Source organism: Mytilus galloprovincialis, chromosome 4, assembly GCF_965363235.1.
Source record: "Mytilus galloprovincialis chromosome 4, xbMytGall1.hap1.1, whole genome shotgun sequence".
Classification (NCBI taxonomy): Eukaryota; Metazoa; Mollusca; class Bivalvia; order Mytilida; family Mytilidae; genus Mytilus; species Mytilus galloprovincialis.
In genome coordinates, this window is record NC_134841.1 from 91,777,457 (window position 1) to 91,849,545 (window position 72,089).

Consider the following 72,089-nt stretch of genomic DNA (forward strand, 5'->3'; position numbering starts at 1 on the left):
TTGTTCTCCTTTTATATTTAATGCGTTTCCCTCAGTTTTAGTTTGTTACCCCGATTTTGTTTTTTGTCCATGGATTTATGAGTTTTGAACAGCGGTATACTACTGTTGCCTTTATTTATGATTTCTCTGAGTTTTCGGTTATCAGGGAAAATCATATACGGCCATTTTGTGTTAAAAAAAGTATAACATGAATAGGAACAAATGTACGATGGGTGTGAAAACGCTACACGCCGAGGAGCATGCTAACATCCATCTTATTTCTTAATTTATTGACGGCCTGATTCGCAGATCCTTAGAAAATGCGTTATGTACAAACAACATTCGGTCTGAGGGACGGACAGACAGACGAACTGAGGTAGATACGAATGCCATATAATCTTTACTTGAAAATCGTGGTAGGGTTTAACTGATAACTTCTGGTACGGATAAACTGATATATTTGTAAATGCCATTAATTTTACGCGTTAATATTAAGGTTCAATTGGAAATTACTTATCAATTCATGGTGTTATAAATCAGGTTCTTCGCGTTTGTGTCGCTCCTATGAATAACGGATGGTTCACATTAAACACTATTTAGCTTACTTTTGAGTATGGGTTTTGCTCATTGATGAAGGCCATGCAGTGCTCTCTAGTAGTTACATTTTAGTTCTGTGGTTACTAGTGGATCGTTGTCTCATTGGCAGTCATATATATATATATATTCTTTTTATATTAACTTTGCAGATTTATTCAAACTAATACGCCTTATGCGGCGTAAAGCAACGATCAATCAATCATTTTAAACTTTTAACTTAGCGTGAAGTAGCTTGATCCCTTAAGCTTGTTCTTGTCAGAATTGCAAAATATTAACTTAGAATTGGGTCAGTTTTGGCTTTTAGAAATAAGTTTGCGTTTAAAACAATTGTTATCAAATATATAATGATAACGGTCTAAAAAGTGATCAACGTATCAATAATGTTATAGTCACTTTATAAAACATTGTTAGTATTACTGGTACCCTGTGTTTGAGTCTCTTCAGTGATCCGAAAGTATTGCATTGTCATCATATTAATTTATTTAGATTATGGATGTCATTTGAATTCATCATTTTTATTTGATTTTCATACATTAATAGAAAAACAGTAACAATACAATCGGGACTTTTCATCTAATCATATATAAACTGAGCTTGGATATAATAATACTTTAAAATACAAATGTATAATGAAAATGAGAAGGAATGCAAAGAGGAATAACTCTTGCTAAATTTTAAGACTAAAAATGTTTTCTCAGATTCACCACTATAATGACTTACAAAAACATCATGGTGAAAACATAGTATATTGATTGTTGAGAGGAAAATAGCAAGAAATCATAAATTAAAATTACGAGCTTGCGTTTTTACAATAAAATCAAATTATACTTTATCGTACAGGGCTTTAAAATATCGACGTATTTTCACTTGTAAACTTTTGAAACTTTACTGTTACACAACTATTTATCAAGCAATGTTATCAATAAAAAAAAAAACTATTATCAGATTAAATATATTTAAAAGAGTTTAAAACACGAAAACAAAAATTATAATCATGAACTTCAGATTTAAAATAAAATCAATTTATACTTTGACAATATGTATGGGGCTACTATATATTCATATACTTTTCACTTGTAAAAGTTCATAACTACACTATTCCAAAAGGCTATTTATGAAACCATTTTATCAATAGAAATTTTCTTTCAAGTCAAATGTATTTAAAACATCTTTTAATGTCGCCAAAATCAAGAATAGGCAACATCACAGAACGTATTCTAATAATGTAGCAAATCGCAGTTGGTCATCGCCGTAGCTAGCTACCAAAACAACCTTGTTTGACGGTTCAGTACAATTTATTTGAATTGAACCTTCCCAAATACCGGACTCGTTTAAAACTAGTGGAGTCCAATCTTTATTGACTACTACTGCAACAGTTTTTGCATTTGGGACACGAACTGCAAAAGGCACAAATTCGCCACTAAGACCAGACTTAATGGACATTGGTTTCCACATGTAGCAGCCTTCCTTCCAATATCCAAATTGTTTGGGAAAGGGAACAACTTCTTTAGTAACAGCCTTACAATATAAGAGGTAATTATAGAGACCTGGAATTTGATGACTACTATCAGTGAATGGATTTCCATGTACGCACAGGACAAAAAATCCCTTTCTTGGTGGCTCTACCAGAAGTTTCACTTCGCTATCCCCTGATTGGATGAATACATGATCGGAACAGTCATTAGTAGTCTCAGCTTCTGACATACTAGCAGTAAAACGCATGGCTTCGGATGTTTTAAAGACAATTTCGATTCTGTTGCCGTCCGTGTGAATTACTGGATCAGGATGGCTAGCTGCAACTATCTCATACTTCACAAGCATTGGTTGTGGTCCTAAGAACCCGGACGGTAGTTTGGGTAGTTGAAGGGTTTTGACGTCTTCATTACAACAGATTAAATATTGAGCAACATGACGCATCTTTTTTGTATCTGTATCTGGATCTTTTGCATAGATTTCTAATCCAAATTCGCCTTTGAAAGGCGCCGTAACATTAAAGACATTCTCACCGTCCACGGTTTTGTATGTTACATAACCTTCAAATTCGCCGGTCTGTTCATGGTGAAGCAATCTACTTCTAAACTGCATAGCTTTGGGAGAAGTTATTTCAATTTTTACTTCCCCGTTTAACGTTTCTACAATACCAGAATTTTGATTGGTAGTAAGACCAAATTTATGGAAAGCAGCACCGACTCCCCATGACTGATAAGCGCAAGGCGGGTATGGTTTGTGAACAGTGGACGACACAGTTTCTTGTATAACTTTGTATTCACATATTTCAGCAAACATGTTTTCTTTTTTATCGGATACGTCTTCTTTAGCATATACTATCAAATTGTAAGTCCCTGATTTTGGTAGTCTTACTCTAAAGGTCACCATTCCGTCTGCTGCTTCCAACATGGCGTAACGATTGAATTTCACTCCTTCATATTCTTCACTTCCGTCCACGTTTTGTATACTAAAGGTAAAGCTATACGTTCTTTTGTTAGGATATTTCAAAGCAATATATACCTGATCTGCTGAATAAATATTTGCTAACTTATGACTTAATAAATCTATTCCCAAAAGAAAGAAATGTGGCGTCATGATTGGCATATTACAGAACTCTTCCTCTGAGACCTGTTGTTCTAAGAGCTGCCATCGGACATCGTCAGGATAATGGGTGTAAATAAACAGCACCGGGTGCGTCAGAAAAAAATGGGTGTCCACTTCGTAACTCAATTCTCCACTCGATGTTTGCGTTGGTCTTCTTGCAAACCTAACATCTACAAGACGCCATATTCCGTCTATTAGTACCACATTCCACGTGTGATGATTGGATCCTGGTCCCAATGGTTGACCTGGTTTGTAATCGGAACCTTTGGCTACTCCAGTTATGACTTTGCAGTGTAGTCCACTATGTCTGAAGAAATTAATACATGTATAAGCACTTTACTACCTAAAAGACTTTTAATCAAAACAGTATAATAGTAAATGCATTATTTTATTTCTTACCACATAACTTTGTGGTTGAAAGACGATAGAGTTTTCATTTTATAGAAAGAAAATGAAACAAAAATATAATGAAGAAAGTATCAAGATGAGACTTTTTTGTCACTTGAATTTAAACATAATCAAATACCATCAATTTAATAATTAAAAAAAACGTACTTCTTCAGCTGACCTAACGTGGCTTTCGAATACTCTATAATTGTTCACTCTCCTCCTATTCCTTATAAAGAATTTCTCGAGTAAAAAACACAGCGAAAATTATATCTGGTGTTTCCGATTTTTATTATCTCCAAGCATCAAAGATATGTTAAATTTGGTACAATACTTATTTATCATTTTGAATGTACTTTAAAAATCGAAGTTTCTTTTGAACAAACGACACAAAATGGATAAACTCATTTTATAGAAAAATTAACTTACAAACACAGTGTATGAAAAGCCATAGCATAAGTAGTTCTTCCATTACTCATTCCACTAAGAACTTCTTCTGGACTTCCAGGTTCCACGTCTTCAAAACTAAGTTCCTGACGATTAACTGACGCCAACCAAGAAAATAAGATTCTGAAATGGAATGATCGTTTAACAAAACTGTTTTCGAATTGCTACACAGTTACAAAAATGAAATTAGACATGTGTTCAAATATGAGAATGCATACCGTCGATATATTAGCTATAGTTTTTCTCTAATTTCTCTACAAACATTGCATTAATAGTACTGGTTTGACTAACGTGAACAAAACGTTAATACAACAGCGCGCCCAAAATGTTTGGTTTTTGGTGTACCTAATGATGATTATTTGATGAAACAAATGTCAAAAAACACTTAAATCGGTATCATATCTTTTCATATACAACACATTTTGAAGTTTAATGTAAGTCATATAATCATCTACCTTAAGTGTGGTTTCTGTGAAGGAACACCAATTACAGCTTCCACAAAGAATGTCGAGTATACCCAAAGAGTCTTCTGAGAGGGGTGAGTATGAGAAACTCAACCACATAGATCCAACAGCAACGACTTGGAAACGAAAACGGAAAATGACACAGATGGTCACAAGAGAAAGCAGAAACTAAATGACACTGTGGAAAGATCTGCAAGAACAAAAGAGGCTTAAATATTTGCCAGTCAAGGTCCCGTTGCAGTCGAGGAATTGTTACAGAGCAGCGAACAGTTATATCTGGTGAGATGCAACACACAATCATAGTGCAAGTATTAATGTGTCAGCATCAGTAGTATTCGACGACAGCAGCCAAAGCTTGAATAGTGAGGAGCACATTACACATCAAAGGCAAGAGACATCACATAAGAAAGAAATTATAGCACAGTCAAAGATGAACAGTAAAGTCAAATGAGAAATATATGACCATAACTTTAAGAACTACATGACACCGTCAGAGACAATACGAATGCGAATACAGTAAAACACAGGTTGAAGAAGTTAGATAAGAGTGTATTTCTCGGGAAGTTTAAGGCATGAATGTTTGAACATGGATATTACCAAGAATGAAATGACAGCAACAACAGTCTAAGCCATAGAAAGAAAGACAAACAGTCACCTTAGAAGATGATTACAAGTACCACCAAGTTTTACAGCCATATTTCTTTACAGTTGATCATTACAAATCCAGCATCCTTAAACATCAACTTTGGAGAAATACAAGGTATCACAGAGTATACAAGGCATCTCAGAGACTCTGATGATAGCAAGATCAGTAAAGTTGGAATCCAGACACGCAGCGGGAACTGCAGTAGATCAGAGAGAAAGTATTCTTCATCACAAAGACCTAATGGCTATACCTCTACTGAAAGACAGGACTTTGGAATGACAAATTTTAACAGTGATCGAAGAAAACACAAAAAGAGAATAGCAGCATGGTGCAGTTAGAAAGAATACAAGTAGAAGAAGAAAAAAGAAGTGTAAAAGCAGTAGAAACTAGCCGTGAAGAAGCACGGATGAAGTGGAACTTGCCAGAAAGAAAGATCACATAGACTAAGTTAAGGAGAATGGAACCATTTGGAATTTCATTAAGGCTTTTGTCAGTCTACGATACACTGCATTCCCCTTCAAAGTTACATCAGTGAGGACTGATAGAAGAACCATACTGCAAGTCATATGGTGAAAGAAGTACGATGGCACACATACTTTCAGGTTGTAAGGCTGCATTGACGCTGGTGGGATAACGATGACGATATGGAAAAATATCTGGCAGACATCATTGATGTAGAGATAAGGAAGAAGAAACCAACTACAAACGATGGAACCCAGATCAGATTCGTTACAGAGGGAGATATTGGCCATGCAGCAAAGTCACAACAACACTCACTTTATCTTCGACAGGGGCAGTGAATGGAACATGAGGGTTGACTTGACAAGAAGCTTGTGTTTAGAGCGTGTGAAGAAAATCCTACGCCCATACACTCAAGAGAAATTAGAAGAGGCATACCAGCGGAAGAAGGAAAAGTATACAGAGCTGATGAAAACATGTAGAGAGAGAGAGAAGTTGAAAAGCGTGGCTGTTCCCAGTAGGAGTAGGCTGCCGAAGATTTCCTACATAGTCAGGATGGAGGATGCTATAGGCAATGTGAAAAGTTGGAAAGGCAAAGGGGAAGCAGAAGAACGTTTATCTTGATGGTTATGGTATTGCCGTGATGATATGAACTGGAAGCCGAGTGCTGATAAGTATAGGTTTGGCAATCTCTACTGACCCGCCAACCAGAGGATGTAATGGTACAGGGTAGAAACATCTGGTAAAGGTTGGAACCATCTTAAGTAATCAAAGTACCGACATAGAGCGACAGAGATTTAGAGATGAAGGAAGATAAGCATGCATATGACAACAGAAAAGAAGAATAGAAATATATACATGTAAGTAAAAATCAATTACCTTTTTGATATGATGTTTATTAAATTAAATGCGTACGATCAAAGTATCACACACGAGCATGAGATAAAAAAATAATACAATAAAATCACTGTTCCTTTGAACGGTTTATATTGCCCAATATATTTGATGCCGGAAAGTAATCAGCAGTATTTGATGGGTTTTTGTTTAGTATAAATGGAGAGTAAGTATTGCATGATAGTGTTGTATGATATATCCATACTTTACAACTTGAACCAGTAGAGTTTAGTTTCTAACATTATGACAGAAACAAACGCATCTATTTCTTTATTACATTTCTACATACCCTTTTTTAAAACACTAAAATATTGAAACATGAAACCATACCAAACATAAATATTATTTTATGGATGATGTAATGGCTGCCACTTTTAATTTAAAAAAATACATTGTAACACATTCTTGAGATGTGGAATAATATACCTAGCTTTTGTTGTTTCGTCTTCTAATTTTTTGGAATAGATAAGGTCCCACATTAGTTCACGGAATGTTGAGTATTTTCCTTCACATATCTAAAATATAAAAATGTATTTTTTTAGTTTGTTTCTTGTATGTAAAATTAATAATAAATGATGGATACTTTGAAATGTATTTTAATGTATAGAAACATTTTTTGTTGACATTTCTAAGCTATTGCATTCCAGTAAATTGTTTAAACTTGAAATTTCACATTTAGAGCGGGTTACAATAAATTTTATGAATATTATAATTTTCTGAAGAAAAAAAAATCCTGATCTTTTTATTTACCTTCTTCACGTGCTTATCCCAGGTATTGTTGTTTTCGAATTTATGATTGGTCGGGTGGTTCATTGGAACCGGATCTGGAAGATCTGCATCGTTCATGTTGACAACTGACAACTGGAATGATGATGGTGGTGATCCAATCCCATTTGGTATACTATTTATTGGTTGCACCTGATTAGAAAAAAAAACATGTATTTTTCTATTAAGAGGAAGCAGTCCTCAACTTTGAGGTAAGATATTACCAATGTTATTTCAACTGATCGGGTGGAGTTAACGTTCTAATTCACATGAGGACAGTCTATTTGAAGATGTGTGCGATAAAAATGATGGCCGTTATAATTATAATTGATTTCTAATCACCTATCAGTATCACCAAACGGATATACAAATGAACTGAGTGTATGGTATGGGACGAAAAACTGTACTCTTCATTCATGAGTTTATCCCGAAACACCTGTCTATAGATGGACTGGTTTTAAATAAGCGAACCAGTTAAACACCGCCCAGTCTGACATGTGAAATAAATCAAGTAGTACTCAGCAATTATTTAGCTAGTACATTGTATTTGATACATTCAACTATATAGAAAAACAGATGGAAGATTCAAAAACAGACAATCAAAAATTAACGGTCAAGGGAAAAAAACTTTAAAGAACCTTTAAAAATTTAAATCTAATAAACGTTCTGTATTTGCTGAGTTGGACGCGAAATCTTTTATTACGCTTTTTATCTGGAACGTCCACATTTTAAAGTTGAAACAAATGATATCAGACATTGGTGGCTTTTTAAAAATTTGTCATCAGTAAATATATGAAAGAATACACAATACATAGGGGTCGATTTCATCTTGGGCAAATTTGCAGGTACTTTTTACCTTCTTTCCCTAGTTTTGCGTAGTTCTTTAAATGAATTTCATAACAAATGTTTCTAAACTGTTGAAAATTAACATATAGACACAATAAATTGATACCGTTTTTACGAAAATTTAGATACTCTATTATTGGAATAAGATTCGAAATAATTAAACATCAAACTAATTCAATACGACATACAAAGAGATATAATTTGTCTATTAAAAACGGATTTACATCATCAATGGCGTACTGGAACCTTTTTTATTTTCACTGTTTGTCTATTTTGATTTACAATGTGATTACAGCATCTAGCAACATCTTAAAAGAGGGGTAATAGGAGGGGATGTCAGCCGAGTTCCCGAAAAACTTAATCATTTTCCCCAAGATCCGAAAAATAAATCAATATTTCCCGAGTCACGATAGGGGTTAATCCCGATTTACCGGGATATTTTGATATATTTTTTAAAGAAATAATTTCTAATATGTACACCATGCATAAATCATATGGAGAAAGGGTCTGCATATAAATATTGAAAACTCTATAAATACATCGATAATATTTAACATATTCCTCGTTTTCACAATGTACAAAACATAATTATAAGTCAATCTTAGAAACTATCTTGTAAATGACCTATTAAACTGTTAAGTAATAATGAAGTTGCTGTAAATGAAAACCTTCAAGTCAAAAAGAAAACAAAATTGAAAATAAATTCATCTGCCTTTAGTTGTGTATGAACAGTGCGTGAAAGTCATCTGCCAACTTTTACCTTTGGCTTGAACTGAATAATAATGTTATAAGTAAGAAAATCTTTTAAAGTTCAAAAAGTGGTATTAGTGGATTATTTTAAAGAATAAAATAAAACGTTACATGAAAAATTCTGTCAATGGACTTAAATAGAATTGATCCAGCTGCTACTGCATACAGTGCAGAGGGTGAAGAATATATCGCTTTCATCGAAAAACACGGTTTTTGATAATTTATCAGCCATGTTTTGGAAATATACTTTTTTTACTAAGCTGGGACTTTTATACTAGCTACATATCATGTCCCAAAACGAAGTTACTAACAAAAGTATTTCACATTAAAAAATTTTTTTTAATTTCTTCATTCACCCAACTTACATTTTTAGCTGTCATCTTTTCAAAAGATTCCACATTTTTACTTCCAGGCGAGAGTAGGTATTGCTGCAGTAATTCCTCGTTTTGATCATCGTCTCTACGTGTACAGACAACAAGATATTGACATACATGCGTATACACAGTTTCTTGTTGATTAGGAAAACTACCGTAAAATTCCAGTCCATATTCACCTGACATTGGCATCGTTAAGGCAACATAAGCCTTCGTGTCATTGTCTTTTATTTTGATGCACTTCTGGAGTTCTCTCTCGTTCCAGCTATTTCGGATACATCTACAGAAAATATTAACGGGTCTAGTTTTGTTAATTTCGATACAAATAGATTTTTCTGTTGTTGTTATTGTTCCCTTTTTTTGGACCGGATAAAGACACATTCTTTCACTCCTGGTACCTGGTCCCCATGTCCGATCCCAGCAACAAGGCAATGGGTCATCTTCTATACACGTGCGGTCTATTTGGACCCTATACGAAACCACCTCCTGGAATTTGGTTATCTCCTCTTTACGGTCTGTCTTAAGCTGTTTTGCATAGAGTTTTAATAAATACATTCCTTGAGGGGGTGATCTCAGGATGAAATTTGCTCGTCCATTATGAACTTCATGATAAACAAAATTTTTCAAAGACTGTCCATCTACCAATTCGCTACCACTATCAAATGTGGTCATTCTGAAATAGAATTTTGTCGGCTGTGTGATTCCTAGGTCCCATTTTACTTGGCCTCGTTTCGTTTGTATGGTAGATTTAACGTTTGCCATAAAATTCAACTCGCAAACGTAGAAATGTGGCTTGACGAATGGTAAATTTTCGAATTCTTGCAACGAGATTGCACGATCCACGAGCTGCCATACTGGATCAGAAGACCAGTGACTCAACAATAATTTCTCTGGATCTGTAAGAAAGTAGAATTCCTCGGAACCTGGATGTGTCTGTAACGATAGAAAAACATTCAATACCTAAAAGCAAATTTAATGATAACCATAAAAAGAAATGGGGTATGGTCGTCCAGACAAAAGTAACAATGGTCAAAGCAATGACAGAACCTTGAACATATTCTGCCTTCACTGCTGATCAAACATCAGACCGGTATTTGGAACAATGAAGATCATAGGCGGATACCAGGGGGACTGTTGGGGCGGCTCCCTTTTGTGGGAAAGATTTTGTTGATCATATAGCAAATCAATGAAGCATGGATTATAAAAGTTCTGGATCCACCACTGAAGATAAATATTTGAATCAATTTTCTTTGTACGCAGTGATAAAGTTTTCCATGAATCACGATGATGGCGGGAAAGACATCGTCAGGAAAATGTCATTTTGATAACGAAAAATAACTAGTAAACGGAAGTCATTCTTCATCATAGAAGAAAATTGTCAACAATTATGGTAATTTAAATGTGATAAATTAGTACTTTGACTATTACGTAAAAGGTCAATTAAGAATGTAAATGTCGGATTGAATAAACAGGAGTAGCTTTGGAAATAAATAATCTTAACAAAAGTAACATTCCCGTATTATAATTTGTTGTTCTTAAGAATCCAACGCATTGATTTACAATTTCTTTGCCACATTTGGTATTACATGCTTAGACATATTACTTTTGAAAGGCGATGTAATAGTCTTAAACTATAGAACTAAGACGCCATTATTAACCATGTAATTGTTTTTATGGAAATTGATTGTCTCTCTCCATGCAGTCGGATTCAATGCTCTCGGTTTAATCACTTTTATGACTGCAAGCAATTATAACAGAGAGAGAATGTAACCAATAGTAGACATTTCCTTATGTTATATTGCTGGCTTGGGTCATGCGTACATGTAACTAAATGGAGAGTTATACGTTTATATTACAACCATTGGGACGATGTTGCTGCTTGTAGAATGTACTTCTCAAAGCTAATGTGTCTGTACCTGCATGATTGAAATACAAGTAGTACTTATTAAAGAAAACATATGCTATAAGGGATTATTTTGCTCCTGAAATTTAAAATATAGTAATATAATGCAAGACTTTAAAAACTATAATGAAGTAGATGCCGAAAGATCACTTACATTGTAATAATGATAATGTGTCGAAAATGACATATTTGACCTGAATGGCCATTTTAAAAATAGTTTTTAAATGAAATACAATGTATATATGAACCATGCCCTCGTCCAATAAGATACATGTATTTTACACACAACAACATATTTGTAAATGTATTTATATAAAACATATCTAGCAGCAAAATATCAATTTGGGTTTTTCGAACTCAAGCGGTCCCAAAAATGCCCTTTTCTATCTTATCTTTTTCAGAAAAAAAAATCGCAGAATTATACTACAACTAAGGTTTTCGATGAATGTATTCTGACTGTCATCTCGGTATAATCCGCTCATTTTAAGTTTCAACAATACAACATACATATTTCGGCTCTCTATTATTTTAAAGTGTGATGAGAATAATTGTTTTGGTGTAAGACAAGTGATAATACTTATCGCATTGGATTAAGATTTTTGTTCGACTTACCAATTGAAACTCCCTGCATCTCCACAAAAAATAAGGTATTTTGAGTTTGTAACATAAAACTCGTATAATTTTCAAGATGCGGCTCAAATCGATGGGCATAAGTTACCATTCTACACATTTTTACTCATGAAAGACTATACTGGCAATGAAAATAGCACTTCAAGTTTTATTACAGAATCTCCTGACCGGGATTTATAAATATTTACCTTTCGTTTAGCTGCCCATTTCGTGTCGACCGGAAACCAGTTCCCGTCAATACAAACTGCATTCCAGCAATGCTGGTACTTATCGTCATTACAGGAGTCAGCTGGTTTATAGTCTTTCCCTTTTGCTTTACCACAGATAATCTTACAGTTAAGTCCAGCATACCTTTAATTAATAAGTGTAATTCAAGACGAATGAGACGATAAATTACTTATTTCTTATTTTCTTCCCGAAATAGTTTTTTTTTATTTTTAGTATGTATGCACTAAGTGTTTACTAGTACATGTATGTTATCTCATAGAAAAAAGCCAAACATCTAGCCATCCATTGTTTATTTCAAATATTTTGTTTTGTTTTGTTTTCACTTATTTTTTGTCAGTATTAAGAAATAGCGCTCTGCTATGTGGTTATAATACAGACAGTATATTTAAGGGCGTAGTTACATCAACCTCATCTGTGTTCTTGTGGAGAGTTGTCTCAATGACAATCATACCACACATTATTGTTCAATGTACGAAAGACTTTACCGTGAACAAATGAAGAAAAACCGAAAAAAAACACATGTATGTCAGTAATTTTTTTTTTAAATATATTTATAGTAACTATATATGTATTATATACTTACAGGCAAAGAATTTGAAAGATCTGAGCATGAGTAGACTTTCCATTTTTAAACTGTTCAATGATATTTTCTACTGTATTGTTTCCACTGTTAGTATCAAACACCTTTGTTCCGGGATCTCGGTGTACTATCCATTTAAATAATACCCTAAAAATATAATTATTGAATATGGTAATCTCCATAAAATAATTTAGGAATTAAAGATAATACCTAACAATTTACTCAATAATGCAAAACAAAGGCCAGAACCCCGGTGGCCAAATGATCTCAGTAGTCAATCTACACACATACAGTCGGAAACCAGGTTGAAATAGAACAAAAGAATCGAAGCTCTTTGTAAGAGAAGCCGATAAATGTGTACTGTAATGTTTATAGAAACAAACAAAATTACAATTTTCTTCTCAATTACGAGGTGTTTTATTTTAAAAACACAATTTGCATACGTTTTCAATTTATCTAGTACATGGTTAAGCAGAACAATTAGATTTCAAGTCGACGACATGGGTATCTTTCAAGTTGGATGAAGAAAATGCATAACCTCCAATGTTTTTGAAAAAATTACCACTGACGGAAAACATATCAATCTATTAGTTCAAAAATGTTCGTGTCTGCCCTTCCATTATGTGACTCAAGAAAAAAAATCCAATAAATGGGTAACAATTGTATAGAAAAGAGAAAATCGAGTGCACCTTTTTATGTTAGGACGTATTTGAGTTGAATATTTTGTCTTGATATCGTACAAAGTAATATTATTTCACACATCGTCTCGCTTCAGATTCTATTATTTTTATATATCAAAGCTACAGATTGACTTTATAACACAAAAAAAAATAACAGTACTAAAAGATGAAATATATGGGTCAAGTGAAATACCTATCTAATGAGTCCAAAAACAGAGAAGGTGTGTTCGAATAGCTATTCTTTTACTGAAAGTACTTGACAACAGTCTTTCAAGTTGGATGATGAAAATGCATATCTTTGAAAAAATATATTTTTTTGTGTGTGAAAACTAGGGTTTATAGTCTTTATACACTAAAAAAATCTAGTCTGCCCTTCCACGAATTTTTTTATTAGAATTTTTAAAAATGTTTATGAATTTTCGAAAATTCCACCTGACAACCGATAAGACAATAGTTTTAAGTTGAAACAATGCAGACAAGATCATCAACTGATGCTCATTAGCTAGTTGATACATTTGTCTTTTAAAATATAACTGACATATAAGGATCGTAATGGTACATTGTGGATAAATTTATCGGTTTCCATGAGCAACATTGGTAGCGCGTCATCCCTACAATGGCTTCCATTTCTACGATTGTGAAAATGAAATGGCGTAATTGGGAGATAATTCTGACGAAGTAGAATCCTGACTGCATAGATGGTAAGGGAGCTACCATTTGATTTTTATGGGGGGGCTAGGATGAAAAATGTTGTCCTGCTTTTTTTTTTAGTTGTAATCTCTGTCCTGCCTTTTTATTTTTTACTCTATTCGGTCCTGCCTTTTTTTTTTACTAGTTTATCCTGACTTTTTTTACACAAATTGTCATCCTGCCTTTTTTTTTAACAAGTTTCTCATCCTGCCTTTTTTTTTTACTCAAAACTCCTGTCCTGCCTATTTTTTCAAATTTCATCCTAGCCCCCCCCCCCCCCCCCCCCCCCCCCCCATAAAAATCAAATGGTAGCTCCCTAAGTTAAAACCCCACTTGTTGCAGGTGCGCTTGATTCCTCTTTTAATTGACTGGTGTGACCGGTTTCCCAGCCGAAGGTCTCTCCTACTACTCTGTATTTTTCCAACAAAAAGTGTTGAAAGTGGCGTTGAACACCAACAATAAAACAAACAAACAATATAAAGGGCTAAATATTCCTTACAGTAATTTTTTAACTTGACATTTTTAAAGCATAGATTTATCTTGAATTGCAATACATTGTGTTTTTTTTTTTTATCTTTATGTAAAATTCTAAAATGTTAATTATAAAAAAAAATACAATAATCTGTTAAAAGGGCGTTGTTTCGCTTTCTAAATATTGTAATACACTATATTAAACCATAGAAGTAAAATGGGTATTACATCTGCGATTAAACTGACTTGTAGTTATTATTCTATGTCAAAGATAGCCCATTTAATTATAAAGAAGTATTCAAGGTATCGAATTACTATCTATATGTACAATCTTTTTAAATACATGCCATCATTGACAATATCTAGATCACATTCTACATTAACAGATTTTGAGTTCTGATTTGGTGGGTGGATGTTACATTGTAGTTTAATTTACAATTGTTAGACGTCTGAATGTTTTACCTTATCTTCAATTATACAATGCTATTATACGCATCTTTAATTTAATGAAAAGTTAATGGTGACATGAGTGTTATAAAATGAGTTTATTACGATGTCTTCTCCAAAGTTAATTTATAATAAAGAGGGGAGATTAATTGAACTCTTTGAATCAGAAAAAATTGCATTTCATTTTTGCACCTGCTTATATCACCAATGAATATCAAAAGAATATCGCCTAAATCGTGTTATTGGTCTTCACACTGTTTGTATCACCCTGCTCAGCTCTTCATAAAATTACACATCACGGCTGTGTGGCGTTAAATGTGTTTTCCCTTTCATTTCACAACGACTACAAGAGGCTGTCACAACGACAGCAAACCGGATTTATTAATATTTATTTGTGTCCTGGCAATATCACAAGAACCATTACTGGTGAATGGTGAAAGTGAAAATCGTCAATATCAAATTTGACCTCCATTTTGTCATCAGTATCAACATCTTAAAATTTGAAAAGCTTAGATTGAATGGTTCATGAGTAAATGCAACAACGTGAATTGAAACGCCATTTCACAATCTTTCAAGAACCATAACTCCTGAACGGTAAAAGTCAAAATCGTCATTATTGAACTTGACCTCTAATTTGCCATCAGTAACAACATATAAAAATTTCAAAAGCTTTGGTTGAATGGTTCATGAGAAAATGCACGGACACGACTGGAAACACCATTTTTCAATCTTTCAAGAACCACAACTCCTGAACGGTAAAAGTCAAAATCGTCATTATTGAACTTGACCTCCATTTTGTCATCAGTAACAACATATTAAAATTTTAAAAGCTTTGGTTGAACGGTTCATGAGTTAATGCACGGACAACATTTGATTCCCGACCGACCGACCGCCCACCCGCCGTACATCCCCAAATCAATAACCGACATTTTTGTCACAAAAATCCGGTTAAAAATACATCTCTTTACTCGTCAATGATGAGTCATATGTAGACGAAACGCGCGTCTGGTGCACATACGAAATTTCAATCCTGGTATCTATGATGAGATTATTTACCTGACTTTTTCTACGTGTGTTTTTACATGCTTGGAACTGTAAACCAAATGCCAGATCAGTCCTCTAAAAGACCGGTGTCTCTGTTGTGCTACCTGTTAACAAAGAAAACATATAATATATCTAGAAGACATGTAGCTCTGCTGAAATATCTGTTAAAAAAGAAATCATATTTTGAAGTTTTAGTTGTGTAAGTGAAGGAAGTTCTTTAGATAAACAGTATGCCGAATTGACCTGTCAGAAGACAGATGTTATAAAACAAACGGAAGAGTCATTTTCTTCAGAAAACGAAGCGTTAGAGAATGTTGCTGATCAGATTTGTAATTTAAAACAATATGTCAGAACCTTTGTAATGCTGTCGAACGCCACACAATTTTACTACACCAAATGTTCTTAGATCTTTAGATTCGATCGCATCAAGTTTTATTGAATAAAAGTTTTCATATACAAACACAATACACCACCTCCTATCGAAAATATAATCTTTACTATTAGAAATAAAATGAACAGTTATTGTCAAATTTGAAAACTACTGCATTGTAGAATTAATTATGAAAATTCAAATCTCTAATTACATAACACAATCGTTTCTTTCAGAAACATATTAAGAAAAAAGATATAAAAAAAACATTTTTTATTGATATCGGCTCTTAATGTCTCCACACAATACCATGAAAGAATGATATATGTTTATGAGTCATTCTTGCTGTTGAGTCTTTACTTTCCTATGTTGTACATGTTGTTTGTTTCTCCTTCGTTGTTTTTTTTATTTACATGGTATTATCAGTTTGTTTATATATATCCTTTTGTTTCATTCACCTTTCTTTTGCATGGAGTTTCATGAGGAAAAAAGATACAAGAAAAATTACCAAAAGTTACGGCAGTTGTTGATAGAAAGATTACCAGTACATACAGTTTGTAAAACTGAGAACTGAATATTTGAAATGACTTTAACACACGATGTAAATATATTCGTTGTTTTCTTATTTCGGTTGCTCTTGCAAAGCTGCTTTGGGTGTTTAGAGATGTAACAACCACAAAGCATTAGCTCGTACTTTTTAATCGTTATGAAACGACAGGAACAAAATATTTTTGGCTATTTATAAAAGAAAGCAATGTTGATGCATTTGTAATTTTGTCGTTTGATCGTAGTAAAACTGATGATTTTTTTCGTTTGATCGTTGAACGGGCTATGCCTAATTGAAAACCAAGGACAATGAGGTTGTTTATTTCAAAAGTGCTGTTGTTAATCACAAACAAATGACGTTGTCTGATGATGGGTTTTGTAATTAGTAAATATCAGACAGTTTACTTGGGGTATTATTGAACATGTTATACAAATAAAAGAGAAAATTATTAGCATCTGTAAAAGCATCACTGTTTACGTGCAATCTTTGTTCTTATTCTCCAAGGAAAAAGGACAAATCAGACGGAAAACATACCATTTGCCGAGGTTGCATTCACGGTTGTGTGTCATCATTTCACATGAAAATAAACTTCATTTAAGCATCTTTTAAAAGTGTTTGGTATCTAATGCAATTCTAGTACAATGTAAGAGTATTTCTAACATTGCATTAGTTGCGAAATACTTCTAAAAATTCGTGACATATACATAATACCGACGAGAAATTTAGATAAAATTACAGAAAACATAGAATTTACACTATGCTTTTATTATCTTACAAACAAATAATAAAATCTTATGAATTTTCTAAAATATCCTGGCCTCCCTTTGACAGATTTCATTTTGCATTAACTATATATTAGATTTACCCTATCGGTCTTGCGCCCCCTCCCCCGGGTATATTTAATACTTTTGTATGTAACAATAAAAGAAATAACAAATGAAAAAAACAACATTATACATAAACAAGGCATTCGAAGCCAAAATTAAAGATGAATTGAAATTTAAGATCACTTTGCATTTAAAGAAACGATATAATTTTTTCACGTTAACATGTTTAATTAAATGTATGAAATAAATTGTAATTGTATCTCATACTTACAAAGAAGTGTTAACATTTAAATGTATCATTAAAAAGTTCAAATTTTGGCCATTAAACCAGAGAAAGACAAGATAGTCTGTGAATGTATGATTATTACAATACAAAGGCAACGATAATGTTTCAATTTGATGACAGAAAACTAGACGCAATTACTATTTCATTTCAAATTTATTACTTTGAAACAACTTTTTATCACATTACAACTCACCTTAATTGCATGGTCATCAATAGCCTTGAACTTTTTGATATCCATAAAAATGTCATGTTTTTGTAACCTTGGTTTCCGTGGAGGTGGTGCCACCTTCTGGTCAGTTATAATATCCGCTAAGTCAAAATCCGTTGGAATCTTCATGATTTTGCGTTGTTTCTGTGTCGTCAAATAACTCCGTATAAATTGCCACTCGTAAATCCAAACTATAGAAGGCTATCCGCTTCCATTATATCTCATCAATATAACCCTGTAATGATACACCGATTTAATTTGCATATGTCATTATACAACAGTAAATAATGGGCAGGAAATTCTGTTTTACACTGCTACAGTCTGTCTAAAATGAGATTTTACTGAAATAGAGATAAGTACATAGCAAACCTTGTGAGAAGGTTCGTTACTTCTTTACGACGAGATACTGATACTTGCTTTCTATTACTCACTCAATGTAAACACATGTACAGTATTTCCTATTCATTTATATTTCTTTTAAGAAGAATCAAAAGATGTGAATGCGCTGGTTGAAAAAAAACTACATGTGAACGTGTTGTAACAAAACAATCATATCTGTTTTACGAGGGTAAAGTCTGTACATCACAAGTTTGCTCAAAGTTTGCATGCCGGTAATCATGGGAATTCCAATCAATTGTCAACATTGTGTGTAAAAAAAACAATTAACAGAGCTTAGATATGACAGAAAAATTAATTTGGATTTATCACAATAGCCATCGCAAACTATATAAAACTGAAATTAATCCAGTTTTAGTTAATAACTTTTCTCCCATCGTTTTATGTAATTTAATATATTTGCATTTTCGACTGACATATAAAATAGAATTTTGTGTAAATAAAATTTCTGAATATAATAGAGATTCAAGGCAAATGTATTGACTATTTTATCTTTATTAGGTTCATGTCATTTAAAAGGAAAGAGTCGCATGCTATTTTATCAAAATACCGGTAGTATAATAAAGTACAAATGTATACAGTTAAGTGTACATAAGAAAGAAAGTCTGTTCAATCTGATTGAAACATTTGTGACTGGGTTCGTGCTTTTAAAAAACAATCTACTTTAGCGATGAACCAAAACCAACGACCGACATAAACAAAACTCGGCTGTTACAAAAATAACTACGAACGAACACTGAATGAATGGGATATTGCTTGACAGATAAATTGTTCATAAAAATTTTACATTGCTGTAAATTATTTATCCTGAGTGTTTCGATTACTTTATATTATAGTTAGGTGAGACATATAATTTGATATATATATTCCTTTGAAAACAAACTCAAATACTTCTAGTTAACAAAATAAGGAATACAATTTCATGGTTTTTGAAAGAAGCATATATTTGATGAAGGTCTCGATGCAGATATACAAATGTAAATTCGGGAATGAAACATTATTCAACAGATTTCCAATGAAACATCGCATGTATGACTTACCACAGTAGAACAAAAGTCACATTTAGTTGAAACGATATCACAATAAAAAAAAAAACACAAATAAACTACTGTTAGTAGGTAGAATAAAGGATGTTTATAGTATAAACATCATGATTGCTCATCAGAATAACAATGAAAGGAACTTTATCGAGAATTGATGGTGAAATTTCCTAAATTGCTCGAATCTGAATCATATGGAATTGTCTTCAGGACGAATAGATTGGAGAAATAAGAGTACACGCCGTTAATATATCGTTTGTTTTTATCATCTCGATTGTTTCCTTTGTTGAAAGTATTTTTGAGATTAAGGTTACAGTATGAACTAGTATTAAATATTATTGTTTAGGGACCAGTCCACCTAAACCTCCGGATACAAGATTTCCATCCTGCGTTGCAGACTTATTAGTGGCAATGAGCTGTGTTCTGCTCTATGGTCGGGTTGTTGTCTCTTTCACGCATTCCCCGTTTCCTTTCTCAATTCTATCAGCAGGTATCACCTAACCTTAAATTTGTCAAGTATACATGAAAATAACGTAAAAGTTATATGGCCTTCTTCTAGGCGCTGATTTACAAATTAAAATCACTCAGTATGATAAATACAGTAAATTATGGCTTTTGGTATCCGAGAAACGGATATTATCTTACAAACATACACATGCTTCACTCATAACGTACATAGTATCTGAGAAGCAAACATTACCCAATGAATCGTTGAAATTAGGTAAAAAGTCAGATGAACCATGTACATTTTGCATTAGAAATATAGTTGACCTATTGCATATATCGTTTCTAAGAAATAGACCTATCAAAGTAAACTTGTCGTTGACCAATGAACTAGGAACAAGACAGATGGACATGAACAATCAATAACAAACATTCCATACATTAAATATAGTTTACATATTACTTACAGTATCTGTGAAATGGACAAAACCACATAAATTAACGTTGATTGTAGTTAAATGAGCTCCAAATACGTGGAATCCGTTCCGCAAAGGAACAGTAGAATTATTATCATAATTTGAATGAACTAAGTGGCAAGAAAAAAAATATCCGAAATATCAAAAGGTGGATATGTCAGTCTGATTGCAAAGTATGGGTTGAAGACAAGTAACTTAAATTTTTGATAATTTCTTTACGGATTCATCTATTAACTCTCACAGACAAATGTGTTGTTCTGCCAATAACTAAAAAGAAGGACCCCATAAACAAAAATTACATCCTCCATGGCCACAACTTAGAGCATGTATCATTAGCCAAATATCTAGGAGTCACCATAACATCTGATATAAAGTGGGGTGCTCACATAAATAACATCTGTCAGAAAGCGAATAGGACAATAGGATTCCTTTAAAGAAACTTAAATATAACTAACAGTGAGATCAATGAAAAGTCATTTATTAATGCCAACAGTTGAATATGCGAGTTCAGTTTGAGATCATCATCTACAAAAAGATAAGCATAAACTAGACATGATACAACGAAGATCAGCAAGGTATGTAATAAACAGGTATCACAATACATCATCAGTTGAATCAATGCTTCACAAACTAAAATGGACAACACTAGAGGACAGAAGAAAGAATGCTAGACTTATCCTCTTATGAAAAAATCTCAAATGAGGAAGTAAAGGTTGATGCTGGCGACAAACTAATACCACCAGACAGATTTTCAAGACATATGAATGCTCACTCTTTCCAAATACCACCAAGTAAGACCAGCACCAGGAAAGAGTCATTCTATCTACGTACAATAAGAGATTGGAACACCTTGCCTGCCTCAGTGACAGGCTCAGCTGCAGAAATTCTTGACTGGTTCAAGAGCCTACTACATGCACATTAAATTCCAAGTCCCATGTTTTTATTTGCACAATGTATAAATTTTATGTACAGCACACTTTTTTTCCTTTTTATTGAAATTATTTTTGGACTTGTAAAGTAATGCAAGCGCACACCAAACAAGGACAGGATAGTCAACCTAATGACGGTGGTCACTTAGTGGTAGAAGTAGAAGTAGAAGACTTATTTAAAAAAAAATGTACACCAGTTTAATTTCCGGTCCATTAATGTCAACATGTGAAGTACAGTCAGTTTCATACATGTGGCAAGTATTCATGTCAAAATACAGTAGGCAAACATTTGTCGTATGTGACTCATTTGCCTACAATTACCAATGGATTTTAAACCGGCGAAGCTGAACATTTTGTACTATATATTTTAAAAAGAAAGATAACAAACTCGATTAATATTACTTTCTTAATCTTAGAATTATCTATGATATTGAAAAGTAAATAATGATAATGTAAATTCCATTCAAAACGAATTATCTGAGTGATTGAAACATACAACATGGACGACCAACATGCATTGGATACAGATGTCTGAAAAGTTTGGTACAGTTATACGCGATTCTTAAATATTTGATACGAGAGCAAATTTACTTTGTAAATAAAAATTGTAAACAAAACTCACACATGACTGATACTGGTAAATTTCCAATGATTTAGAATGAAAACTTCACAAATTCACAATATTATTCGAAACAACTAAGTTAGCTTATGTAGCGTATGTTGTATACCATTCATAATTGTAAATAATAACATATTTTCCTTTCATCTCAATAGTATTCGTGTTTATCACATTGAAGATGACTGAGGTAACAGCACCTTTGTATTTTCAGGGTAAACGGATTCTTCTGTAGACCTTTGCCTATAAACTAGTTGTTTATTTATTATTATTTCGTATTAGCGTAATTCAAACCATAGCTCAAATGAGAGAAGCTTCATTTATCAATTAGTGTTTGACGAGATGATGGTATGTCGAGTCAGTGAAGACTAGTAAATACAGGAATTATGTGCACGTGATTACTTGATAGTCGTCATTTTGATAATTTATGTTGGAAACTTATTCTTGAGAATTTAGTGTGAATATCGTTGACGACGGAATGCCCCAACCACCCTTGCTGTTTCTTTTTTTCTTTTTTTTTTGTAAGCTTGACTTGTTCAGCAGCTTAACTTATTTCTCTCATGCAAAGTTCTGAATCCTTGTCAGAATTTGGCATAACTTGTGTCCTGTATGGCTTTTTCAATGTTTGGCTTAGAGTTTGAATTTTAATGGGCGTTTACTCCATATTTAATGCATTTCTGTTATGCTTTTTATTTGTGGTTGCAGTCGAATCTGTAATCAGTATATACTAAGGTTGGCTTGACATCAAAAAGTAAATTAACGAAATAAATAAAGTTGTCAGCATGCTGCTTTAGCATTGTGTTTCCTGATAGGTGAGATCAGTATCGTCTATAACAGTTACAGTAATAAATATATAAACAGTACCAAGTTCATTGCACCAGATGCATATATCAACAATTATTGTGTCTTCTGTGTACTTGAGTGATGTCAAACTAATATTTGAAATTCAAAATCTAATCCAAACATTGAAAAAGCCATACAAGACACAAGTTATGCCAAATTGGGACAAGGATTCAGAACTTTGCATGACAGAAATAAATTCCATAATTCAAATTTATTTTTTTCAAAATTGATTGAATATTAAAGTTTATCAAACAGTATCCGTATCTTAAAACCAGTACCGAATTACTAGATATACTGGGTTGATGATACCCTCAGGGACTTACAATAGAAATGGAAGAAATCGACCCAGTGGTAATAATAACATCTAAATACACCAATGTTAATGCACCATATGTGCACCTTGACAACGTATGTCTCCTCGGTAATGCCAGAGACATATAATACAATGTATTATATGCTCTGGCAATGCTCATGTTACCATTATATTATACCATGCAGGCCTTAACGCATGCGAGTTGAAAAACATCAATCCCAAATTGCAGTGCTACATGGATCTTCTCCATTCCATGTCCCAATCGATTTGTTCGTTATAAGAGAGTAACAACAAATAAGTAATTCCTGTCAGAGGGATTGTGGGAATTAAGAAAGAATTGCTGTTACTTCCACTTGGAATAATCGTGTAGATGGCTTGTTCATAAGCTTGTTATCAGCTAATACTAGTTGTTTGAGAGGAATATTCTCATTAATATATTTTTTAAAAGAGCGGTCGCATACTTTTTTTCTTGTTATTCAATGGTAATAAATTTTCTAAACCAAGGTGACAATTCCTCTTTCTTGTGTTTCTAGTCAACACTAATTAATCAGTATCTTTAATGTGTGCTTCGTGTACTAATTAGTAAATAATATTGTTATGTACTTGTTAAATTCAAAGTGGAGCATACTGACATGACTGATGTCAATAAATGTTTCTATTATTTATTAGAAAGTGTACTCGGAGTTACGTTAGTATAGCTTCTAATCTTAAAACTTGCACTGATGACTTCAAAAACCAAGTATACCAAAAATGTCAATGAGCACACTGCCAAACAAATATCCCATTGATCTTGTAATCTCAATGGTTCTTCCAGACATTTTCAAGGTGAAACAAGGGCATAAGACAACATTATATTATGCGTTGTTAATTTATATTTATTTGCATTTTATTTCTAGCAATTATCTTCGTTTCTACAGAACACATGAAGAGTATAATTAGCTCATTATTGGTTAGTTAGACAACACTCTTCCTGATAACGAGGGGCACCTGTGCTAAATTACGACGAAAATTAGTACAGTTATACTTGTTCTTGCATGTAAATAGCTGAAATATTGGTTGACTACAAATAACCGTTGTTTGATATTGACAGCACTCTAAAACCCAAGGTTTATTATATTGTAAAATAATGAAGCAAGAGTGCACACACTGAAATGTTTCCCTACTTTACAGATCATGATTGAATGTATGTTGGAAAGGTCTTACTACAAGTATTAAATCAACATTAAATTATCATTGATCCATGAAAATTAAACAAGGTCGATGAACCCTACCACCTTACAATATTTACATACACCATATTACTAGTAGTTTAAGAAAAACGAACGCAACCACTAAAATTGGACATTGGTCAATTAACCATGAAAATTAAAACAAGGTCAGTCAATTCCTGTCAAACGATCATGTACACCGTACAATCATCCTTACAACCTATATTGTTTATAGAATCTCAATATCTCGCATTCTGTGATTTCTGGTCTAGGGCGAGAAAAAAAGAAGGTTAAAAAAACAAAGGTAGTGTATTGGTTTGGCTACGATATAAAGCAAATCAAATATTGCCTATAAGATGCAAAGTTCAATAAAAGGCTTGTTATAATCTAAATTATCTAGCTTTCTGTGATTTCTAATCGAAAGGTGAGACAAAATGTAGATGGCCAAGCACGAAGGTGGTGTATGGGTTTGGTTACTAGTTCAACAAATCAAATATAGGCTAAAATAATATCAAGATACGAAGATTATTAAACGGAGTGTCTATTCGTCCGGTTAGTGGGACCAAAAGTTTAAAATCTCTATTTGTTAAAGGTTTGTATTAACAAAAAAATATCTGTATGTGTGTGTGTGGGAAAGGGGGGGTCTGTTGTTTGCTCGTCACATTATATCATCAGGAAGATTATTTTTTTTAGCAACAAAGAAACATTGTAGGACTGCTCATACAGGAATTTAGATTAAACTGTCTTTTCACAGTTACCTATCCATGTAATCTGCAATTTTACGCAACATTAGGAGTTGAAAAGAACATAATAATCTCAACAACTGTTATTAAAATATGACGGGTAACAAATCATTATGTAATGCCAGGGTCTTCTTAAGTGATTTTTTGTGTGGTATAATTTACCAAATGTTTTGTTCAATTTTTTTTTTTACTGTAGTCTCTTTAACAGCCATATTCAATAAATCATTACAAATCGTTTTATAATACCAAGGTCTTCTTCAGAAAAAGAGAGGTTTTTGCGATATTATTATTCAAAATGTTTTGTGCATTTCTGTCTACTGTTGTTCTCTTTAAAACCTGTATTCAATAATGAATGGGATCCTTTGACCAAAGAAAAGAAATGCCAGATCTGACAGGTATGATATAACAGTAATATACATTCGACATTACCACTTTTTTCTGATCTCTTTATCTCACAGATTGCTGAGGAATTAGTGAATAATCTGTGTTCAAACAATGCCATTCATCATTGACGTCAACTAAAAGGTGTAAGGCGGTAGACTTGACTCTCTCAACATGCATGCAGTGTTGAAAGTAAGCCAAGCTGAATACAGTCATGTTAATGTTAAAATATCCAGGGTTTTTATGAAGTTTTTTCGTTTTAAAATTGTTGTATTTGTACATGTATATCCTTATAATCCACCAAACATGTGTTCAGATTTATACAACGTATGTGTTCATCTATATAGTCACGTCAGTCTCGTTGTACCGCAACAAATAAAATCCACGAGATGATTTTATAAAGACACAAAACATAAAATGATCAGGAAGACTACCATCTGAACCCCTTTTTCTTTTCGAAGGGAGGTCTTCCTAAATCATCTTAATTGATACATATGGGAAGAAGTTATATGTAACACGTTTGTTAAAAAGGCATATATATTATAAATAAGGATAAGACAACAATTTGGCGAGAATACTGCACCATGAAACAAAAGACAACTACATTTTGACGTTCTGCTTGTCAAAAGTTCAACCAGATGCTCCACAGGGCGCAGCTTTATACGATCGCAGAGGTCGAACCCTGAACAGTTGGGGCAAGTATGGACACAACATTTAAGCTTTATACAGCTCTGAATTTGGATTGTGATTAAATAGTTGACACAGCATAGGTGTCTGACACAGAATGAATGTGGTCTAAGAACTTAAACTTAAAAACTTAAAAATTTTAAATTGGACATTTACCTATTATGGTTCAATATCCAAAATCTAAATACATGGTTAGATTCAGCATTTCATAGAACCCCAAGAATTCAATTTTTGATGAAATCAAATAAATTAAATGTTCAATTTTAGACCCTTTAGACCTCAATGTGGACCAATTTGATAACCGGGCCCAAATATTAAAAATCTAAATACATGGTTAAATTCAGCATATTGAAGAACCCCATATATTCAATTTTTGTTGAAATCAAACAAAGTTTAATTTTTGACCCTTTGGACCTTAATGTAGACCAATTTGAAAACGGGACAATACTGTGCAATTGAATATTTCTTGCTATTGCGCAAAACTGTGCATTTGAAAATTTCTTGTTATTGCGCAATATTGTGCAATTAGATATTTCTTGCTATTGCACAATACTGTGCAATTGAAAATTTCTTGCTATTGCGCAATACTGTGCAATTGAAAATTTCTTGCTATTGCACAATACTTAACATAATAATTTTGGACCCCGATTTGGACCAACTTGAAAACTGGGCCCATAATCAAAAATCTAATTACATGTTTAGATTCAGCATATCAAAGAACCCCAAGAATTCATTTTTTGTTAAAAGCAATCTAAGTTTAATTTTGGACCCTTTGGACCTTAATGTAGACCAATTTGAAAACAGGACCAAAAATTAAGAATCTGAATACACGGTTATTGAGCAAAAACCAAGAAAAATGTTTATTTGGGACCTTTTTTTGCCCCTAATTACTATTCTGTTGGGACCAAAACTCCCAAAATCAATCCCAACCTTCCTTTTGTGGTCATAAACCTTATTTTAAAATTTCATAGATTTCTGTTTACTTATACTAAAGTTATTGTGCGAAAACCAAGAAAAATGCTTATTGGGGCCCTTTTTGGCCCCTGATTCCTAACTGTTGGGACCCAAACTCCCAAAATCAATCCCAACCTTCCTTTTATGGTCATAAACTGTGTTTAAATTTCATAGATTTTTATTTACTTATACTAAAGTTAGAGTGCGAAAACCAAATGTCTACCGACGACGACGACGACGCCAACGTCATACCAATATACGACCAAAATTTTTCAATTTTTGCGGTCGTATAAAAAGTTAATGAGTTACTGTGATCCTTATTAGTAATACGTTTCATCATGTCTATTTACCATGTTTATAGACTCTCCCAAAATATGACCTTCAGTGCAACAGGCCATCTTTAAAGACTCATCACTAAATATTGCCCTGCAACAAGCCATGTTTATAGACTCCTAAGAAAGGGTTGTTTCAAGGGTTTTTTAGCATTTAGCATTAACACATGTATATGAAGAGTTGTACTCTCTCTTCGCGTGGATTAAACATCTCATTCCGACCAGCTGTTACTGCGTATTTATATATCCGGCATGCCAAACGGACGCTCCTTTCAGCAAGGGTTTATACTTCCGGATGGCAAAAGTTCAGATTGTCATCGCGATGGTCATATTTCTTTACAATAGTCCATCCTTGGGGTAAAACATGTGTAACAAATGAATATATTTGGATTTTAAAAAAGTTTATTTGAATTTCTCGTAATAAAATGTTACTTTATCCTCAAAAAAGGGAGATAGAACTTTAATATTTTAAACATAAATGTATATCATTTTCCAAAATGAAATATATATAATATACAACAACAAAATTTTAAATGTTGATCAAGTGATATAATTTAAAGGTAACCTTACCAGGGTAGCCACTCCAGTGTTCCTTTATAACCGTGCTTTCCATAGTAAATAAATATTATTATACCATGTCTTCAATTTAAATCAAATTTTAAAAGGAAAGGCTCAATAAATAGATTTAGTATCAATCTTTGACGCATGACTGTACTGACGAAAAATTCTTTATTTATAATTTCACTGATTTTACAGAGTGTCTTTTGTATTGGGTCGGTTTATAAACGTCGAGTGGAAACACCCACTGATAGGACTTATATAAGCGTTAAATGTCAAAAGTGTATATGAGTATGGGTTATTTCAGGTAAAATATTAGATACATCTGCTTGTGTACTAAATAGATGGGCATTGGCCTTGCTTCGGTCCATTTGTAGTATGTATAGGGCTAACCACCCGATACATTAATTTCCATAAGGCTCTCATTGGTCTACGTTTTTGGTTATATATATCGTCTATGATATGTAATATTTACCACTTGACATGAAGTAACCGATACTTATTTTTTGGCAAATAATGGCCTTGAATGTTTCAACTTTATCAAACAATTTCAAACAGGTCACAATTTAATTTAGTTTTCCATATAGAAAAATAATCTCCATACAAGTATAAAAATACGATGATGTTGTGCAATTTTTGGACATTAAAGCTTACTGGTTTATAAACTTAGGTCACTGCAAAATAGGATATCCAAATTGATCTGTCACAAAACAAAATCAGTGAAATTTTGAATCCCGAGAAATAAAAACCTTCACGGTCAGAGATGACTGTCAAAGTTGTGTATGCTTAAAAACTGTAATAAATTATTCGAAAATCAGTGGACCAGAATTGACGACATTAACAATGCATAATTAAGGAGTCATATAACTTCGTAATTTATAATGCGTAGTGCCAAAAATAACTTATGTTGTATAAATATAGTAATACTATATACACATGCACAAGGAAAGGTGTAGTCTTTTTGCCTGATTAACTATACCTAAAAATCTAAGGGTCGATTAAAATCCTTAGCGAACCTACTCCTTTATGACATTTTAGTATACTAAATACCATAATATATATAGTAATCCTGACCGTGAGAGTTGACCCCAAATGTCTGTACTGAGGTTACAACATAAAACTTTCAAGTCTGTATCTAGTAACAATGGTATACAGTATAACATGAATTTAATCAAAAGTCCATTTCTAGTACTATTTAATTTCTTTTTTTCTATTTTTCCTTTGTGTTTTTAGCGCCACATTTATGCACTGCTTAGCCTTTTGGCCTATTTCGTGGGGCGGGCAGTTTTTATTGGCGGAGGGAGCCAGAGTGCCCGGAGAAAACCATCGACCTTCAAACTGACAATCCTAGTAAAAAAAAAGATTGGAGTCGAGTGCACCAACACGAGCGGGGTTCGAACTCACAACCTCAGTGTTGACTGGCTACTGATTACAGTAGTAACTACTTAGAACACTTGGCCACCGAGGCCCCCATTTCTAGTAATGTAATGGAATCCTGATATAATATAAGATACATATGTTGGGAGATCTTGCAAAGCCGGCAAGTCAACATAGTGAAAAAGGCAAGTAAACAAAGTGATAAACGGCTAGTCAACAAAGTGAAAAACGGCAATTCAACAAAGTGAAAAACGACAAGACAACAAAGTGAAAAACGGCAAGTCAACAAAGTGAAAAACGGCAAGTCAACAAAGTGAAAAACGTCAATTCAACAACAAGGAGTCAAAGACTTAGAGATTTTAAGTAACGGTTGTTTCAATCTAATTAAAAACCGATCTCTCATCGCTCCTGTTTCTGATATGTCGCGTGGGAGATCTAACGAAACCGGCTTTGAGGTCGCATGTGAGTGAACTAAAAGTTATGAATTTATAATGATATACAAATGACTTGACGACCTATTAATAAGCCAATCAAAAAAGTTTATGAATTATTTTGACTGACGATTTCGTCGTAAATAAAATGAGTTACATCCCTTTACCTTACGTTAAACTTTCAAGATCATGGAAGACTCAATTTCATTGGTCGAAAAAGACACACCTACGAGGTCACTCACATGTGACCTCAAAGTGGGTTTCGTTAGATCTCCCACGCGACATATCAGAAAACGGGAGCGATGAGAGATCGGTTTTTAATTAGATTGCGGTTGTTTTGGACGACCGTTTAACTATAGCTTCGCGGTCAATTTTTCCAGTGATTGGTATTACTTACGTTCTAATTTAAAGGCTAACCTACGTAAAACCATGGCGGGTCATTTTATAAATTACAATTTATATTATATTCTATTACGTTGCAAATTAAAAAATAATATTCCTAGAATAAAATATATATATATATATAGATATGTAAATGTAAATGTTATAAACATTTAATAATTTTATTCATTTACCACGAAGACTTAAACATAAACCAAGTAAGAAACATACAAAGAGGCAAAAAAGACTAACAAATGATTGCAATCATGTTCTAACACACCATAAAAGATTAAATTTACACCTACTTGTGCAACAGGTCGCATAATATATATTGTGCACTGAGATTGTGCACATTTTTCTACATTGCATATCTATTGTTATACATATATTATACAAAAACACACAAAGACGTTGTTGATTAATTAGTCTTTGTCTGTTTTATCTTATTATACAATTTTGATAAATATATTCAAAGTTATTTCATATATGTTTGATCAGCTATGCAGTAAGTAATGTTTTATCAATGATGACCTTTAATTGAATTTAAATTAGTATACCCTAGGCAGTACATACATACAAAATAATCGCAGGTGATATCGCTCACATGTGTATCTATAGGTACAAAATCTCAGTTCATATTTTGATCTGATAGTAAAATAATATTTATATAAGGTTTATAATCGAAATATGAGTAGCCGTCAAGGTTTACTTAACCAATCATAAAATTTAATATTTCATAAGTTAAACTAAATTCCCTTGTAATATTTAGAATAAATACACTTACATATCCATGAACATAATAATTCTCACTGGACGTTAAGCAAACATCAATCAATCAATTAATATCATTCAGATCAAACGGGGATCAAAGAAAATAAAGAAAACATTTCATAATTTTGAAAATTAAAACCTTACTGCATTTATAAAGATGTCAGTGTATAAGAATTCTTCTTTCTGTTTTACGACCGCAATAAATCGTCTAATTATTCTGATAGATCTATGTTATGCATATACATGAGCATGAAACTAATAATAAATATAAACTGTTCTTTGATTAAACAGATGAAATTTTGAACATTTGTGATCATTTATTGTTTGTCTATTTTGAATATCAGCTGGTTTTACAGTGATTCAAGAAATAAATTATTATAGACATATCATTAGTATGTAATACTTAAAAATATAAACAAGTTTAAATTGAAAACAGTTTTCAAACCAATAAAAAAAATGTACATTCATAAAACTTTACCTGAATTTCGGTCGCTATTTCTCATGACAGTTTTAACAAGGTGATGTGTCAAGACTTTACATACATGTGTTTATCGGTATCCGCCCGGGAACAAATTATTTTCACGAAAACACAGTACTTATCAGAGTTCACCAATTATAATAAACAGGAGATATATGAGCGTGACAAATCAGTAGGTATGTTGCAGCTGCACCAACTAACGTCTCCACTGAACCAGAAAACATATTTACACACTATATGAGAGATTTATGCCTGAATATCGACATTAAATTTTACTGTTTACAAAGTACTTGTAGTCCAGTTAAAACTATTTACATAAGTTATTTCCCCTACTTGTATCGACAGATGGTGACCTGTCTTTAACTGCCGTTATCTCAATATGTCATTGAAATTAGGGTTGTACCAGTCGCAAGTATCAATATTGGAGATATATAAATCATGTGATATGCCGCTATAAAGATAAACAATCCACATAACTAGGGTGATTTATTTTAAAGCAGCATATATAAAAGATCAACTTTAATTTAAACAAATCTTCTTTTGTTTTCGTTCGTCTGAATTGTACTTTATGAATAAAAGGCTAAGTGTTTTACTAACACGAAGTGTGAGATTAATACATATATTTTTATATAAAGACTTCAATATAACTGTTTATAAACGTATGTAAGGTCAGAAAGTAATAATTCATACACTGATGGGACTGTAAATTCAGAATTAACAGTATGCTACTATAAACGATAGAAGTGAAAAGTCTGTACAATGAATACTAGTCTCCGTCAATATATATGTAAGACTCAGATCGACGTCCGGTCTCTAATTGACGTCCGTTCCTCAAATCGACGTCCAAATCTGACATCACAATAAAATATCCTTCCAAATCGATTTTATGCTTATCTAATCGACGTCTATTTTTTGGCTTCTCTAATCGACGTCCTATTTTTTAGCTTCTTTAATGAACGTCCGCTTTGGACACAGAATACGAAATTGACCAGAACCGACAGAAGCTGAAACCTTTAGACCTTTAAACATATTATGTATGACAAATATGATCCATTCAAAAACTTTTATTTTGTAAAGATTTATAACATACTACCAATTGATATTTTATCGTGTGTTTTTCTAGGTTGTGATGTTCTGCTATTGTTTCAGAAAAAGGGAGAAGGTTTGGTACCATTAAAACGTTTAACCCCGCTGCAAATGTTTGCACCTCAGGGGCGGATCCAGCCATTTTAAAAAGGGGGGTTCCTAACCCAGGACAAAGGGGGGCGGTTCAATTACATGTCCCCATTTAAATGCATTGATAGTCCAAAAAAAGGGGGGTTCCAACCCCCGGAACCACCCCTCTGGATCCGCGCCTGGAGGTGGTCCTCAGTCAGGAAGCTGATGTACAGTAGTCGTCGTTTGTTTATGTAATTTATACGTGTTTCTCGTTTCTCGTTTTTTATATAGATTAGACCGTTGGTTTTCCCGTTTGAATAGTTTTACACTAGTAATTTTGGGGCCCTTTATAGCTTGTTGTTCGGTGTGAGCAAGGCTCCGTGTTGAAGGCCGTACATTGACCTATAATGGTTTACTTTTATTAATTGTTATTTGGATGGAGAGTTGTCTCATTGGCACTCGCACCACATCTTCCTATATCTATAGACTAAATATGTAAACAGGACTGGTTGTGAGCACTTAACATAGAACAGTTGTGTTATAGCAACACATGAACACATAATGCCAATTTCTTGCGTACATGTTTCACTCCAGGTGCAAATTTGTTGAAAAATATCTTACAGAGTCTGAATTATCATACTAGAACAAAACAATTGGCTGTACTTCTTTATTGTGTTTATTGTTGAAGAATGAATAATGCCCTCTAGATGTCGTTTCACGTTGGGTTTCCTTGTCCCTAGGTTGTTTTCTCCTTGACATACACTTACATGCATGTCATTTACTAACATGAATAGGAATGACACACTTCTTTGTAGATCTATTCGATAAACTTTAATATGCATGATACCTATTTCGGGTTGAGAAAAAAAATCTATATGAAAAGTATGTAATAATGTTTGAACCTTACAAAACATGTACATGTATAAGTGTAAACAATTAATTTAAAAAAAAATATGTGGTATGATTGCTTATGAGACAACGCTCCACAAGAGACCAAAATGACAGAAATTAACAAATATATGTCACCGTACGGCCTTCAACAATGAGCAAAGCCCATACAGTATAGTCAGCTATCAAATTCCCCTAAATGACAATATAAAACAATTCAAACGACAAAAAAGGCCCTACTTATGTCTATTAATAATTTTATTTATCATTTGTTGATAATGGACGACTACACTCAATCGGGCGTAGTTTTGGCAATACATGCCGTCACATTGGGCGTAGATTAGAATATCAAAATATTGGACGTCGATTTGAGAATGTGACGTCAGATTTGGACGTCGATTTGTGAAACGGACGTCGATTTGAGGAACGGACGTCGATTAGAGGCCAGACGTCGATCTGAGTCTAACATATATATACATTGTCGGAAAATGTATTTGATTTTAGATGCAGTACAAAAGCAAGGCTCGCCGAGCTAATCTCTTGCTTCATAGCTAGTACATTTTTTTCATATTTCCCTAACATTTTACAAAATCAAAAGTTAGTGTCATGCAATGTAACCCTAGCGCTGTTACCTTTACTGTTTGAAATCCAAATTGTTGTAAGATTTTTTTTTTATAGAAATCTAGGATTAACTTTTAAAAGTTCCAGTACAAAATTGACTACATGTAAACCTGGATCGCGTAGACTCAGATGACCGGAAAAAAATATGAACTATTACGTAAACAGTAATGTCAACATTACCGCTCGTTCAAGCAGAAAAACAGGAGACTTCATTAGTGCATGTACAAATAATGCAAACAGTCGTGGATGTGTATACCTTTCCTTTTTAAAAAAAATTTGAATGGAACAAACGAATACATAGAAATGCACGAATGAAATCGTAATTCTATACACCAATATCAATTCTTAAGGTACATTTCAAATATTAGCCGACTTCCAGAAATGAGACTTAAGAGATAATAGTATTGTATGTTATACTTTTGTTTGCATCAGTTTACAATCTTGTGGTCCTACCTCTATTTTAAAGGCTTTATTCACGCCTCCCCCCTTTCGGTGCCTTACATTCTTAAACGCAGACAAATGCAATCATTACCAAGCAGAAACAAGTGTTGGCTGTTTAAGTCAGACTTGTCAAAATTGGGAATTACAGGTTATAGTATATTGATTTACTACCATGCTTTAGTCTGCTGTAGACACCTAAGAATGTATGTAGAAAGTCTGAGGAAATTATGTAATGCGAGAAAAAGATAAATGTTTCTGTTTGATGGTGAATGTAATTAATGGAGAAGATTGTTGAACCTCGTTGAAAAAAAAGTTCTATCATTAACCTGGCAACAGTATATCTATATGTCAATATAAATGTTCCTGCATAAACCTTACTAATATTTTGAACTAATGAAATAAACTACCTTTGAAAAATTACAATGAAATAATTCATATTCATAAAAGCTGCAGAGTGATGCAAACATCGTCTTTATACGAAATCCTAGCGTAGTATTCTCAATCACTATATCACACTTTGTATTTGTATTGTACGGTAAATTTATAAACAATAAGTAAAATAAAATAATACAAGTACTTACTAGTATATGAAACTTGATCATAATTGGTCTTAAAAACTTTTTCGACAACTGGATCAAATTGCTAAATACATCATGGAAATATTATATTTACTTCAATGGATACGTAAAGTGGATATACTTGGACGAAACTCGGGTAAAAGGAAATCCAATTTGTAACATAAATCACTAACAGTTGTCCATCAAATGATCAAATAAAATACATTTTATATTTACTTATGTTTACATTCCATTAAAACCGACATATGATACACTGCAACATGAACGAAACACAGATATAATGTATCTATGAGGAACATATTAATAATTCGTTATGATTATACCACAATAAAGGTAATCAGACTCGATACATTTACATGCAGTAATTGCACATTTGATGAAAACTCTTACCTACACAAGTGTCAACAGACAAACAAATGTGTCTGAATGATTGATAGGTAGATCTGTTAGAAACGGGTTAAACACGTGTACATGTCAAGTTACGGGCTATATAATACGTGTTTATACTACAGAAACATTTGAACCCGGTATTTCCTTATGTCTGAATCAATGTGACTGTTGAACAGTGGACGTTATTGACCAAGTGTCATATTGATTTTTTTACTAACCTTGGATTTTAGTAAAAATGTTTAACTCTCTCTCCCTTTTTACGGAATATTTGGTTATCTTCAATTTTGTAACTACCATCGATAATCTTCTTTCAAACTTAGTGTAATATTAAACCAATGTTATTATTAATGCGGCCTTCTTTTACATCAGGTGATTAAGTTTCTTTTTCAAAGAACTAGAGCTACTTTTCAATAAGAAGAATCAACTTATAACTTTTAGCTCATATTGGTTATTTCTAAAAATGACTATTCACATAATGATTATGCGTGTTTATTACTGAACAAATTTAGAATTTAGAATATGTCGTATTTTAGGGAAGGAGAGTATTTGAGTTTGGACGTATTCAGGATGATAAGAAATTTTCCAAACTCAACAAGCAGATTCTTCAAATTGCGTAGAACGAGATTAAGGGTTGACATTTCTGGACTTGCCTGTTTCAAATATAGGCTTCCCATAATCTTAATATATCTTTATTTACGCGTCCGTTTTCCATTAGCTTTGGCCATGAAAAACAATACATGTAGCCCCATAAAGGGATCATGGATCCCCTTTCCCATCCCCTTTAGATCTGCCTATGTCACACTAACAATAGAAATGTTCATCCTATTCTCCATGCATAGGTATTTTTGTAATTGTATATAATTAACATAAACCACTTAAAGGTTCGTTGTTATCCATTGATATCTTTATCTATCAACAGTCGATGTATATCAGTAGATAAAATAACAGATTAAGTCAAAGTATACGGCAAATACATTAATGTTTATTTTGTAAAGTTAATTAAACGGAAAGTGCCTCTCAGGTGGTAGTTAACAGAAGGTCGTATAGGTCAAATACTGCTCTTCTACTTTCAAATAAAGAATCATACCAGTTATTTCAAATCTAACAAATGTACAGAATCTGATGTACAGTAGTTGTCGTTTGTTTATGTAATATATACGTGTTTCTCGTTTCTCGTTTTGTTTATATAGATTAGACCGTTGGTTTTCCCGTTTGAATGGTTTTACACTAGTAATTTTGGGGCCCTTTATAGCTTGTTGTTCGGTGTGAGCCAAGGCTCCGTGTTGAAGGCCGTACTTTAACCTATAATGGTTTACTTTTTAAATTGTTATTTGTATGGAGAGTTGTCTCATTGGCACTCACACCACATCTTCCTATATCTAGATACATGATGATGGTGTCTAGCTCACAATGAACACTAAATAAGGCAGTTAGTTTTCTCGTTTGAATTGTTTTACATGGTCATTTCGGAGCCTTTTAAAGATGTAGACTAGTATTGGCTTTGCTCATTGTTGAAGGCAGTACAGAGACCTATAGTTGTTAATTTCTGTGTCATTTTGGTCTCTTGTGAAGAGTTGTCTCATTGGCAATCATACCACATCTTCTTATTTCATATATACTATATGTATTTGTACAATAAATTCTTCCTCGTCCAGTGATGACATAGATACAATCTACAATAATTTAGATTGAAAGTTATCATCAAACTGCATTTACATTATGGTATATCTGTTCAATATCTAAATTGTTAAAGAGTAGATGAAAAATAAGTGCACATCTCTCAGCCATATGTCGATCGTATCAAAGAAGTAATATTTCCTTTGACTATCATAAGTACAGCTGTGATGCATATATAAGTAGTTCCAATAATAAATAATCTAAGTGCATATGTTAAGGTGCTACGTAAATTGACATTCAAAACTATTTGTCCGCCTATTTGTTATACATGTAAGCGAAGAAGAAAATATCTACCGCATAGGGTTCCAATGCAAAGATAAACATAAAGATACATGCTATAAGATTTTTTAGACATGTCAAGACAAAAGGTATTTGAAAACTCTTATAAATATCCAATCATGACTATGTCCCGGGACTACGATGTAGAAAATTCCGATCTAGCATCCATTTGATATGAGAGGATTGGCCTTGTATAAAATATTAAATCAGGGCTTTTTATGGGAATATAAAGTAGTTGAGGTTTGTGTTTGGGGAACGTCGATCTATGATTCATTTAAAGGCAATGCAAGAGACTGGGCTCTGTAAATTTTCAATAAGGCTTTATATAGGATTCTAGAATAGATGCTGCTCTAGTTTGAGGACCGCATACAGGAAGCGTGGCCCTGTATATCTAATCTAACCAAGATTGAGGACCACTGATTTATGCTTCACTATAAACCAACCCAAGAGGTAAGGCCCCGTAAATATCCAATCAAGGTTTAACCATATTAGACCGAACCTGCATAGTCAATATAGTTCAAGTCAGTTACATATGTATCATATTCTGTCACAGTTTACTACAGTTTTTAACTTTTCAGATTATTCAAGTTTTCAAATGAACGATTGTTACATTTTAGCGTAGTATCAGATCGACTTAGGATAAAGTTATTATTCAGATACTTACTAGAAAATGTTTCTGAATCAAAAGATGAGAAAATTGAACCAGATAGGTCAAAAGTTTATACAACTGTGTATAAGATCACGAACCAAACAACTAATTATTTTAAGGTTGTTATTGATATGTTTTTCGGTCATATGAATATATTTGGTAGAAATCAATTGAAGATAAAGCCTTTCGCCTCTTAGAAAATATTCTCGGAAACTCCTGCACTGAAATAAGAATGACTGCATTCTAAAACATTAATAATGGAGCAGCCTATTGAAAAACCTTGCAATTAAAAAGTAAGAGGAGGCAGTTGTCTTATTTACCTAATTTATAATAACAGCCCTAGGCCTGTCAGTACTAAAATTGAAAAAAAAAACATCACAAAACGTGTCATAAATATTATATTTTTTTTATCAGTTTAATGCATTTCTCAATAAAGAAATGATTTTCTACAAATAAAATGAAATGCTTTTATAAAATTCTACTTACTGGAATCGATTCTAAAGAAGTTATTCCTGTTGATGTCTATCGAATCCGTCCTGACAAAGCTATCCTTACTTGAATCAGTCCAGATGAAAGCTGGTGATAAGTTTGTTCGAGTCATTCATGACGAAGGCTGGTATTAACCTTTATTGTTATAGGGATAAGCAACTTTATCTTTATACTGATGTAATTTAGCTACTGATCGCTGATATGTAAGTAAACAAATAGGTAATGGGGTTTTGACTTGACCTATACAATGTTGTTTTTATCTGTACTCTCAATAGAACTCAGTTAAATGAAGGATTGATTAACTAGTTATCGCCACCACTCTCTTTAATTGAATGTATAATATATACCAATACATTCGGATACTCGTCACTGGGCATCTCCAGAGGCGGATTTAGAGGGGGCCCAGGGGGCCCGGCCCCCCCCCCCCCCTTTTTGGGAAAAAAATTGGTTGCTTATATAGGGAATCACTGAAGCATGACTGGAGCGGGCCCCCTCTTAGGTCAGTCAGTGGGCCCCCACTTATGAAAATTTCTGGATCCGCCACTGATCTCCAATAATGAAAGTTTGGATGACCCCAATCAAAAGGAATAGTTTTTAAAGCAACCGAGACAATACAACGAGTTACGAACCGCGATCGATAAATAAGCTTTTATGGCGTTTACAGCTTTTATACTTTAATGTGAAAATTTGGGGTACTTATCTGGTCCTAAAATGAACTTGACAACGAACGTAAATTAAAAATGCAGCCTGATATTACTGTGGGTTTTTTTTTTTTTTTTTTTGCATGATATTCAATTATCCACTACATATATATAGATGAATAAACGGACCTTTGTAATTGTAGTTGAAAGAGTTTTAGGGTTTTGTTAATTTAATTTTTACCACTGATTTAAGATAAACCGAGCAAATAGTAAAGGAAAAAAATCTAGGTTCTTGATTCATATGAAAATAACGTTTAAATCGATTGTGAGTAATATAGTCGTCGGAGTTATCTGCCCTTAATAGTCTACGTTTTTCATGGTTTACATATTCGATTTAAACAATTCTGTTAATATAACAAAATTTTGTCCAGATATAGAACTTATATTTTTTTTTAATATTGTCATTCGCAGGAAGAAATTCATTCAATTTTTTAGCAGCAAGTACATCGCATTGTATTTACAGGCTGTCCTCGTTAATGTTAGCAGATTTTATACTGGTACTGTCTTAATTGATAAATATCGGGTTTTTTTAAGTGTTGGCGGTTTGACATATTTCCTTACACTCAGCAGATAAAACCTATCAGGAAAGAATTAAATGAAACAAGAAAAAACACGACAGCCAAAAAGATCAAGTACTATTGCATATTACAAGATGATTATCTGTCCAATAACATTTGGTTTGAACAAGAAATATTCATTATAAATATGAAGATGTGGTGTGAGTGCCAATGAGACAAATATTTATCCTATAAGAAAACAGATGACTGATTTAACCACCCATACCTTACTTGTCTTCTAAACACACATACAGTAGATCATTTCTGTGTCATTTGGTCTCTTAAGGAGAGTTGTCTCATTGGTAATCATAACACCTCTTCTTGTGATCTCATCTTCCCTGACTGACTTACAAATACACATACCTTTGTGATTTCAATGACATCTACCTGGCTGATTCCTAAACAAAAATACCTGACTGATTCCAAAACACAAATATTTGACTGATTGTAATCAGTCAGGTATTTGTGTTTGGGAACCAGTCCGGTAGATGTATTTATGATTCAGTTAGGTATTTTTGCTTGAGAATCAGTCAGGTATATGTGTTTATGAGAATAAGACAGGTATGTGTGTTTTGAAATCAGTCTGATTGAAACTCAAATACACGTACCTGACAGTTTTCCAAAACACACGTACCTGACTGATTTCAAAACACATTTACCGGACTGATTTCCAAACACACGTACCCGACTGATTTTCAAACACACGTACCTGACTGATTTCCAAACACACGTACCTGAATGATTTCCAAACATCCCCACCTTATACCTGACTGATTTCCAAACACCCTCACTATACCTGACTGATCTGACTGACTTCCAAACATGTGCCTGACTTAAACAGTTAAGGATAATACTACTTATGTATGGACAGAAACTTGTTCCAATAGATGCATGACCTACTCTATACTATCGCTAAGTCATATATTCCTTCTGATTAATGCAGTTTAGCATCAGACAATGCATATTTTTTATTGTAAAAATCACTTTTACTAGGTTTTCTGCATGATGACCTATGACATGTGTTCACTGGGATTTTATTATTTTAATTTTTGTTGTCGTTCATCTATAATGTAATTTTGTCACAACAATTTCATTTTACAGTCTCCAAAAGAGAAATAACGTATAATACATTATCAAAACATACCTAAGCAGAAACTATATCGTTAAACACTTATATAACATGTCCCTCAGTTTTAGTTTTTGCAATTTGATTTTTTCTCTACCCTCAGTTTTAGTTTGTAACCCGGATTTGTTTTTCTCTATCGATTTACGAATTTCGAATATTGGTATACTACTGTTGCCTTTATTCATATACAATAAGAGTGTGCCTTGCTTTTATTGTAATGCAACATATAATTTATTTATTTGTATCGTTAAGCAGATTTATTTTTACCTTAAACCAAAACTGAACCATCAATATTATTAAACATTACTCTTTAAACTATGATCATTCCATATTTTGGAACTGTATACTTAAACCATAATATTATATCTCAGCAAATTTTGCTTTATTTGAATCACAACACCATTATTAAAGTCTATGCAAAAATTTCAGCTTTTTAATATGTTATCAGGTGTTGGCCCTTAATTGAACAATATTGGTAAACTCTGGTAAATTTGTATGACTGCCATTACACCATATTTAAGCAACAGTTACTTTTCTTCGATTAATTTGAAATAGCAAAATGCTTCAATTTTTACTTTTCAGCAATTTTGCAAATGCAAGCACATTTTTAAAATTCATTTGAACAATTTCTTTTATATCTATGTATTTAAGAAAATGTTAGTTTCTTTGAATTGGTACACCATAGTATCTAAGTACAACTTATACCTATTAAACCATAAACTAATTAAATATATGCAAGTACCATGTTTTAGACTTTTCCTGATCAATGTTGTTTGGTATTTCACACGATTGCAATAGCTTCTTTTTGGAGTTCTTTGAAACCCTTAGTTCCTGTTTGGTACCTTGATTTGTCTTTTCCTTATCGATTCACGAGATTTGATCTCGGTAAACTACTGTCGCCTGTTTGTACAATATATATCATGGTCTTCTCAGTTATTCGGTGAAACAAAGCTGGTGTATGCAGACCTATCAATAGCATATTTGTTGATTACCTCTCACTCAGTATACTGCCAATAGCACAGAGCTATCTGATGAAATAAGATTATCTTGATTCATAGAGAAATATCTGTATAACAGCTGATGATTGGTTGACTACTGATTAGTTGGCTACTGATTGGTTGGCTACTGATGGGTTAGCTTCTGATTGGTTGGCTACTGATTGGTTAGCTTCTGATTGGTTGGTCACTGCATTTCATCATCTCTTTCTACCTAACCGTCTATTGACAAGTTACAAAAAGTTGTATATATAAGTTAAAAAGGTCATGTAAAAACATAATTATTTTTTTTTTGTTAAAAGTAATAGACGGGAGCAATTTTGTAATTTTTTTTTATATCAGAATTCTGCTACATGATCTCATACAATAGTCCTCAAGTCTGCAAATTGGACGTAAACCCATGTTTTTGGAAAACATACTCTTTCCTGAAACCACAATGCGCAAATTGCTCAACACGTCTTAGTAACGTTTCTCCAAAGGATAATGCCTGCACGAAGTCACGAATATGACATTTGCTAGGCATTTTTTTGATGAATTTGAGTTTTTGATTTTAACATTTGATTTGGAACTTTCCAATATAAATTTTCCCCGGAGTTTGGTATTTTTGTGATTTTCCTTTTCTTTTAAAAGATAGATAAAAAAAAGAAGTTCCTCGTGGTAAGATATTAACATAGGTAAAACACACATCATTACCATTATTATCATCATCCAAATATATGTAGTTCTTTATTCATCCACTTTCATTTTTTCAGTATAGTTAAGTAATGTTTATGTTGGTTGATTATATTTTGATTACATATATAGTTTTTTGTTTACACGAACTCCGTTGGATGTGTACTTATAGATGATTTACGGTTTATTTTTTTTTAGTTCAAATAGGCTTTGACATGACCTTCACTAACTCAAACCACTTTTAGATTGATACTTGTGTGTTCGTGTTGTTTGTTTTGTTAAACCCTTCAGATTTACACTTTAAGGTTAGCTCAGTTGTCGACCACAAGGACATCCGTCATATGGATTATAGCCAAAATTCAGCATTTGGCTATAAAAAAAATCGAAATAAAGATATTTACATTGTGGTTAAAAAAAAAAGTGGAATGCATCCATTGTCATCCGTAATAAAGAAATCAGTCAACAGAATCGTGATGACAAAATGATTTCAACGTTAGCATGACAAACCAGACGTATTGATTCAACCACTGTTATGTACGCACCCCTATAAGGTATAACAGTTAATGGAGGCTCGAAAGACTACAATTGAGAAAAATGTTGTCATAAATGGGTTTTTTTTTTTTCAGAACAAAAATATTTACATGTCATAAATCATATGATTATTTATCCGGACAATGTTCTTCAACTTTAAACTAGTTTGGCTTTTTGACTATTTTGATCTGAGCGTCACTGATGAGTCTTATGTAGACGGAACGAGCGTCTAGCGTATCAAGTTATAAGCATTGTACCTTTGATAACTATTTACACTACCGGGTTGATGCCACTGCTGGTGGACGTTTCGTCTCCGATGGTACCACCAGCCCGGTAGTCAGCACTTCGGTGTTGAAATGAATATCATTGTATTGTCATTTTTTTAAATTAACTGTTTGCCAAAGTATGAAATATACGAAATACTAATGATTTTCTTATCCAAGACATAGATTACCTTAGCCGTATTTGGCACAACTTTTTAAAATTTTTGGCCCTCAATGCTCTTCAACTTTTTACTAGTTTGGCTTTTTAACTATTTTGACCTGAGCGTCACTGATGAGTTGTATGTAGACGAAACGCGCGTCTGGCGTTTCAATTTATAAGCCTGGTACCTTTGATAACTATTTCGGTTTCAATAAAATATTAATACTCTTTTGACACTTCTAGCAACCTTATGTGCTATAAATAATCCAATATTTTAGGTTAAGGTAATAATATAACACATTGTGACTTCGATGGAGAGTTGTCTCATTGGCACTTATACAACATCTTCTTATTTCTATATAAGGTAATATTTCGTTATCTGTCTTCGAAAGTCTACAACAACTTTTAATGATTACGAAATGTAAAGAAATTTAATGGATAAAGATTTTCTTATTATTATTTCGTATTTTGCAGCTTTTGAAATTCAGATATACACATTTTTATGAATATTGAAAATTATACATCAAATAATACTTCAAAATGTCTGATTACAACAAAATCAATTCTGTAACCATCTCCTGAACTGCCATTTTTTTTTAATAACGTATGCTTTGTCAGTGAGCATTATGCCCAAGCTGGTGTTGTTTATCGTTGGAATATCTGTAGTCATGGCTTTAATGGTATCGTCCGCTTCTTCCCCACATAAGTTTTCATTCTCCCTTTGGTATCTTCCGCTTCTTTGACTTATGAGTTTTGTTTGTCGATCTGGTATCGTCCGCCTCTTTCACCTGTAAGTTTTCATTCTCCCTTTGGTATCTTCCACCTTTTTGACATATGATTTTTATTCTCATTTTTGGTATCTTCCGCCTATTTGGCTTATGATTTTTCATTCTCCCTTTGGTATTTCAGACTCTTTGACTTATGAGTTTTGTTTGTCGATTTGGTATCATCCGCCTCTTTCACCTATAAGTTTTCATACTCCCTTTAGTATCTCCCGACTCTTTGACTTATGAGTTTTGTTTGTCAGTTTGGTATATTCCTCCTCTTTCACTTATAAGTTTTCAGTCTCCCTTTGGTGTCTTCCGCCTCTTTGATTTATAATTTTTTATTCTCCCTTTGGAATCTTCGGCCTCTTTGACTTATGGGTTTACATTCTCCATTTGGTATCTTCCTCCGCATTTTTATTATTATAAAATTTATTTTCAGTTTTGTACAATGATTTTTGTTCAGTAATGAGTATTGTTACTTTCAATGAAATCTAATATTTCACCACTGATATACCGAAACTTCTGAGATATGTACACGCCATAAGAACGACGAAAGACCTAATAAAACATCACCATCGATGAACAGTCAATCTAATATCGATTCTTGTATTAGTATATTAGTAGTCACGTACGTAATAACGTATACCAAATCTTTGTCTGAGTATATCTATTCGTTTTGTGTTCATCAATTATTTACATGTGTTTGTATACTTGCATTATAAAAGACATCGCCCTCTATATAACAACCTCAATGAGATGCTATACTTATGAGAATTTACAACGTTGTCCGATGACTTATCGAACACAATCACAATAAGTGCTAATTTTATTTACAAATGAGAGAAGATCATTAAAATGATGAATGTTTTAGGAAATAGTTTCACAATATATTTTATTATTCAATATTTGTGGAATTCTGTTTAAGCAAAGTTACAGATCTAACATTGTTGGGCTGATGTTTAGAAGACTTGTATATGTATATACATGTATACATATAAACAAGTCATTGTATATATATATATATATATATATATATATATATATATATATATATATATTGACCTATTGGAAGATTGAAGAAGTAAACAAAAATGGATAATAAAACAAATATAACGCTAGAGAAACTATTACAGAATGCAACCAAATCTAACCTGCCATCTTTGCAGCCAGTAATTGTTGTTGACTTCCGGCAATGGTTTCGTTACGGATACGAAGTGATTTTATTTGGATATTTTATGCCCCCGTGGACAGTGGCTAACTTATTGATATACACATATATGATATATGTCTTCATTAAAACTGGAATGACATCAAAAACTAACATTTGTTTGATATCGATAGCAGTTTTTGACAGCATAAGTCCTATATGTCCGAGTATAATGTGGCTTTATGTTTTTGCATTGAAGAAACACATGTATTACCTCCCTTTGGAATGGTGTAGGGCATATCATTACATGACTGAAGTTATACCACAAACCATCACAACTATAACATATGCCTTGATTATTATGATGGCAATTATCCGATATATTGTTGTAGCACATCCATTCAAGGCAAATCGCTTATGTTCAAAGAGACGAATGACTGTGGGAATTATATCATGTGTTGTCATATCCATAATAGGCAGATGTATTCCTTTTTTCCATTATAACTATTCTGGAATAACCATTCCGGCATTTAACAAACCAAACGAAACCATGCAAGCCTGCGTCATACGAAAACCAAACTGGATAAGAATAGACTTTTTTGAGTATTTAGCCATATTTCAGGCTGTGAGTTTTTTTTGTTTGGTTCTTATACCAAATTTAGTGATGTTGGTTACAGAAATTCTTTTAGTTCTTACTATGGTTAAAAATGCCAAAAAGCGAAAGTATTTGACAAGTTATGTTACCCAAAGAAAACAAAGGGATACAAGACTGACCCAGGCTACAGTAGTAATAGTTGGTTTGCATCTGATCAATGGGTTGCATGTCTCTTTTGTACAAACATGTGACTTCTTATATTTATTTTTTGACATTATTGTCCTCCCAAATAACGATTTAAGGTCAATTGTAGCCATATCTAATACAATATTTTGGGTATTATTGTTACCTTCCAATTTCTTTGTTACTGCCTGTTTAAGCAGTGATTTCAGAAAAGGATTTAAATCCACTTTCTCGGCTCCACGGGTTCCACAGAATGTCAAGTAAATGAGGAAGTATGTTAGATATTGTTTTGTACTTGAAATAGTAAATAGTAAACTCTTCAATCCTGTCAAAATAATGTTAATTTTACTGATAAATGAGTGGGTAACACAATATGGACTGTTCAGTTCAGAAAGGTAGGTTAGACAAACTTTTAAAGTTATGTGGCGTTGCTATTGGGCGGTTTGGTTTTCTTTTTGTAATCTGTATTTGTATAGATGAGAACCATTGACTTTAAACTGTTTGTGTTTGAGAGTTCACGGTGAAAGCAAATCCAACAAAAAGCGCTTCAAACACACTGATATTTAGAAGTGTTAATTCATTTTGATAAAAAATCTGTCATAAGAGAACTTACTATTTGTTTTCTTTTTATCTCTTTTTTCAAGTTAGATGTAATTCTGTTCATAGCTAAAGACTGCACAATTTAGATTGTTCATTTCATTTTTTACGACATATGCATGGTCAAAATACTCAAAATTAATGTTTGTAAGAAAATAATAAAATTGAGAATGAAAATGGGGAATGTGTCAAAGAGACAACAACCCGACCATAGAGACTTTTTTAATATAAAAATAAGAAGATTTGGTATATAATTGATATGAATATATGATGTAATTATTGTGTTAGAGTTTAATAGCAGTGCATCATAAGTCTTTGAAGGCTAACTGATATGTAAATAATGTACTTAAATATGTTGAATTAATATGTAATATCAGGTTGCACTATGAAATAAAACATATATATGTATACATATCGAATTGTTAAAAGTCTTGAGTATAGATAAATATATCTAAATAAAAAAGTCCAATATTTCCGGATAATGCATATATTATTGAATATTCACAAGTACTTTCATGTTTTACAACAATCTTCAGATGAAAGCCGAATAATTGTAACTATGAGACGGTAGTTAAGTACGTAACGTCATAAAACAATTACAAAAGGGAGATAAACGCTCTAAAGTAAAATATGGGAAGCCAATTGTAACGCTTTTGAAAGCCTAATGCGCATTTAGTTTTGGCTTGAATTTGGTTAAAAAATATTGTTCCTTTATGGATCTTCTAATGTCACATTCTACATTAATTTTATAGAACGGGAAAATTTTTAAAAGCCCTCTACCGCAACGATCTAAATGTTCGCTTAGAGGCATTTTCCTATATTGCGGCTATCGGATGTGTTGTCAATGAATGCGTGTTCTTTCCACTAAACTATTACCGGTTTGTCTGATGTTAATTTCTTTGCAGCCGCAGCATTCAATGCAGTAAATCAAATTTTCACTTTTACACGTCAGGTTGGTATTGGCATATATCGTTTGTCCGCATTTTGTCTTAAGTTCGCTTCCAATATATATGTATGCACATGTACCACAACAAGGACCTTGAATGGTTTTTTCCTTTCGGTTGGGTCGAACTTGGCACGGGTCAATAGACGTTTTAAGTTCTTAGTTTGCCGTTTGCCTTGTACCAACGTTTCTTGGTTTATGAGGGTACTTAATTTTGAATCTTGTCCAAGAATTAAGAAATTCCTCCTCGCTACAAAAAATATATTCTGGTTACGAGGATTATGTTTGACAACAAACGGTATCTTATCATTTTCGGTAGATTTTTCAATTGTTGCCCGTAGTTGTTCAACTGGGATTTGTTTAGCCATGCCAATACCTCTTATGATTACGCTTAAAGGATATTTTTGTGCAACAAGAAATACTTCGAGTTCTTGCAATCGTTCGTCCCTTAAGATTTCATTCTCAACTACTGTGCATATTTTCCTGGCTAGACAGTAGGGTATATTTCTTTTTGTATGTGCTGGATGGCAGGAATGGGAGTTTAAATATTGGTGTGTGTCAGTGTCTTTATAATAAATATCCGTTTTAAGATCAGTGCCTTCTTTAATAATCATAATATCCAGGAATGATAGTCTGTGAGAATTCACTTCCATGGTGAACTTTATAGATGTATGGAGACTGTTTAGAATATCAGAAAACATTTTAAGCTCTTCATAGGATTTTGTCCAAATGATACAGCAGTCGTCAATATATCTTTTCCAGGAGGTTTCAAATTGCCTGGCCATTTATATACCAAATGTATTCTCAATCTCCTGATACAATATCTGTTCTAAAAAAAAACATTACTAGTGTAGCGAAAGTTGGGGCAAATGTTGTACACATAACAGTTCCTCTCGTTTGTGTATAATTTTTCCCATCAAAATAAAATGTATTGTTTTCCAAAATAAATTTTATAGAATCTAAAATGAAATTGGCTCTCCATATTTTACATAAGAACGTTTATCCCCCTTTTGTAATAGTTTTATGACGTTACGTACTTAAATACCGTCTCATAGTTACAATTATTCGCCTTTCACCTGAAGATTGTTGTAAAGCATGAAAGTACTTGTGAATATTAAATAATATATGCATTATCCATACATCTATAAAGTTCACCATGGAAGTAAGTTCTCACAGACTATCATTCCTGGATATTATGATTATTAAAGAAGGCACTGATCTTAAAACGGATATTTATTATAAAGACACTAACACACACCAATATTTAAACTTCTATTCCTGCCATCCAGCACATACAAAAAGAAACATACCCTACTGTCTAGCCAGGAAAATATGCACAGTAATTGAGAATAAAGTCTTAAGGGACAAACGATTGCAAGAACTCGAAGTATTTCTTGTTGCACAAAAATATCCTTTAAGCCTAATCATCAGAGGTATTGAAATGGCTAAGCAAATCCCGATTGAACAACTACGGGCAACAATTGAAAAATCTACCGAAAATGATAAGATACCGTTTGTTGTCACACACAATCCTCGTAACCAGAATATATTTTCTGTAGCGAGGAGAAATTTCTTAATTCTTGGACAAGATTCAAAATTAAGTACCCTTATAAACCAAGAAACGTTGGTACAAGGCAAACGGCAACCTAAGAACTTAAAACGTCTATTGACCCGTGCCAAGTTCGACCCAACCGAAAGGAAAAAACCATTCAAGGTGTCGAAATGCACAGATTCTCGTTGTGGTACATATGCATACCTATATATTGGAAGCGAACTTAAGACAAAATGCGGACAAACGATATATAATATGCCAATACCAACCTGACGTGTAAAAGTGAAAAATTGATTTACTGCATTGAATGCTGCGGCTGCAAAGAAATTTACATAGGACAAACCGGTAATAGTTTAGTGGAAAGAACACGCATTCATCGACAACACATCCGACAGTCGCAATATAGGAAAATCTCTCTTAGCGAACATTTAGATCGTTGCGGTAGAGGGCTTTTTAAAATTTTCCCGTTCTATAAAATTAATGTAGAATGTGACATTAGAAGATCCATAAAGAAACAATATTTTATAACCAAATTCAAGCCAAAACTAAATGCGCATTAGACTTTCAAAGCGTTACAATTGGCTTCCCATATTTTACTTTAGAACGTTTATCTCCCTTTTGTAATTGTTTTATGACGTTACGTACTTAACTACCGTCTCATAGTTACAATGATTCGCCTTCACCTGAAGATCGTTGTAAAACATGAAAGTACTTGTGAACATATGATCTAAACACGAAAATTGCTCACACGTTGTTGTCAATATTTAATTTTATGCAACTGTCATTCAAGAGAGAGGTTTTGATAGCTATAAAACCAGGTTTAATCCATCATTTTCTACATAAGGAAATGTTTGTACAAATTCAGGAATATGACTGTTGTTTCCCATTCCAAAAGATGTGTTTGAGCTTTTGATTTTGCCATTTAATAAAGGACTTTTTTGGTATTATTGTTATTTTACTATTTACAAAACTATTAACTGCCAACTTTTACAGGTCATCGCACGGCTTCAACAAACTAATAAGTCGAAGAGAAACGGAAAGTGCTATGTTACATATAAAATATAAGGTCAATGTCAGAAAAATATAAACTTTTTTGTATGAGGCTGAGAAAATGGGTAAGGGCGAGGTTCTTACGCTCATATATGTACGTACAAAAGTAAGGAGCTGTATGACTTATATAATTTGATTTAGACCTCAATGTTCTTCAACTTCGTACTTTATTTGGCCTTTTTTAACTTTTTTTTATTCGAGCGGCACTGATGAGTCATTTGAAGACAAAATGCGCGTCTGACGCAAATACAAAATATCAATCCTGGTATCTATGATGAGTTTATTTCGATAAACTCATCAAAGGTAAATTTGTTTATGCTTAGGTATCCTTGTATTTTTGCATACTTAGGTATCTTTTATGTTTGGATGCTTAGATAACCTGGAATTTGTGTATGCTTAGTTAACCTGGTATTGTGTTGAGCTTTTTGATTCTATGTTGAATATATGTATGTTTGGGAATCTTGGTATCTTGGATGAACGTTTATATTATTGATTGAATATGTGCATGGTTAGGTCGCCTTATATCTTATATATTAAGCTTTAATATTCTAGATTGAATCTGTGCATGATTAGGTAACCTGAAAGCAGACATGAACTTTAAGATTCTTAATTGAATGTGTGCATGCTTAGGTAATCTGGCATCTTCAATATTTGTTCAGATTCTATATTGCTTCTCTGCATGCTTAGGTTACCTGTTGTTTTTGATGAGTTTTTATATTTTTGATTTAATATGCGCATTCTTGGGAAGCCAGACATTTTGGACATGATTTTAGATTCTGGATTGAAAATGTGCATGCTTAGGTTGTCTGGTATCTTGGATACACTTTTAGATTCTCGGTTGAATCTGTTCACGCTTAGATAGACAGGTATCTTCGATAAGATTTTAAATTAGAATGAAATTCAAAACAGTGTGGCTGTGGCCATTGATTGACACATTAAATTCATCCATTGACTGGGACAATTTAGGTGAACGTTTGTATGTAACGACCACTGCTCACTATGTACTTTTTAAAGACACTTAAACTATGGGGTCACCAAAGGTTCTCAACACCTTAATAAAGTAATTCGAAAAATTAATCAGAAATAACACGATGTTTTGATTTATATCAATTATATAAATCAAAACATAAAGGTTATTCCTGATTAATTTTTCAAATTATTTTATAATTAAAGGCGTTAAGAAACCTTTGGTGACCCCACAGTTTAAATGTCTATCGTAGGTACGTCGTGAACAGTGGTCGTTACAGACAAACGTTTACGTAAATTGTCCCAGTCAATGGATGAATTTAATGTGTCAATCAATGGCCACAGCCACACTGTTTTGAATTTCATTCTATAGATTGTATCTTTGCATGATTAGATTCCTGGTGTATTTGCATGCTTAGGTAGCATGTTTAATTTTATAATTTTAATAGTTAAACCTGCGTATGAACAGAATAAATTATATGCATGATTAGATTCCTGGTGTATTTGCATGCTCAGGTAGCTTTGTATCTTTGCATGCTTAGGTAGCTTTGTATCTTTGCATGCTTAGGTAGCATGTCAAATTTCATAATTTTAAGGGTAACACCTGCGTATGAACAGAATAGATTCCTTACCAACCTTACATAAAATACCAATTTAGGCGATAGAAACGTATTTATTACACCCCATCAAACGTTTTATACTATCACGTTTTCATCGATTATGTATACGTGCATGAAGTCAAAATAAGTCTGTGTTCAAGAAGAATGATTATGCAACAACAACAAAAAACAAATTTCAGGGATCATATGATAATGAGAATTGATAACTATTGCATTCAGATGATAAGACTTAGTAAATGAAATGTTGAAAAGGTTTGTCTGCGTCCTTTTTTCATAATTACTGATTTCTAAGAATATTTCCACGATTGTTTGAGTGGTTATTACTGGTTGGTAATATAGCATTGTCTGTGTCTTACTTCGGCTTATTTTAGTTTAACCTACTTATTTATTTGTGATAATCTCTGGTGAGGGTTGTTGGTTTTTTTTTGGGGGGGGGCGGTTTTTGTTCAAATCACAGCTCATCTTGATATTAAACTTTTGATTTACTGGGAAAAACAAATATTTGAAACATTCATTATTTTGAACAAAACATGTCTAATTGCTTTATTTAAATGTACATTCTATTTTGAATGTAATTTTCAGGTAGTAAATTGTATTAAATGAAAGTTTTCGGATCCCTTAGTCTTGGTATTTTTTAACTATTTTTTGGCTGCTCTTTTGGGTCCCTTAGTTTTATATGCAGCCTATTTTTAATAATGTTTGCATTTCTTCGGGGTCCATTGGTTTTTAAATGCAAGCCTAGTTTTTTTACTTTCATTCAAAATTTGTTTGACAGTCGGTTATTCAAGTTCCTCTGTTTACAGATTTTATCGTAATGGAAATGATATCTAGAATTGTAGGGTGTTAACATTCATTCGCTGAAACAAAATAATGCTTTTCTTCTACTGTGAAATTCTTATTATATTTAGCATTAACTTCGCACAAGATCATGATAATGTCATCCTGTTGATTTTCAATATGAAGTCTTCTCCGATGTAGTCCTCGAAACTACTATAGAGGCGACATGCTTTTGTATCGACTATTTGAGTCCTTTGAGCATGACTTGGCAACATCGAGCAATCGTTGATAAGGTACTGATTATTACCATTGTGCTTGCACTTAAGTTGTCATCTTTTTCACCGGTAATACAATTGGAGACGACATCAATTTGCATCGACTGTGCGAGTACTTTGAAAAGGCTTTCAGTAACAACCAGCATTCTTTCATAAGATATTGTTTATTACCGTTGTGCGTGTAGTAATATAACAGTACCAATCTCTTTTGTTTGTTTTTCTATGTACCTCTTCTTCGTCTAATTTAAATATACAGAGGGAAGTTTGAGATATAGATTTATAGGTTGAAATATTATATAGACACTTTTAAAAACGTTAAGTCACTTCTAGGTGTCTTTACGTCTTTTGAGTCGTTTGGTTTATGGCTCATAGACATTTAACCCCTTTCGCACATTTATCGCATGGGGAATTTACTATGGAATTCTACCAACTAAGTTATGTAAGTGGAACCATAATTTATGACAACAACTGGTACTTCATATCTTCATAAAAATACTTGAAAACGTCATCAATCTTATAGACTTTAGTTGACCAACGCAAAATTCAGAATCGTCAGTAAAGTACCACAAACCACAAATGATTGCATTCTTTTAGATTGGAAATAAGAACGACATTAAACAGTTACGTTCACATTTTGTTGGTTTCAGTGTTCTTGATGAATGTAAATCAAGAAATCGTTATAGACGTATCAAATTTAAAAAGTGTAATTATCATTTACTATAAAGTTATTAATTGAACTTACATATATTATATTGGCCTCAGGCTAATTAAGGGTGTTATAATTTCCGGGCAACAGCTATAAACATTCATGAAGTATGCATTGCATCCCCAGATTGTGCAAATTAGATTTATATCAAGATGTCCCAAACCCACAATAAACAAACGTATGTATTATTGCCCTTCGTCTGATTCCTTACACTGCACGATTATATCAATTATGCATATGAACTTTTGATGGCCGAATTAAATTATTATCAACTAGAAAAAAATCGATGAAGTATAGTTTAAGGTCAAGGTACAGTTAAGGGGTATGTCACAGTTTTTGGTAATTTTTTGTATACAGCTCTACTGAAAATTGAAAATAATAATGCATTTACTGTAAATTCGAATGTAAACTGAAGTTTTTATTAATGTAAATAATGCGACTACTTCAGTATCGCTATATTAAGAACTCCCATTCTGATATCAAATACATATACCTGTATGTAGCTTTCCCTAAAATCACAATAATAATAATGACTCGCATTTTTGTTAACTCTTCAAAAATTGCAAAAATAAATGCACGCAGTAACTTCTAAATTTACAGTATCTCTTTTATTTTCTGAAATATTATTAGACTTGTATGTTGCCCACAACTTAATACTTATGTATAGAAACAGTCGAACAGGACCAACAACTAAACATGTCAGGCCCCTAATTTTCTCTATTCTATTGTTTAATATTTTGTTGTCCGCAGTCTTTCATGGCTTATTACACGAAATGGATTGTAATTGTTGTTGAAATCTATTCCTGCAACAGTAGTTTGCCGATGTTCAAATCTCATAAATCGATTTAGAAGACAAATCAAATTGACAAACACAAGCTGAGGGAATCCCATGAACTCAAAAATGAGCGACATCGATCGTGTCAACAGAATAAGTGTCTTCTGCTATGCACGATTCACCCGCAATTCGAATCCACATTCGGTCAAAAGTAAAATCACAAAAATTCGAATCAGAGGAAAATTCAAAACGGAAATTCCCTAATAAAATGGCAAAATCAAAAGCTCAAACACAACAAGCGAATAGATAACAACTGCTATATTCCTGACTTGGTACAGGCATTTTATCGATACAATCGGTAAAATTTGACATTTGGCGAAGTGTCTAAGACTGCGAAAACATGTCGTTAGTAGTTGAGATACCGACATATCGTATCGAGTACCAAATTTGCGATAGTGACCTTTAAATGTATGTAGTTTCTTTCTTTCTAATACCTCTGTTGAAGCTGTAAATGAAGTCCGTAAAGTGTAAACAGGCACGAGCAATATGGTAAATTATCATCTTTGGAGATATGTAAACCTCATACGGTGGAGCAGAGGGTATGTCACTGCTGATAATTGGAAACTTGAAATCATCAAGTTCCACCTGTGGCAATATCGAGGAAAACATCAAGATATGAAGCAAACATTTTAGTTTCGGTAGTATCCTTAATTTCAATTTCATATCTGGAAGTGAAATCAAAGAATTTACAAGAGTTTTTTTCCCTTGTTTTTGAAAAAAGTAATGCAAATAGTTTGCTTCATATGAGTACGAAAACAAGTCGACCAGTAGGGTGCATAATTAGTTCCAATTGGAATACAGACTGTCTTTTATAGTATCAATCCACCAAACTCTGCAAATGAGTTGTCGATCAAAAAATCCAGCATTTTAATGTTATTATCTTCGGTGTATTAAGTTCATTTGTAAAGCCTACCTACAGAAATCTCTATAACGACTGCTGATTTGCCACTGAATTTCATCGTTTTTTCTTATCTATCCGTATTTTGGCAAGTAATTAGAAGAATGTGTATATATAAGTTAAAAGTTCATATTAGAAATTAAATTCTTCTTCTTGTTCTTTTAAAAGTATTAGATAGGAGCAATTTTGTGGGTTTTTTTTATTTCAAAATTCAGTTACATGACCTGATATAATATAGTGCTGCCCCTGTATAATCATGACGAGAATCATATAAAATTTTGCACAATGCATAGTTTAAAAACTGGTTTGGTAGAATTATTCTATATTTTTTTTCTCAATTCTTTAGACATGAATATTTTTTACCAGAATATTATAAAAAATATTATTGTTTATACTCGAATACTAACACAAAAGAATGATTAACAGTATCAAACATTTCTTCGATGTAAAACCATTGTCGAAGGCAAGGCCGTGTCAATCACAAAACATTATCCCCATTGTCTTAGGCTAAGGCGGGACAAGCGCCATCTTTATCACCAAAGTTGATACTTTTCCCAGACTGTGCACGTTGTATTTGTACTGATTAATATTTCATGGTTTACTTGATGGTATAATTGTTAGTTCAAATTGACTTTGACCTAGCCTTCAGTAACTCAAAGTACTTTAAGATTGATACCTGAGTGTGCTTTTTTTTTCTATGTTATTTTTTTACCACGGAAAACTTCAGCTGAAGCAACACGATCCCCGGTTGAAGAGTTAGCCTGTTATACTAGTGGCATCCGTCGTATGGCTCATATCAAAACAAAATTCAGCATTCGGCTATGATACAATTGAAAAAAAAGAGAATGAGATTATGGTTACGAAAAGTGGAACGCATCCATACTCATCTGTAATTAAAAATGTCAACCAAATCGTGAACGCATCCGTAAAAATTTTGAAAAGATGATTTCAAATACACCAATAAGAACCTTGGATTTAATAGCTGCTATGTAAGCGCCATTCCCTTTAAATGATATCATCAACTTGGAAGCTCGCAAGACTGCGATTGAGAAAATATGTTGTCATAAAGAGTTCTTGTTTCTGAAAAAATCATTTACCTGTCATAAATGATATGAATATTTACTTGGACATTGATTTTGCAATTAGCGGTAACGAAAGACATGTCTTTATCGTTTTAGGTATATATAAGAAGATAATGCTCTTGCGACACTTCTAGCAACCTTGTGTGCTATAGTAATATTTTGAGGTTAATATGATAATATTGACTATGGTAATATATCGTTATTTGTTTGTCTGTCTTCGTATTTTACCACATTGACAATTTTGATATGAACATTTATATAAGTATGAAAAATTGTACATCAAATAATACTTTAAAATATCTCAATACAACAAAAGGCATCATGTTACAATCTCATGAAATACCACATATAATTGTCATCGATTTCACAATGTTTTTATATGGATATGAAGTGATCTTATTTGGATATTTCATGTCATTTTGGACAGTGGTTTTATTATCATATACTCCACGATGATATCTGTTTTCGTTAAAACCGGTATGACTTCCAAAGCTCACATTTGATTGATATCAGTAGCAGTATTTGATTGTCTTTTAAATTATGTCCTAGTATAAGGTAGCTGTACTCCTTCAAAACAAATTTAAAAAAAATTATAGGCAACTTTGCGGCCTTCAACAATGAGATAACCCCATACCGTATAGGCGGCTATGAAAGGCAACGACATGAAAAATATGAAACAATTCAATTGAGAAAACTGACGGCCTAATGTAAAACAATTTACGAAAAACAATTATGACAGACATGAACCAACGACAACCACTGAACTACAGGCTCCTGACTTGAGACAGGCACATAAAGAATGTGGCGGGGTTAATCATGTTTGTGAGCGCTAAACCCTCCAAATAACCTGGACACTGATGTAACAGCACAACATAAGAACAAACTATAAAAATCATATTTCAGGCTTTACTCACCAGATCAATACAAAGCGAAAAACATCAGATAACAAGAATGTGTTCATAGTACACGGATGCCCCAATCGCACTATCACATTCTATATTCAGTGGACCGTGAAATTGGGGTAAAAAATCTAATTTGGCATTACAATTAGAAAGATCATATATTAGGAAACATGTGTACTAAGTTTCAAGTTGATAGGACTTCAACTTCATCAAAAACTACCTTGACCAAAAACTTTAATCTGAAGCGGGACAGACGGACGGACGAACGAACGAACGAACAAACGGACGCACAGACCAGAAAAAACAATGCCCATAAATGGGTCATAAAAACACAGACCTGACGTGGCAGGGTAACAACAAAAAAATACACTAAGTACAGATCTGAATGTACTCACAGTTATTTACACCTTTAAGTCATGCATTCTTGACCTTTCTAAGTTACGATATCAAACATCAGTTTTAAGGTCATAAATGTTTTTTTTCTAGAACTTTGTCGACTTTAGATACAAATGGGATTTTGGATATCCTTAAGTCGATTTTAGGTTATTCTGAAATCGAATTTTAGAGGTTCTGAAATATTTGTGGACTCAAAAAGCGTTTCGTCATATCCTGAAATCGAATTATTGAAGTCCTGAAATATTTTAGGATATCCTTAAATCTCGATTGTTTTCTCTTCATTTTAGATTCATTTAACGTCAGCTCACTTGCTGAATTTCATTCAGTATAGTGAGAACATCTTGATTGTCGAAAGCAAAATATCCTACAAAGGCAATCGTTAGTTTTTTTCGAAGGGAAATTAGACATACATATACCAAGTTCTGTCATTTAAACGGTAATTTAAAATACAACAGAAAAGTTTGCTATTAAAGGGCCACAGTTATTGTGTATATAAATACTTACATCCTGTCGGTAAACTTGACTGAAATAAGGTTGTTACCTCCCACTCGTCGCCACCGCGGTTGAAATGGTAGTGGTATCCGTCTGGTCGTCAGGAACAAGAGATCGCTTGACATAAAAGTTTCATGCTTTGTAGGATACTTTTTCATAAATACAAAATTTCAATCCTGGTATCTTTGATGAGTTTATTTACACCCACTGGGTCGATGCCACTGCTGGTGGAGTTTTTATTCCCCGAGGGTATCACCAGCCCAATAGTCAGCACGTCTGTGTTGACATGAATTATCATTGATATGGTCATTATTATAAATCAACTGTTTACAAAACTTTGAATTTTTGAAATACTAAGGATTTTCTACCCCAGGAATAGATTACCTTAGTTGTATTTGGCAAAACTTTTAGGAATTTTTGGTCCTCAATACTCTTCAACTTCGTTCTTTATTTGGACTGTTAACTTTTTTTGATTCGATCGTCATTGGTGAGTTTTGTATATACGAAACGCGCGTCTGGCGTAAATACAAAATTTCGATCCTGGTATCTATGATGAGAAAAAAGTAAAATCACAAAAATACTGAACTCCGAGAAAATTCAATCGGAAAGTCCCTAATCAAATGGCAAAATCAAATGACAAAACACATCAAACGAATGGAATATTCCTGACTTGGTACAGGTATATTCAAATGTAGAAAATGGTGGATTCAACCTGGTTTTATAGCGCTAAACCTCTCACTTGTATAACAGTCGCATCAAATTCCGTTATATTTACAACGATGCTTGAACAAAACAGACATAATAAATAAAATAGTCAAAACATGGGTACAGCAGTCATTACTGTGTTTCAATCTCAAAACAAACAATCATTTACAAAAAAACACAAAAGCATCTATCAAATTAAAAAACACATTCATTGCTTCGCGTGTCTGACGTCAGAAAATGTAAACGTCACAGAGGAAGAAATATTGTCGTTCAATGTTTATACAAATTTTTTTTTATAATTTTACATAGGGAATGGTGGTATACAGGGTTAAAAAATCAAAAGTTATGTTAGAATTAATTTCAGAAATTGACCGAGATTCAAAATTGTCCAGAAGTTCAATAGTATTTTTAAGAATCCACATATATGGTTAATACCTCTACGCGAGTAAAATAATTTTTTCGTTTGTCGTTCAAAGTATTTTCAAACTTGTAATAGAACAATAACATAATGACATATAATAGAACAATAACATAATGACGGGATCTTTTAAAGTACTGATTTACGTTATAAAAATCAAAGAGTTTATTGGCTATCCTATATCGTCATTCATTAAATTTGACAATTTTTACTGGGTTACGGGACATTGACTTTTTTGAAGTACTAAGTACTGTAGGAACGCAACTCCTCTAGTCCGTTTTTCAGATAGCCTGGGGTCCTGGCTACTGATTAGCTCCGCTACATGTTACGCTTATCGACGCAGTATGATTGGGCCAGGTTTCCAGGCTAGTTTTTCAGAAAGCTATCATACTTTGTAGGATTGTTTCCAATCAAGTGTAGTTGACCGTATTGTACCGCCATTTTGATATGTCCATTTTAAAGGAGTTATGGAGCTTTTACTTTTTGGAAGTATTGTGTAAGTGTCATCTTTTAAAGGAGAAATCAAGAGCTTTGAACGCCGCATCATCAAAGTTAGAGTAAGGGTACATGTACCCCGGTATATATATCTTCTTTATTTATTTATTTATTTATTTACAGAAAAATTATTAATGTGAGTTACAGAAAAAAGATTTTGTCGGTGTTTCTTTGATGAGTTTCATCCTCCCTTTGGTATCTTCCGACTCCTTTTTTCTTCTTTCAAAATTAAATGAGTGCTAAGTGAAATGATCATTGCATCCCTTTTTTTAAATGTGATTTTTATCAGTAGTGAAAATATTACGTCTAATGAAATTTGGAATGTCACCGCAGACAAACCGAACCTTATAAGATATGTACACTCCAAAACAATCTAATTAAACTTCATATATTTACCTGCGTGCTCGTATATATATATATATGAAAAAAGTAAAATCACAAAAATACTGAACTCAGAGGAAAATTAATTCGGAAAGTCCATAATCACATGGCAAAATCAAATAAGAAAACGCATCAAAAACGAATGGACAAGAACTGTCATATTCCTGACTTGGTACAGGCATTTTCAAATGTAGAAAATGGTGGATTGAACATGGGTTTATAGCTAGCTAAACCTCTCACTTTTATGACAGTCGTATCACATTCCTTTATATTGTCACCGATGCGTGAACAAAACAAACAGACACAATAGTTAAAAATGTCAAAAATAGGGGTACTGCAGTAAACAATGTGTTATCATTTCAATCACTGTAAAAACAACAAATGTAACGAAGAAGCACAAAAAGGCATACATCAAATTAACATCCTCATTTTGATTTTATTATACGATCTTATTTGTCTATGAAAAATGCACCCATCAAGGAAGGAGGGTTTTGAGTACTGGTGTAAAATTGCGCGTTTGAAATTCGCACAGGTAGACATGAAATAATTTTGTCGTTCAAAGTATGACGGAATGCATAAATACAGTCACGCAAAATAGATATAACAAAAACTGACTAAACAGTATAAAGTAATAATAAATAAAATAATAGTGTGGTTCAAAGTATGACGGGATACATAAGTACAGAGTCACGTCAAATGTATATCACAAAAAGGTAGGTTAACAGTAAAACTACTATTAATAAATAAAATAATTTTGTCATTCAAAGTATGACAAGATGCATAGGTACAGAGTCCCATTATAAAATAATTTTGTCGTTCAAAGTATGATGGGATACATAAGCACAGAGTTACGTCAAAATGGATATCTAAAAAAACAGACTTAACAGTAAAAGTAATATTAATAAAGACAAATAAAACAGTACGCAAAATCTATACTTCAAGACCATCGTGTATTATTTGTGAAGTTGATACGGAATATTTATCAACAAGTTTTGGGTACCTTCCGATGAACTTTTTTTAGAAAAAGGACGAGACGTTCTTTGACATACCCCTGGTTCATCAATTTTCTGCTCAGACATTGGTGACGTTTTACAAAGTCTGAGTAGGAGCTGCAAGCTCTTGAATACCGAATAAGTTGGGAAATGTATATTCCATATGCAGGTGAAGTTGGTATATTGCTACTAAGGTGGGGGAAATTGATAATTTCAAAATCAAAATCGTCTCGTTTGTCATAGATTCTGGTACTAAGATGACTGTGTATGTCAAATTCGAGGTATAAGTCTAAAAATGAGGCGGAGGAAGCCGTGTCTGTTGTCTCTTTAATTTCTAGTTCTGGTGGATATATTAATGGAACCCAATCAGAAAAGTTCGGATTGTTAATGGAAAGAACATCATCAATATATCTGAAAGTAAAATTAAATAACCTGGCTTCTTTGATCTTCTTGTTTTTGACAAGTGTCTGAAGGAACTCCGATTCATATGAAAATAAGAAGAGGTCAGCAAGGAGAGGCGCGCAGTTCGTTCCCATAGGAATGCCGACAATTTGTTGAAAAAGTCTACCTCCAAACTCAACAAATATGTTGTCGATAAGAAACTCCAGCATACTGACCACTTGTTCTTTTGTGTAGCATGTTTTACCTTTTTGTTTGTCACTATTAACGAAATATGCCTTATGAAATCCCAAAGTAATAAATTTATAGGGTATGCTACCATTTTTATGTTGAAAGGCATTGTGGATTATTTCTTTTAGGCGATTTTTCAATTTCACATGGGGAATGGTGGTATACAGGGTTGAAATATCAAAATTTTTGATAGAACTAACTTCAGAAAAAGACCGAGATTTAAAATTGTCTAGAAGATCTTTAGAGTTTTTAAGAATCCACATATGGTTAATACCACTACGCGAGTAAACAGTTTCACAGTATTTCTGAAGACCCTCTTTCACTGCGGATAGAATTTTAGTCAATCTAATGGACAATTCTTTAGTGGAACATGAAGATGAGCCAGCAATATACCGTTGTTTGTACGGACTTTTATGAAGCTTTGGTATCCAATACAAACAAGGTAAGTCCTCCGATTTGGTGTTCAATGTAATGTTTATTGAAGCCATGAAGGACTTATGATTTGCTAAAATCTCATCCTTGTCAAATGATATGTCTTTGTATGGGAGATTACCTGAGTGCTCATTTATACCCAATTCTTTTACAAGACATTCGTAGTAATACGATTTACATACAAAGACAATATTATTTGAAGCTTTGTCCGCAGGAACAACAACATAGTTATCATGAAGAGATGATAGAAATTTCATGGCCTCTTTGTCTCTGAAAACGGACTTTGGTCGATCGTTCACACACAGTTTTTCAACTTGTGAATGCGACGTTTTATCAGAGACCTGATAGTTTTAACCTATTCTGACAAAGTGTCCAGTTCAACATCTTCTCGCTTAGCCCATGCTCTGGCGTAGTCCTCAATAGAATCCATAATTATTTTGAAGTTATGGTTCCAATTGATGTGTTGGGGTTCTCTAAACTTAAGACCATGAGAAATCACCTTTCTGAGATTTTCATGTTGAATTATGTTTAGTTCTCCAGTTATAACATGACCAGAGGGGCTGTAATTATAAGGCGAGTGGGAACAGTCACATGTCGGAGGGTTTTTTAAGTATTGTTCTAAGTCAAGGTCCTGCAATGCTTGTTTATAGTTAAATATTTTAGGTGCAATGGTTTTGGTGTAACTGTAGGATGAAGATAACGAAATCAGAGATCTACATTTTAATAAGATTGACCTCATAAGAACGACGAAAGGTCTAATAGAGATTTCCAATAAAATGACATTACTCGACATAACAGACCTATTTCACCGTATCTCGGCCTGTTGCAGTGAAGAAATTAGGAGGGGAGCATAGACAGCATGAATTGTTGGCTCGTTAAATACACATACTTTGTTGAAATAAATGTTATTTTAAAATTAGCACTAACTACTATATTAATTCTTTACATATTTTGTTTTTAAATTTGGGGTGATTTCATTGACAACAACCTTAAGGTTCATCATAACCTTTTGGCTAAAATGGCCGTATTTACACCCCAAATTTTACTCTGAGTACAGACTAACCTATACACCTGCATCAGTTTTAAGGGATGGCAGGAACTAGATATATAAATTTGAAATGCATTTTATGTTTCAGAAAATTATAAACTTTTCTAGATTTTGCTATCCATTTTTTTTCGTTCCTGCAGAAGGTGCAAAAATTAACTAAGTAGTGAAAACGATTGAGAAGCTCCCCTCATATAATTAATGTTGTGAGTAGTTTTGATTTAAATGGACAATAGATGGACAATAGACACCTGTAAACAATAGGTGATTTAACTGTGTACCTGAGTGGACCGTATCAAATGAAACTCGGGTGTTTGTTTATTTTGCTATCTTCTGCAGACTGGAAAAAAATGAACATCAAAATCCAGGTAAGTTTTTAATTTTCTGAAACGTAGACTTCATATAACTTTTATATATCTAGTTCCTGCCATGCCTTAAAACTTTCCTGGATGTACCAGTTTGTCTGTACTCATAGTAATTTTGGAGGTGTAAACACGGCCATATTTTTCAATTCCTTCTGATGAACCTTAAAGGGAATAATTATTTCAGATACGGGTAATCAAATACATCGATCATTACTTCGTCATTTCACTTGACCCATATATTTTTTTTCTCTCAAACGATGAATTCTTAAAGCTCATAAATCAAAATTAAGTTTGAACAAATAAAAATAATGGAATCTGAAGCGTGATCATATTCCCATTTTAAAGTAATAAGATTAAAACAAGAGTTTCAAACACGCCGGAGTGTAAAAGGTGTACACGACTTGCTTCTTCTTCTTTTTTTTTAGCATACTTCTATAATTTATTTCAAGATAGAATGAAATTCAAAACAGTGTAGCTGTGGCCATTGATTGACACATTAAAATCATCCATTGACTGGGACAATTTACGTGAACGTTTGTCTGTAACGACCACTGTTCACGACGTACCTACGATATGCATTTAAACTGTGGGGTCACCAAAGGTTTCTTAACGCCTTTAATTATAAAATAATTCGAAAAATTAATCAGGAATAACCTTTGTGTTTTGATTTATATAATTGATATAAATCAAAATATCGTGTTATTTCTGATTAATTTTTCGAATTACTTTATTAGGTGTTGAGAACCTTTGGTGACCCCATAGTTTAAGTGCCTTTAAAAAGTACATAGTGAGCATTGGTCGTTACATACAAACGTTCACCTAAATTGTCCCAGTCAATGGATGATTTTAATGTGTCAATCAATGGCCACAGCTACACTGTTTTGAATTTCATTCTACTTTGGTCGAAGGTAAAAATTCAGATCACTGATGCATCTTTCTGATAGTACTGGGTCACCTTTCCGTAGTATTTTATCAAATGGAATTTACGAGGACGCATCTGCAGGAAAAAATATGATTACACTTACTGAATCTGTTAATTTGTTTATATCTTGTCTTTAATTATTGTGATCCATGGATTCTAGGAAGGGCCCGTAACAAACGTTGGTGTAATTTAACGTCAATGGTTCTTATACTTTTTTTTTCTAAAATATTTGGCGTTTAATTATAAAAATACGTATGAAAAACGGACATATACGGACTATTTAAGGTTCATCATAACCTTTTGGCTAAAATGGCCGTATTTACACACCAAAATTTACTCTGAGTACAGACTAACCTATACACCTGCAACAGTTTTGAGGGATGGCAGGAACTAGATATATAAATTTTGAATGTATTTTATGTTTCAGAAAATTATAAACTTTTCTAGATTTTGCTATCCATTTTTTTTCGTTCCTGCAGAAGGTGCAAAAATTAACTAAGTAGTGAAAACGATTGAGAAGCTCCCCTCATATAATCAATGTTGTGAGTAGTATTGATTTAAATGGACAATAGATGGACAATAGACACCTGTAAACAATAGGTGATTTAACTGTGTAACTGAGTGAACCGTATCAAATGAAACTCGGGTGTTTGTTTATTTTGCTATCTTCTGCAGACTGGAAAAAAAATGAACATCAAAATCCAGGTAAGTTTTTAATTTTTTGAAACGTAGACTTCATATAACTTTTATATATCTAGTTCCTGCCATGCCTTAAAACTTTCCTGGATGTACCAGTTTGTCTGTACTCATAGTAATTTTTGAGGTGTAAACACGGCCATATTTTTCAATTCCTTATGATGAACCTTAATTGCATATTTGTTAATGGTCTTTTTTTAGTTTTATGACCAACTTATGATAGCATGGGAATATTATATTTACTGGTCTGTGCATCCTTCCGTTCTTCCGTTCTATTCAAAATATAAAACAATTAATTATATACCAAATATTAATTTGACCAAGATTAAGTGGAGTACTGAACATGGAAATACTATCATGTGAAGGGGCACGGTGTCTTCAGGCCACACATTCTTGTTGCAAATGTTCTGTTTAATAAACGTTCATGTATATATATCTTCCAGACTCATAACTGTCTCTTTGGTCGCGCGCTCGTCTCGACAGTAACCTCTCAAAGTTCATCAAGGGAATAGAAACATAGTGACTATCGGTCTTGTTCAGTTAAACCATTGCCAAAGTGGAGAGTCCGTTTAGATGAGCGGGATGTACAAGTACGCAGTCCCGTCCGTCAGGGTGCCTCTTTTAGATGCAATGTCACGCTCTCTAAATGTTAATTATACAAGAAATATTTGCCACTGGACGTTAAGCAACCAACTGTCAATCAATCGACAGTAGCGTAACTTGAATTTTATTTCTGGTGAGGCAAATGATTTGAATCTCGGCAGTTAAAGACGTCAATGCCAGTAGGAAGTGGACGATTAATTGAAAATATGTGAATCGCAAAATAGGTGTCGGTGATTATACTCTTGATAGATAACACAATGATAAAAAGATACTGTCTATGAAAAATCCAGATTTGTGGAATTCTATCATGAAATAATATTTCTAGTGCTCATCTAATCAAATATATTATAATGAAACTTCTGGTTAAAAGCTTAATTCTCAGTATTCGGTGAGGTATTAGAATTCAGATAGGTTCCTGATAAAATAAAGATTGACAAAATTATATGTATGACCTCCTCTAAAATGCTTTTGTACAGATTAGGGTATACTAAGTTTAAGATCCACTATGTCTCTTAACTTATACGTTTAGCTTTGTCAACATGTATGTTGATAATAACTGGGAGAACTATTAAGTCTTGGTTATATTAAACAAGGTAGAAGAGTACTACATAAAATGTAGGAATGCCAAGTGTCTGTTGAAAACTTTGTCCACCAAAGTAACAAGTTCGCTGTAAAAAAAAACAAGCATCAATTCAGTTTCACGGGTATGACCTATTGTTTGGATCAGTTTTTTGCGAGTAATACTTTGTCTGTTACTTAAGAAAGATATTTGTATCTATCTTGTTCATTTTAAATTGCATCTTAGATCCGCATCTGGCAACAGCATCTTATTATATTATGTTGTTCAATGTTACTTAATACCTTACACATTTTCGTTAATGATTTACGCATTAAAATGAATTCGGTGACCCCCTTTTAGTTGTTTATCAATAAAATGGATAAACTACTCTAAGCTATAAAATTGAGAATGGAAATGGGGAATATGCCAAAGAGACAACAACCCGACCATAGAAAAAAACAACAGCAGAAGGTCATCAACAGGTCTTCAATGTAGCGAGAAATTCCCGCAACCGGAGGCGTCCTTCAGCTGGCCCCTAAAAAAATATATACTAGTTCAGTGATAATGAACGCCATACTAATTTCCAAATGGTACACAAGAAACTAAAATTAAAATAATACAAGACTAACAAAGGCCAGAGGCTCCTGACTTGGGACAGGCGCAAAAATGCGGCGGGGTTAAACATGTTTGTGAGATCTCAACCCTCCCCCTATACCTCTAGCCAATGTAGAAAAGTAAACGCATAACAATACGCACATTAAAATTCAGTTCAAGAGAAGTCCGAGTCTGATGTCAGAAGATGTAACCAAAGAAAATAAACAAAATGACAATAATACATAAATAACAACAGACTACTAGCAGTTAACTGACATGCCAGCTCCAGACTTCAATTAAACTGACTGAAAGATTATGATTTCATCATATGAACATCAGGCACAATCCTTCCCGTTAGGGGTTTAGTATCATACCATCATAACATATATGAGAGGAACATAACCCGTGTCATGCCAACAACTGGTTTTTCAATAAATGTGTTTAGTTCACTTTAAGGGATATAAAATATATTCCCTGGAAATATCTTTTGTATTTGGACTTCGATAGCATTCCCGTTAAACAAATTAATACAGAACAATCCCTAATCGAACACACCTTAATTCTAAAAAAAACCAACATATATAGGGATTTCTTTATCAAAACATTTTTTTCATAACTGAAAAATACTATTGTTTATAAATTAAAAGGAAACGATAGTTTTATCTTAATTTTTAACCTTTATAAAGAGACAGATTCTGATAAAGTCTGCTTTCGATATTGCTGAAATTGTAAGAAACATATAAATATTTTCCCCGCAACGAATATAACAAAAAGATAGATAAACTATAAAGAAAGACAGAAAAAAAAGTATAATCAAAACCGTGAAAGATAACTCGAATCGTACGTATGATAGGTATAGGATACGTGTGTTAATACGTGATCTTATGTCAGTTAAATAAAGGCGGGAATCTGGAAAAACCACGTGATTAATAAAAATGCATAATTTCTATCATTTTTCGTCATAATATTTTTTTTATAAGGTCGAACATTCCAGTGTGTGGTTTTAAAAGTCTTGGAATACTTTGTTTAAACTTAAGCGACGTATTTAATCAAATTCGACGGTTGGCACTATACCGTCCCATTAGGTCCTAAGTCGAGTTACGTACGTATGTCATTGTATTGGAAATCTCTAGTAGAACATCACCGTCGATGAACAGAAAACCTAATATCGATTCGTGTATTAGTATATTAATAGTCATGTACATATTACAGGTCTAGTACGTATAAACAAATCTTTGCCTGAGTATACTTATTCGTTTTGTGTTCATCAATTATGTACATGTGTTTGTATACTTGTATTATAAAAGACATCGCTTTCTATATAGCAACCTCATTGAGATGCTAGAATTGTTATATCTATAAGAATTTACAACGTCGTTCTGACATTTATCGAAAACAACTACTGCTTATTTTATTTTCAAATGTGGGAAATTCATTTAAATAATGTATGTTTTAGGAAATAGTTTTATATTTCAACATTTGTGGACTTTTGTTTAATTATATATATTTAAAGACCTATTGGTAAGATTGAATTAGTTTTCAAAAAATGGATAATACTACAAATGAAATATTGAACGAATTATATAAGAATGCAACCGAATCTAACCTACCATCTTTGCAGCAAGCAGTTGTTGTTGACTTCCGGCAATTTTTTCGTTTTGGATACGAAGTAATTCTATTTGGATATTTTATGCCACCGTGGACAGTGGTTAATTTATTGATATACACATATATGATATATGTCTTCATTAAAAATGGAATGACATCAAAAACTCATATTTGTTTGATATCAATAGCAGTTTTTGATAGTATAAGTCCTATTTGTCCGAGTATAATGTGGCTTTATGTTTTTGCATTGAAGAAACACATGTATTACCTCCCTTTAGAATGGTGTAGAGCATACCATTACATGACTGAAGTTATACCACAAATCATCACAACTATAACATATTCCTTGACTCTTATGATGGCAATTATTAGATATATTGTTGTAGCACATCCATTCAAGGCAAATGACTTATGTTCAAAGAGACGAATTACTGTGGGAATTATATCATGTGTTGTAATATCCATAATAGGCAAAGGAGTTCCTTTTTTCTACTGTAACTATTCTGAAATAACAGTACCGGCATTTAACAAACCAAACGAAACCATGCAAGCCTGTGTCATACGAAAACCAAACTGGATAAAGATCGACTTTTTCGAATATTTAGCCATATATCAGGCCACGGATTTTGTTTGTTTGGTTATTATACCAAATTTGGTGATGTTGGTTACCGAAATTCTTTTAATTGTTTCCTTGGTTAAAAATGCAAAAAAACGAAAGTATTTGACAAGTAATCTTACCCAAAGAAATCAAAGGGACACACGACTGACCCAGGGTACAGTAGTAATAGTCGGTTTACATCTTGCCTATGGAATGTATGGCACTTTTGTAAAAACTGTTGATTTCTTATATTTATTTTTTGACATTATTGTCCTCCCGAATAACGATTTACGATCGATTGTAGCCATATCCAATACAATATTTTGGGTATTTTTGTTACCTTCGAATTTTTTTATAACTGCCTGTTTAAGCAGTGATTTCAGAAAAGGATTTAAATCTGCTTTCTCAGCGCAACCAGTTTCACAGACTCACAAGTAAAGAAGCAGGTATGAAAATGATTATCTTGTCACTGAATTGCAAATAGTAAAACATTTTAATCCTTTAAAAGTTATGTTAATCTTAACGATTGATGAATGGAATAATACAATCTGAACAGTTAAATTCGTAAAAGTCAGTCGTATAACATGTGGGAATTGATGTACCGTCAAAGTCGAGTTAACAATTTGCAGCCATCAGAAACAAAGATTTTTGAAAATATTATAATGATTTGTGGAACATTGCAAAATACGGTGTTAATTTTCACTAACATGTTCGTCTTTCATTTCTGACAACATTCGTCAAAGTTTTAATAAAACAATTGTTTCGAAAATAAGATGATTTATCTATGCTATCAATTGTCTCGATTGAAGGGAATTGCAAAGTTAACAATTTTAATTGTTGCGCATGATTAATTTGAATGGTCGTCATTTTTCGAAGAAAAAATCTTAATATTACTGAATTTTATGTGGATTTTTTGTGATTTAAACCATTGACAGTTATACTAGTGAGTCATTGAAGGTCACATTAGACATTGCTGCTGTGAACTGCAAGGATTTGACATAACAGAATTTGACCCGCTAAATTCAAAATCTGCAGGATCGTATGTCCAGTCAGTAATAGGCAACGTCTGTAATAAACCAGTTAATAACAACGGCGGATGTACATGTCGATGGACTAAATGTGAAAACTGTTAGTAATAACAATCGATAAAAAAAGTCCAAAGAAATCTCATTATGATTCCGATATATATTCGGAATATACAAAAAAAAATGAACCAGAAACTATACACAATGACCGTGTAAATTTGATTGACGGGTCACCTCATGATCAATGTACATAAAAATAAACACTGTTCAGACAAATTCGATGATATATTAGCGCTTAAGAATTTAGTGGTTGGACTAGCCAACAGTATGAATAAATTTTGTGACATCTTAACTAAACGGATGGGTGATATTGGAACTAACATTCCAAAACAAGTGGCGAATATGATCAACCAAAAAGTGTCGGAAGAAATGAGAAAAGTTAAGGCAGAATTAAAAAAAAACCGTGTCTGAAAAAAGTAATTTCCTTAGAATAATCATATCCAGATGTGGTAAAACATCCAATCTCAAGTGATCAGTGAAGACATTTTTCAATTGCGAAACAGAAAAGAAAATAATTTCTTGTAAAGTTGAAGGTTTAATCAAAGATGGACTACACTTAGAAAAATTTCAAGTTGCCGCTGAAGAGCGAAAAAAAAATAACCATCCAGGTAAACACGAAATTAGAGGGCTTACAGTCTTTCAGTCGTTTATGGGTGGATTTAACATACATAAATGAAATTCAAAAAAAGAAAGCAATGAATGAGGTTGTTAAGTTTGATGTTTGCTTTTCTGTGCTTTTTTAGATAAATATTTGTTTGTTTTTATTGTTATTAGGATACTTGTAGTACTTGTACGTCCTCTCATTATTGTTTGTGATATTCACGTATTCTTGTCTTTCATTTTCCTAATGTGCTTTGTCTATATGGCGTTTGGTGTTACTTCGAAAACTTGTTTGTTACTTGTCTTTCATTTTTGCTATGTGCTTTGTCTATATGCCTTTTTGTGTTTCTTTGTTACATATATGACTTGGTTCTGTACTTATACCTACCGTCATAGTGTTATTGTACCATGGAAAATTTGTGTTTTCTTGTCATTCAATTTTGTAAATATGCTTGATCTATATGCCATTGTGTGCTTCTTTGTTACATATTTGTATTTTGTTTTAGTGATTAAGATTATAACACAATGACTGCTCTAATTTTTTTTTTAACATTTTTATCTGTTATGTCTGGGGTTTTTATGCATCGTTGTCAACATAATGGAATTTGATGCGACTATCATATAAGTAAGAGGTTAGCTAGCTTTAAAACTAGGTTCAGGAATATGACAGTTGTTATTTCTTTTTACAAATGAAAATATGGTATTTTATACTGTCAAAATCTGCAAATCAATCTTTAGGAAAATGCATTTTATACTAAAGATTGATTGATCGATAGTCGGTTGCATGACGTGCAGTGGCAAATATTTCATACAAATTCAGGACGATTATACAAAAGATAGTTGACTTGTATTTGTATTATAATTTAAGAAAAAATGATTTATAGTCTCTCATTACTCTTTGTAGAGTGGCTCTTGTTGTTAAGTTTGTATTAAT

The 72,089-nt window shown here is 33.0% G+C and overlaps 1 protein-coding gene across 5 annotated transcripts; it reads right to left on the bottom strand.

The window, feature by feature from the left end:
- Positions 1 to 1,072: 1,072 nt before the first annotated feature.
- On the bottom strand, positions 1,073 to 38,786 carry LOC143073381 (uncharacterized). Of its 5 annotated transcripts, none has more exons than XM_076248875.1 (10): positions 38,637 to 38,786; positions 18,097 to 18,346; positions 15,886 to 15,977; positions 12,545 to 12,688; positions 11,922 to 12,084; positions 9,192 to 10,133; positions 7,216 to 7,383; positions 6,892 to 6,980; positions 3,985 to 4,125; positions 1,073 to 3,475 (listed from the first exon to the last, which is right to left on the bottom strand). In XM_076248875.1, the coding sequence occupies exons 2-10, from the start codon at positions 18,238 to 18,240 to the stop codon at positions 1,780 to 1,782; spliced, it is 3,579 nt and encodes a 1,192-aa protein (XP_076104990.1). In that variant the 5' UTR covers positions 18,241 to 18,346; positions 38,637 to 38,786; the 3' UTR covers positions 1,073 to 1,779. The 5 variants fall into 5 exon arrangements, with proteins under 5 accessions (XP_076104990.1, XP_076104991.1, XP_076104987.1 ...); XM_076248876.1 differs by lacking the exon at positions 38,637 to 38,786 and adding an exon at positions 35,159 to 35,280; XM_076248872.1 differs by lacking the exon at positions 38,637 to 38,786 and adding an exon at positions 31,470 to 31,806.
- Positions 38,787 to 72,089: the final 33,303 nt, after the last annotated feature.

Bases quoted from the DNA above. Each gene is read 5' to 3' on its own strand.
- LOC143073381 (XM_076248875.1), bottom strand. From the start codon at position 18,240: ATGAAGATTCCAACGGATTTTGACTTAGCGGATATTATAACTGACCAG. The intron at 15,978-18,096 runs GTGAGTTGTAAT...CTTTGTTAACAG, and splicing joins TTGATGACCATGCAATTAAG to GTAGCACAACAGAGACACCG. The intron at 10,134-11,921 runs GTAAATATTTAT...CTATCGTTACAG, and splicing joins AATGGGCAGCTAAACGAAAG to ACACATCCAGGTTCCGAGGA.